This window comes from Lissotriton vulgaris, chromosome 2_1 (assembly GCF_964263255.1).
Source record: "Lissotriton vulgaris chromosome 2_1, aLisVul1.2, whole genome shotgun sequence".
Classification (NCBI taxonomy): domain Eukaryota; kingdom Metazoa; phylum Chordata; class Amphibia; order Caudata; family Salamandridae; genus Lissotriton; species Lissotriton vulgaris.
In genome coordinates, this window is record NC_141687.1 from 1,677,862,521 (window position 1) to 1,677,934,609 (window position 72,089).

Genomic DNA, 72,089 nt, shown 5'->3' on the forward strand with positions numbered 1-72,089 from the left:
CTCAGCAATATAAGACTATGTTTGAACTTTATTATACCCCTCAAAAAATAGCACAGTGGGGGGGAAATAACGGGGGCATCTGTCCGAGATGCCAATCCACACAAGCAGATACAATCCATATGTTTGCATCATGCCCCTCTCTGGATATATATAAAAAATCTTTGGAACAATTCTTCTCCGACTCTCTGGGGATACATTTAACTCTGACAGATGAAGTCATGATTTTGGGTGTAGTGAGGGCGGGTGTAGACGTTCTTCACCATGAATTTCTGTACCTAGCTATGACTCTCAGCAGACTATGTATAGCAACACTCTGGAAAGACCCGAACCCCCCAACATTACAACAATGGATCTCTCGTGTACTGGCCATATATATATTAGAAATGGCCCTATGTGAAAAAAAAGGTAGGGAAAAAAAAGAGGCTGGACGGAGGATATGGGCCCCAATAATTGAATGGAAAAGAAGGCTGGGAGAGACTTAAGATGAAATAGGTGGAAAGTCAGACGCAATTAAGAATATGTGATATCTCTTAATGATGGTCTTCCATTGTGTCTAAAGCTCTTTGTGTATTTGGAAAAAAATGCTTCATTAGTTTTAAAATTGGCGTTAATGCTTTCCGAATTGCAGGAATATATATATATATATATTTCTTTTTTTTGTTGTTTCTGTTTCTCTGGCAATGTATTATGAATATGTAATTCTGATGTTGATGGAAAAAAATAAAAAAAACTTTAAAAGGAAAACAGGTGTAAGGATTGGCACAGCATTGTAAGCATAGGGCCCCAAGAGCATTGCTGGAGGTGCGCTGCGCTTGCAACGCAAGTAACGCAATGCAAAACCCTGACAACACAAATACATCACATATATGTGCCTTTTTTGCCCCATAAAACACCACATTGTAAATACACTGCATCCTTGGTGGTGATGTCACAGTGCACAACAACTGGCATATCTCTGTGGATCTACCACTTATTGTACATCTGCTGATTAGTGTTTCAATGTAGTGAATGGATTACTACACACTGATCAATGAGTCACTACAAAACTATAACAGGAGTGACAGAGTGTTTGGTGGAAGTGTAATGATAGGGAATGGGGAATTGAACATATAAAAGGTAAATTTGCAGGTGCATAGAACAGTGCATGCATAGTCTATAGGAGTTTGAAGCAGTCCATGGCCTAAGGCCCACTTTGCACCATGAGTAATTGGGTGCTGGCTGAATGATTACAATTCTGCAAGGAGAGTGTGTGGCTGAATGTATAGCAGCTTTACTGTTACAACAGTGTATAGATAAGCACATACCGCTGTATGGGTCACTACAATACTGAAACAGTAGTGTGACAGTGTTTGGTGAAAGTTTAACGATACAGACTGGGCAATTGAAGGTATAAAAGGCAGGTTTGCTGGTGTTTAGAACAGTGAATGCATAGTCTATAGGTATTTGAAGCAGTCCATGCCCTAAGCCCTACTTTGGTGCATGACTACTTGGAAACCGACTGAATGAGATTGTCTAGCTGAATATGTAGCACCTTCACTTTTAGAACAGTGGATACATAAGAACATACTGATGTATAACTACAATACTAAAATAGCAGTAGCAAAATGTTTGGAGGAAGTGTCAGGATACAGACTGGGCAATTCAAAGTTCAAAAGCCAAGTTTGCAGATGTTTCGAAAAGTGCATTTATTATCTATATGTGTTTGAAGCAGTCCATGCCCTTAGGCCTACTTTGCTGCATGACTACTTGGGTAGTGGCAGAATCATTACACTTCTCCAAGGAGAGTGTAGAGCTGAATGTATAACTGCTACACTTTTTGTACAGTGTATAGAAAAGCATATATTGCTATATGGCTCACTACAATATTGAAACAGTAGTGTCAAAGTGTTTGGAGGGAGTATAAGGATAGAAACTGGGTAATTAAAAGTTTAAAATACAAGTTTTCAGGTGCATAGAAGAGTACATGCATAGTAAATAGGAGTTTGAAGCAGTCCATATACTACGGCCTACTTTACTACGTGAATATTTGGGTACTGACTGGATGATAAGAGTTCTTCAAGCAGTGTCAAGCTGAATGTGTAACTGCTTCACTTTTAGAACAGTGTATAGAAAAGCACGTACTGCTGTAAGGTTCACTACAATACTGAAACAGTAGTGTGAGAATGGTTGGTGAAAGTGTAACGATACAGACAGGGAAATTGAGGTAAAAAAGGCAAGTTTGCAGGTGCAAAGAAGAGTGCAAGCATAGTCTATAGGAGTTTAAAGCAGTCCATGGCCTAAGGCCTCCTTTGCTCCATGATTACTTGGGTACTGACTGCATGATTACAGTTCTGCAAAGAGACGGCATGACTGAATTTATAAGAGCTTCATTTTTAGCACAGTGCATAGATAAGGACATTCTGCTGAATACCTCAGTACAATACTGAGTCAGCAATCACAGAGCGTTGCTGTAAGTGTAAGGATGGAGACTTGGGAATTGAAGTTATAAAACACAAGTTTTCCGGTGCATAGAACAGTGCATGCTTAGTCTATAGGGGTTTTAAGCAGTCCATGCCCTAAGGCCCGCTTTACCCCATGAGTACTTGGGTACTGACTGAATAATTACAATTCTGCAAGGAGACTGTGTGGCTGAATGTATAGCAGCTTCACTTTTAGAACAGTGTATAGATAAACACATAGTGCTGTATGGCTCAATATAATAATGAAACAGTAGTGTGATAGTGTTTGCTGGAAGTGTAAGGACACAGACTGGGTAATTGAAGGTATAAAAGACAAGTTTACCGGTGCATAAAAGACTGCATGCAAAGTCTATAGGAGTTTGAAGCAGTCTATGACCTAAGGCCTATTTTACTGCATGAGAACTTAGGTACTGAGTGGATTATTACAGTTTTGCAATGAAAGTGCCTGACTGAATTTAGAACAGCTTCAGTTTTACCACAGTACATATATAAGGAAATACTGCTGAATGGCTCACTACAATATTGAAACAGTAGAGTGAGAGTGATTGGTGAAAGTCTAATGATACAGACTGGGGAATTTAAGGTATAAAAAAACAAGTTTGCAGGTACATAGAAGACTGCTTGCATAGTCTATACTGGTTTAAAGCAGTCCATGGCCTAACGCCTACTTTGCTCCATGATTACTTGGGTACTGACTGGATAATTACAGTTCTGCAAGGAGAGTGTCTGACTGAATTTAAAATAGCTTCACTTTTAGCACAGTACATAGATAAGGACATTCTGCTGAATAGCTCTGTACAATACTGAATCAACAATCACAGAGAGTTTGCTGGAAGTGTAAGGATATAGACTAGGAAATAGAAGCTATAAAAACAAGTTTGCTGGTGCATAGAAGAGTGCATGCATAGTCTATAGGGGTTTGAAGCAGTCCATGCCCTAAGGCCCACTTTGCACCATGAGTACTTGGGTACTAGCTGAATGATTACAATTCTTCAAGAAGAGTGTCTCAACCCATTATTATTATATAATAATAATTTTTTTCTTGTAACATCTCATAATTTAATAGAGCTTCTAAAATAATTTAATCAGGTATTTCATTTTCCTGGTTATTAATTTCAAAAGTCATATGATCAAACTTGATGTCATCTAATGTTTCCACAAAATCAGCATCCAAGGTTTTGTCTGAGAAATCCCAGCTGATATCTGCAGCACTCATTTTTATCTCTTCATTCTCGCTGCCCATGAAAGGTATGTTTAGCTCTTCTATGAGAGTGTTACTAATTTCGAAACCGTCTTCCATGTTGCTCTGTTGTTTTTCCATAGTGAATTTCTTATGTTGTAGGTCGTTGTACAAAAACATAAACACTTCATTTTATCATTTTTCCTATTACGTAACACAAAACTAGCTTTATCAACTATTTTGCCCTTTAAAAAATATTATACAAATACCATTCTCAACTATTTTATAAGATTATATAAATATAATTATTCATATGAATGTTCAGTTATAATATTTTCTTAAATTTTCAAACCAGTCTTTCCTTATCACTATAGGAAATAACTAAGGCTGTTATAATAAAATGCAGTACTAAAAAAGTACAATATGTCTATTCACCTTACCTGTTCCAAACTAGTAGATGTGCAAAGAATACAGGTACATTCAGTATATATATTTTAATTTTTTCAAATGTCTTTAAAAGATACAAACCATCTTTACACACCTATGTACTCCATCCATGTTTTGTTACTTCAGCTCTGTAGAAGCACATCCCATTGATTATTTTTAACAGTTACTTATACTTACCTTCAAAATAATATATAATACAAAAATTATATATTATTAAATTAGCATCTGTGGAAGACAAAACAAATACAGTTACAATATATCTTTTACAACGCAAAAAAATTTGTAACGCATTTCATTTGACTTTTATGCTGTTCTCAGAATATATTGAATTTCACTAGAAACAGTGAGTTCAATAGTACTCATCACATAACAGTGGGCAAAAAAAAGACAATCAATAAGATTATCCTAAAAAAAAACATTCAACATTCTCAATAACAATCTAACAAATAGAAATAAAACATATGTTAAATGTTTTTTTCTAACAGCAATTTCCTAAGTAACTATGAGATATGTCAAACAATCTTAAAATAACAAAACACTATCATTCATTTTCATGCAAATATATGCTGACAAAATTTACAACAAATAGTCCTTAATGGTTTTACATACTTTTCCTCATGGCCAATAGTATATCTATATTTCTTAGCTTGGAAGTTCTTCAATACTAATCCACAGCATCCTTCTTCCACCGTTCTGATCCAAAACCAGCGACAGCATTTGCAACGTCCCCTAGGGCTCATCCCTCAACTTGACGCAGTTCAACATCTACATGGCACCCTCACACAAGTGGCCCACCACCACAACCTGAACATTATCTGCTAAGACTACGACACCCAACTCATCTTCTCCCTCACCAAGGAGCCACATGCCACCGAAAGACGTCACCAACTGTATAAAGATCAACTCTCTTAATCTAAACTCGGACAAAGATCTACAACGACTACAACGAGTCCAAAACACTTCCGCCAGACTGATCATCAATGTCCCCTGCGCAGCCACATCACCATCCACCTGAGAGATCTACACTGGCTTAACATCAACGAGAGGATAACCTTCAAGCTCCTCACCCTCACTTACAAAGTACGCTACAACATCAGACCAACCTACCTTAACAGCAGTAATCCTGAAAGGCCAAATTTTGTTCCTAAAATTTTGGCTTTAAAAATATTAGGTAAGAATTTGGTAACTATTTATTCAAACGCTGTTTAAAAACCAATTGACTATCATTACAATGTATCCAACCTTTCAGACATTTTAAATAAACAGTGTAATGTCCAGATGTTGTAGAAGGTCCATCATGAAAGATAATTGCAAAAGCTACAAAAGTTCTTCCTGATATTGATAATTGAGTAGCTGCAAACATTTTTTATTAAAGTTTCCAATTTTCTTCCAACAGCTCTACAACGTTGCACCATTAAAATTACATACTGTCCATATCTTTGTATAAATAATGTTGATGACATTTCTGATTTACATTGGCTACACTCCATGTTTTAACTTGCTCCTCTAACTAGATTGTTAAAAGACACTGATTCAAAGTCAAGGTAAGTCAAATATATGAATCGTTCAGTGTCTATGTTAGTGCTACATGTAAACAGACAATTTTCACAGTCACGTTGCCATTTATAAGAAAGGCCAAAAAGGTTTTTAATAGCTATACCTTCATCTTCCAATACAACAAGCATAAACATTAAAAATTCCTGACACTCTTGCTGAATATTCTGCGTAAATTGAGTAGAACCAGAACATATGTCCAAAACATTTTGAATATCAGAAACACTTTGTATTTTACTTTTATCACTACTACATTTCTCATAAACAGAATACAACAACAAACAGAATATTTCTTCCCGATTTTCAACAATTTGCTGTTGCAAACTTTCAAGAAAAAAAACAACATTAACAACTACATTAGCATAGCAGTTGACACCAGAACTATTTTCAAACTGATAACCAACATTCTCTTCAACACTGTCCTTTTTACTTTTTTCTTGCAATCAGAACTTCATCTTGTTTTTTTTCTTTCTCTACGGTTTCACTACAGATATTCTCAAATCTTCTTTTTCTATCTACCACGCTTTTCAAATACTGGATATTGACCTAAATTGGGTGCATATTCTCTTCTTAACCTATTATACTCTTTCACACAATTTGCTTCTACACTAACCTTTGTCTCATCAAAATCACTCAAGTACAATCCAGATAAAGTTCTACTCGAGACAAAGCAACATATGCCATACCCTCTTTAAACACGGTACTTCCAATATTCACTAAAGCACTATCTACACTTAAACCTTGAAATTTATGAATGGTCACTGCATACGCCAGAGAAATAGGAAACTGTTTTCTGCGTACATACAAATCTTTTACAAACAAAAACTGAGCTGAACAACAACTGAATTGTTGTACTTCTGCAATTTCATCAAATTTGATTTTCAAAAATTCAATACCATCTCTATTACATAATTAACGAAATCAACAATTTTACCTATTGATCCATTTACTAAACCTTTTTCCACATTCAAATTACGTCGTAAAATTACCCTACAGTTTACACATGCATATAAATTATTTTCTGAAGCAGCAGTTTTACTTATCGATTTCTCTAAGGAATCCAATTTCCTCTTCAACTTTTCAGTCAAAATAATAGTGATTCCTTCATGTTCTATTTTATCAATTGCTTCCAATTTTCTTCATTTTCCAACTTTAAAATTTCTTCATTGAATATAGAACATTCACGCAGTGTTGGCATTAAGTAGATTACAGATTTGTTTTCTGCAATTCTCATATATATTTTCTCAGGAACAATATTTTCATTTGGAAACAAATTGGAAAGTAATCGTCTCTGTAAAGCTTCTTTGGCATGATTAGTCACTTTTCCAATTCTTATATCTTGAAGAATAGTTCCATAATCAGCATCATTTGCCTGCCGCATATTTGTAATAAGTTCCTTACATTCAAAATATGACCAAATGTTAACATTTCCAATGCTCCCCACAGACTTTCTGGTATCTTCATGCTCCAGTGTTTTAAACACTGGTTGTCCTTTTACAGGAGTAAGTTGTAGTAGATCTCCAAAAACGATAATGTATTTTTATCCAAATATTACGTCAGACTCTGTTTTAAGAATTTGCTGTATAAGTGCACAGAGGCAAGAATTAAGTTTGATACCATGCTTACCTCATCAATAATGAGAAGTTTCATTTTCTTCAAGACTCTTGAAACTTCACAACAAGGTTCTCCAGATAGCTTGTGGTATTCCAATTTGTTTTCATGCTCTACTGGTAGCATTAATAAACAATGTAAAGTAATTCCTTTAATATTGTGTGCTGCCAATCCAGTTGGAGCAGTGACAACACAAGACAAATGCGACTCAGTTGTTTTCTGTAGAGAAGTTGTGATTACTTTAATCAAAAAACTTTTGCCTGTTCCAGCTGATGAGCAAGATCCCTCTTTCTTCTCATGAAGTAATCCATGGTCAATTTGTTCTCTCACTTGCTCATATATTTGTTTCTGCTCAACATTCAGTTGTTCTTCCAAGTTTTTTAAGTTTGTTACATCTTCTTGAACTTGATACATTGCTGTTTCCACCTCTTCCATAGCAGTTGCTGCTTAATTTTGAACAATTAGTTCTCCTAGTGTATGCTGACTCAACGGAGCAGAAGTTTGACTGTCGTGAGAACTGTCTTTAGCAATCTCAGCTGCAATTGTAGCTTCTTGCTCAATTTCGTCGTTCAACATTTTCACATAATTAGCAAAAACAGGACATTCTACAGTATCTTTACTTGCGTTGAACGAATCTTCAGAGCTCGCAAAATCTCCAAGTAATTCCAATTCTGAACACCACGGCTTGAAAAGTTGCAAAAGAGCTAAATAGAAAAATTCCCTTTTATCAGGAGTTTCGCAACTCAGTTTACGGTGATTAATCAAATGTCCTTTTCTTTGTTTCACCAAACATCCTTTAGAACCAATCACGGCATATATACCATTATTCATGTTTTCGGTAATATTCTGTTTAAAAAATATAGTTTTGCAGCACTTCATAGAGACACATGTTCTCAAGATGATGACTTCTATTTGGATAATATGTATCCAACATATTTGTTTTCACAATATCTGTGCTTTCTGGCTCTTTTTCAGCAAAATATTCAATTTCTTGTACAGCTTTAAGTACTCGATTTCGTGTTGCAGCAAGACCTAGACTCACCCAAATGAATCTTCTTGATTTGGAGTATAAACTTGCAGATGATAAGCGATCGGAACATTCATACGCTCCAATTTCTCGATGAGACAACATCTTCAAACTGTAACTATATAATTCTTACTTAGACTCTTCTCGTGGGATATCTTGTCCCACATTTCCTTCAATTCTGTCTTTTCTGGTTTGGTTATGTAGGATGTTACATATCGAGCAACAGCAATGGAATTGCCCGCAACGTATAGCATTCCACAAGGACAAAATGACTGGGTTGTAGTCATTTATGTATTTTTACTCTTCATTTCTTCTTAAGTTGTAGGTATTTTTTGGAGACCTTCTTGTGATAGTATGTCACAGGGATGACATAAAACTGTTCACTCTTCCTTTTGATATTACAGGATATGGAAATCCAAAATGACATTTAGTGTAGAATTTGTCCTTAGATTTGTACTTTCGACAACAGTATTTCCCACAACGATGGCTTTGGAATCGTAAGACTTGCTGTCTTAAGTCCTTATCTACTGTACTTTTGGGTATATCACATGTAGCATATTCTTCAATAAAAGACAACACAGTATCATCTGAGTCTGTTCCAAATGTGGGAGCATCTTTGATCCATATTAGCATATGTATGTGAGGAGCACCTCTTGCTTGATACTCCTTTCTCCAAATGAAATCCAGAACCTCTCCAAGAGGAGGATTTTATTTATTGGTGATGAAAGACATCATAGCTTCAAATCAATGATTGAAATACCTGCATACATTAACTGGATCCAAAGAGCACAATTCTCCAGGTGTCTTGTATTCAATATTTAGTATATTTGGATTTGCCTCTCGAAGAAATTGAAGTAAATGATCCCAAGCATATTCAATACAGCTTAGAGTAAGGAACCATGTAGGAGTTCCTAAGTTCCTTAGCATACATTTAAGTTCTCCATGACTATGGTACCAGTACTCATTAGTTCCATGCTGACATGCCATGAGATTAATTAGCTGAGATTCCAAAACATTATCTTTCTGCAGTACTTTATCCATAAATTCCTTTGCCGAAATAGTTTACAGATGTACACCTGTTTTCAATATATGGTTTACTGCATAAGAAAGTCCAGACAAATCACTCTCAAACAAAAGATGAAACAAATACGGAATACATTGTTGAAATTTTGGATCTTCTGCATACAATCTTGATGTCCGATATTCAGATGCAGGAATCTGCACAGGTCGGTCATCATATCGTCCTCCTTTTCCTGTGGGAAACAACTGAGGGAAACAACGAGCTTCCAAGCTTTTTCCCATACACTAATGGTACTTCCCTTTACTTCTTTCATTTGGAAAAACTCTATAGTATTCCCTATCACTTCTTTAGAACGAAGTGGATGAACACTGTAATGTTCGTAGATTTCTTCAGTTCTGGACACATCCACTTTTTCAATTCGTCCAGATGGCGAGTCACTATCATCTTCTACAGTTATTTCTTCTTCTCTCACATTTTACATTTTTATAATATTGATTATTTGTTTACTTTCTACAACGTTGCCTTTTTCACTTTCCTAACATCCACTAATTCTTGCCAGATTTTCTTACTCTTAGTAGGAACGCCATTAAAAAGAATAACTAAAGGTTCATCTTTTGCATTTTCTACACCATTGTTTCAATATTTTTCTTTAAGTCTAGAGGCAAATATACAACTCTTATGTTTAATCCTCTCTGTAAATCTGAAGGAGGCAATTTTCCTGTCTTAGGCTCTATACGAACAATAGCCTGAAATGGATGCACACATTGAATAAGAATAGGCTCATAAGTATTTAAATCCATCAGTTCAGAAGGAATATTTACCAACTCAAGATTATTATGCACAGCTCTAGCAGGCATTTTGTTCTCATCTAATTTGTTATAACAATATTTACAAATACGCTGATCAGAACTCAAATCAAAACAATTCTCCACTAACAAATAAGTTGCAAAATCCATCTACTCATAATTATTTTCCTTTTCACTTTTTAAATACAGATCAACAGTCCTGGTCTGATTTTTATAATGAGTTTGTCGACAACAAATACAAGAATAATTTGGCCTTTCACCTGAAATCAGCATACACTTTGTAATTTCTTGCTCAAAATGTTCTGTACTACAATGTTGTACATTCTCTTCCATATTTCCTTCTATTAATGTATCAATTTCTGCACTGTCTTCCACAGGACCAAAGTAACCAACTTAAATTTCATCACAAACGTTCATTACATCTGATACATATCCACGCAAAAGAGCACTGTTCAACTTTTTTAACATTAGTGCTGGACTTTTTGCATAATACAATCTTCTGACTAATTTCCCCATTTCAGTATTATGTACTGCTAACATCCTGAAATGGTGAAAAACACTTCGATATACTTTTTTAGAAAGACAAGCCAGAGAATTACCTTGCAAACCAGTATTTTTGCTCACTCTGCAAGGGTCTAGTCCTTGCAACATCTTAATCTTTTGTTTAATACTTTTCTTAGTATAGTTACGTAAGAAATTGCTTAAAAAATAGATTCCTACCGTACACTACAAATACTACTGCATTTCCAAGTGTACACTGGAGCTATAGGACGTCTCCCTAAAACTTCATCAGCTAACACCTCTTCAGCATTTCTAGGAACAATTTTCTCTTTCTCAATAGGACAACCATTTCTAACCTCATAAGCACGACCACTGGTGTCAACTGAGTGCAACAAATAATTACTCTGAAGATAACTCTCTTCATTACAAAAGGCCCAGAACTTGAACTATGTTTCCATTCAACCAAAAAAAACTCAGAAAGATTACTTCTGTTAATTACTCTTCTCCACTTACTTTTGGCCTTCATTAAATGGATTAGCTTATCTAGTGATCGAATTCTATTGATTACTAAAACAAACAATTTTTTATTTCAATTCCAAAGCTTTCTCAACTACATTTTCTATATGTTCCTTCTTCTTATAAAATGCTGTTTTCTTTTACATTTCTTAACTTCCTTGATCACATTCAATAAAACTCTATTATAAAACATTCTTTTTCTAATTTCCTGAAACTGATTCTTTCTCCTTTTACTATACACTGATTTTTTTACAAGATGAATTCTCATGGTTGTTCTCTTTTCTCTTGCTTTTATTTTTAGTTGCAGATACACAATTTGTATTTTTAAGATTGTGCACACTACTCCTTGTATTTGATAAGTGCTTTAAGAAAATCTTCTCTCTCCTACCAGAACTTTTTTCTTTTTGTTCACACATTGTTGTTCAGGTAAATCTTGTGCATGACTTCTCTTTAAATAATAACCTTTATTACGTTGTTTCCTCTTTTTGCTTTTTGAAGGCATGATGAATTTCTTTAACTGTTGATCAATAGAATCTGTAATAAAATATATGTAGAAAATTATAAAAAAATTAAGCAGTTCATCTGCTAAGCCCTACTTCACTGCATCAATACTGATTGAATTCATAAGTGCTTCAGCGTATGATGACACATAAGCAGTATGAGGAAACAGGGAAGGATATGAAGAGAGAGGAGTGAGAATGAAGAAATAGATAGGAGTATAAAAACACGCAGATGTGTATAAGTAGACAGTGATGTGTATGAGGAAAGAGGGAGAAGTATCAGAAAATAGAGGAGAGTATAATGAGAGGACGGAGTATGAGGAAAGGGGGACACATGAGGAGAGAGGCTGGAGTAACAGGAAAAAGGGGGGTATGAGGAGAGAAAAAGGAGTATGAGGAGAGAGAGAGGGAGTGTGAAGAGAGAGAGGGGAGAATATGGAAAAAGAGGCGAGTATGAGCACCGACAGGGGGACTATGAAGACAATGGGGAATATGAATACAAAAGGGAGGAGTAACAGGACAGAAAGGGGAATATGAGGACAAGGGGGAGTATGAAGAAAATGAGCACTATGAGGTGAGAGAAGTAAGAATAAGGAAAGAGGGGGAATATCAGAAGAGAGGGGACAGTATGAGGAGAGAGAGGTAGACGGTGAGTAGAGAGGAGAGAAAATATGCAAAAAAGCGAGTATAATTCCTTAATGTACACAGAAGCTCAGTGTGATTCTATACAAAAAATATGACACGATACATTTTACCAAAACACATTACTACTACATTTCAGTGGACAACTGACTCATTTTGCAAATACATTTTTCCAATTTGCTGCATTATTTTTGCCAACATTACATCCAAAAAGTGACGCAATAGAACAACAAAGAGGCACAAGGGGCTTGTAAATCTGCACAGCAGTTTATGCAGCAGTGTATGTATACTAACTGGGAAATTCTTAACAGGAAGGTATGAGGAGAGAGGGGGGAGTAAAAGGAGACAGGAGAAAGTATAAAAAGAAGGGGGAGTATTACAAGACAGAGGACACAATAAGGAAAGAGGAGGAATATGAGGAGAAACACAGAAGTAAGAACACAGAGAGGAGGAGCATGAAGACAGAGGAAATATAAAGACAAAGGGGATTATGAGGAGGGAGGGGGAAGTAAGAAGAGAGAAGGGACAGTATGAAGACAGGGAGGAGCATAAGGGGAGAGAGGGAAGAATGAAGAGAGAGGAGAAATATAGGAAGAGAGGACGGAGTATGAGCACATAGAGGGACACTATGAGGACAGTGGAGAATGGAAAGGGAAGACCACTCGGTCCCCCCGAACGTATGGATGGGTGCCCCGATCCCCCCGGGAAGCCGTTGTGGGCGGGGGGCATGTTTCGGCTGGTATGCCCAAAGCGGCGTAGCCGTAGCACGCCCTTCCCGCCCAGAAGGGGTTGTCCTAGACACCTGCCCGGATGTCCGCACACGGATGGGCGTACCTGAGGCGGGCCCCCGCCCTCCCGCAGAAGGATAAATAGAGCGGGAATCCAACAAGGCTTCCTCTTGTTCCAGTGCTCTGAAGGCTGCACCACTCGTCGCTCGTGAGCCCTCGAAGGAACAAGCGGCAATTTTGAGAACTTGTAATCTTTGTTGTTTCTCTTTCAGTGCCAGGCGTATTGAAGCTCTAGTACCTTGCGGATCGAATTGGGAGAGGTAATCAAGATATGTCTGGCAAGAAAGCGGGAAAGAGCTCCGAGATGGAGAAGTTGCTATGCACCCTCGTGAACCGAGTAGCGGTGATAGACCGGAAAATGGGTAAAGTGGATGCGATCGGTCGGGGCTTAGCAGATGTTAAGAAGCAGATAGCAGCACAGAACAACCTCTCGGGCGGCCTAAGAAAGTTATAGGGCCGGCCTTGCCGGACGTCGCCCCAGAGGGTAAGGGGAAGAGGAATAAGAGGAGGGCGGGTTCCAGGGAGGGCCCACCCCCAGAGGTGCCCCCAGCGAGCCCGGGCGCAATCAACCCAGTCGCACCGGTGGATAACCCGGTACCAGGTCCGGACGTGGGTTTACCAATCCCCGTAGTGATAACACCAGTCGAGGATGATCAGATGCCCCCAGAACTGGCACTTCAGTTAGCGGCAGTGTTACCCTGGCTAAAGAAGAAAGCAAGGGGGGCAGTGGCTGCGGGGGATCCGACCGAGGAAGCCAGAATAATAATTGAGCAGTTACGGCAGTCAAGGGAAGCCGGGACGGCGAATGTTCCTTTTATTCCCCCACAGGTAGCAACGGGGGTTACAACGGATGGCCGAACGAAGACAGCGGACACAGCGGTTGAACCCGGTAAGAACCCATTGCCATTGGTTGGGGAGAGTTCAGTGCCTTCAAGGCGGGAAAGGTTGTCTCAGCACATCCCGGCGGCCACGAAGGAAATGATATGGGGGGACAAATATATTAACATGTTTTCACTGTTGACCGACCATCGTGAGATAGAATACGCAAAGACCCAGAAAGATTTATGGCACCCCAGCGTATGGCGGGCCAAGATGGCGGAATTTAGGGTCGATGAGACCATGGCGAACTGGGTCAAGGCCTTTTCTATGTTTACAGCAGTAATGGGGGAACGTAAACCCAAAGTGTTGCCAGAATTATCATGTTACCAGAACAGGATCATGAATTTTTATACAATAAACGGGAGGAATGAATGGAAGGGTTATGACGTTAACTTTCGAAAAGCTAAAGAGTTTGACGAGGCTTTAACGTGGGATTGTCTCGACACGGTGTCATGGCATAAGCAGCTCTTGCCTGGGTCGGCGGGTACGTCGTCACCAGGCTGGAGCGGGTCTGGGACAGTCCAACAGAGACCGGCACAGCCCTTTCGTGCGAGCGCCAGTGGGGAATCACAGCCCAAGGCCGGCAGGAATGGGGGCAAGTGTGGGGTTTGTTGGGGTTTCAACAAAGGTAACTGTAACAGGCCTCAGGGAACATGTAGGTTCCGGCATGCTTGTTCGGGCTGTGGGAACTCCTCACACCCAGAAACTAGCTGTAGATCCAAGTCCGGTAGTTCGGGAGGAAAGGGGGGATCCAAGCAGGATTGATGTGGTGCCTGGGAAGCAATCATCTTCACCCATCGACATCTTGGCTTTGACTCCCTGGCTGAACAAATACCCCGATCATGTATCCGCCGGGATTTTGAGGAATGGCTTTCTGTATGGCTTCAACATCCCGGCGGGGAATTTTCGGGGGAGCCCCTTCTGTAAGAATCAACTATCTGTTCAACATAACCCGGCGGTGGCCGCCAAGAAAATTACCAAAGAGGTCAGCTTGGGATGGGTAGCAGGCCCTACTGCCTGCCCGCCAGTGGCGGATTTTGTGTGTTCACCTTTAGGAGTGGTCCCGAAGAAGGACCCGGGGGAGTATAGACTCATTCACAATCTGTCAGCCCCGAAGGGGGCCTCGGTGAATGAAGCTATTGACCCTGAGGTATGTTCAGTGCGATACGCATCGTTCGACGATGCCGTCGAGTTACTGAATCGCCTGGGCCCCGGTGCTTTGATGGCGAAATCAGACATCGAATCAGCATTCAGGTTTTTCCCGGTACACCCTCGGGACCAGCGCTTGCTGGGATTCACGTTCCAAGGGAAGTATTACATGGATAAATGCATGCCCATGGGTTGCTCAATTACATGTGCCTGTTTTGAAATGTTCAGCTCCTTTTTGGAATGGGCGTTCACTGAGGCCACTGGGCGTAGACAGGTGATGCACTATTTAGACGACTTCCTTTTCTTGGGTCTGGCAGACACTACAGAATGTGCACAGACACTGCAGGACTTCTGCACTCTCATGCAGGACTTTGGGGTCCCATTGGCACCGGGTAAGACAGTGGGGCCGTCTACTTCACTAGAGTTTCTGGGAATTGAGCTCGATTCTGTGGAGGGATGCTTCTGTCTGCCAATGGAGAAGGTGGCCAAGTTCAGGGCTTCCTTAATACAATGCCTTGGTAAGGAGAAGGTGACCCTGCACCAGTTACAACAAACAGTGGGCCAGCTTAACTTTGCCTTAAAAGTGATACCGATGGCTCGCCCCTTCTCACGTTCCATTGCACAAGCTATGGTAGGCCTCAAGGAGGGACACCACCGCACGAGACTGCCGGCAGGGATTCGCCAGGACATGCGCATTTGGTTGGCATTCCTGGCGGACTTCAATGGTCGAGTGGCATGGAACAAACCCCCAGCGTCATCTGACGAACTGGGTTTGTGGACCGACTTAGCCGGGAGTGTGGGATTTGGCGCAATCTTTGGTAACCGATGGACGGCACAAGTATGGCCAACGTGGTGGCACTCCAGTGGCCTAACAGGTAACATTGGATTCTTGGAGCTATTTCCCATTTGGGTGGCTCTGTTGGCATGGCCGGAAGACTTTAGGGACCGCTCAGTAGTGTTTTGGTCAGACAACATGACGGTGGTTGAGTACATTAATCACCAGGCAGCACGCTGCAAGTGGATATTGAGACTGTTGAAAGAAATTGTATTGCGATGCATGAGATTGAATGTACAATTCAGGGCAAAACATGTGCCGGGTGTACTGAATAATGCAGCTGATGCACTCTCTCATTCACACATGCAGGCTTTCAGGGGTTATCTACCCACAGCGGATCTAGAGGCGGCACCGTTCCCCGAAGCACTATGGCAGATCGGTGCCCCGGATTACAGGACCTCGTGGCAGCCAGCTTAGCGCCCAGGACGAGGAAAGCCTGTGAGGGAGCATTTCGTTCATACTGCGCCTTTTTAGGGCCGGTAGGGAGACATAGCTGGGGGCAGGAGGAATCCTTCCTAAGGTTCTTAGTGGCGCTTCATAAGGAAGGCCGATCAGCCGCAACTGCCAACAGACATAGGGCGGCCATATCATTCATGGCACAGCTCCACGGCATACGGGACCCGACGGGTTCCTACCTAGTCAGAAAGGCGCTCCGCGGTTGGCAGCGCCTGGAAGGTCGCAGACAAGATACTAGGCACCCGATTGGTTTAGAGGGATTGTCTTTGCTACTAGCAAAACTTGATGAGACATGCTCCTCCCCTTCCGAGGTAGTTCTGTTCCGAGCGGCTTTCGCATTGGCATTCCATGGGGCCATGCGGGTAAGTGAACTCGTAGCAAGAAACAAGAAGGATGTGGAGGGAGGTCTATGCAGGGATCATGTCCAAATACGGGGTGATTCTATTTTAATCTCGATAGCCAGGTCCAAGACAGACCAGGAAGCTTTGGGGAGTAGTGTGGTTTTGCAGCGCGCCCGAGGGAGCCCCAGTTGTCCCATAAGGTATTTAGAGGACTACCTGGCACAGAGGCCGGTGACATGGGGGGGAGCCTGCTTAGACACAAGGACGGCACCCATTGACGAAATTTCAGTTTCAGAGGGTGCTGGCACTTACGATTGTGCGGCGGGCTTGAACCCGTGCGATTTTGGGACCCACTCATTCAGAATAGGGGCCGCTACTGAGGCCACAGCTCGGAGCCTGGGTGCGGAAGAAGTGAAACAGCTAGGCCGTTGGTACTCGAACTGTTTCAAGAGGTATGTGCGACTGCACATGTTGTAAAAGACTGATGAAATGCACTCACGCTTGTTGTCTTTTGTTTGGATTACAGTTTTGCAAGCCTGTGACGCGGGCGGAATTGGGGATCGACCCAACACCAGAGGACCAACGGTCAAGGATCACCGACTGGAGATCGAGTGGTATGGGTCGTGGGCCACTCATACGTAAAGGCGGCCGGAGACGTATTGATGGCAGGTGACGCGACTCACGCATCTGGGGAATATGGGTTCAGAGTAACCTTCCATGGGAAGGGAGGCCTCTGTTTTGACCAATTTCAAACGTTTGTGGAGGGACTCTTAGGACGGCAAGGGTCACCGCCATCTGTAATCATAGTACACCTGGGGGGCAATGACTTGGTAAGACTGGGAAGATGGGTGTTAGTTGAACACATATTGTCGGCAGTCAGCTGGTTGGCTAGAAGGCTCCCGGGGTGCACGATTGCCTGGTCCCACATGATCCCCAGGAGAGTCTGGCGGGGGGGTTTCTCTGTAACGGCATTGAACCACTCGGTAAAGAGGGTCAACAACAAAATTGGGAAATTGTTTCGCTCCGCGTATTTGCTAAGCATTCCCCATGGGTGTATTCAGGGCGATCACTGTTACTTGAATGATGGGGTTCACCTGTCCAGGGCTGGGAATGATTTACTAATAGGAGACTTCATAGCATGGCTAGTGGGGTTAAGGAGACATGACCTTTAGGAGGTGTGGGGGGCTGGATAGTCGGTCAATTATCCGGCCTGTGGCGGTAAGGTCATGATCGGTGAGAAGTGATTTCAAGGTCCCTAGGGGGGGCGCCACCCAGTACGGATGGGAGCGCCCAGGGGGAGGCGGCCATTGGCCACTCCCACGGGGAGGCGGCACCCACTACGAATGCGTCGCCTAGGGGGAGACGGCCATTGGCCCCTCCCACGGGGAGGCGGCACCCACTACGAATGGGTCGCCTAGGGGGAGACGGCCATAGGCCCCTCCCGGGGGGAGACGGCTATATGCCCCTCCTACGAATTTCCCGGGGGCCGGATATCCACTCCGGCGGAAGAGAGTGTGGGGAAGGGGGGGAGTTCACGCTGTCCTTCTTACGGATACCTCGCACGAGAACTGGGACGACCTTTAAGATGGCGTTGAGTAAAAGGGGGCCCCCACAACAAGGGAAGTTACAGTTGGCAACGAGGGTAAAGTCCTCTGCGCATGCGCCACTCACACTGTGAGGGCGGGAATTTGGTAGTAGGGATCTGACACCGGTTAAGACCTTGCCGTTGGCCCTTAATGCTAGGATGTACAATTTTATTTTAGATTGTTATGCATTTTCAGGATGTTAGACTCGGCTAGGAAACCTTTGTATTAGAGATCTGTTAAGGTTAGCCAAAGAGCTTGTCTTCATCAAAATGTAATGGAAATAAAATTGTACATAATTCATGAAACGTTTTATTTAAAGTTTTAATTTTTTTTTCATATTTTAATAAATACGGCCGGGGGGTAACTCCCCCCCGCCTTCCAAAAGCTCAAACTTGTGTCTGTCTCCTCCCATGGGGAATTGGTGTTGGGAGGGGGTGGCGGGCATCCCGGCCATATGGAAAGGGAAGACCACTCGGTCCCCCCGAACGTATGGATGGGTGCCCCGATCCCCCCGGGAAGCCGTTGTGGGCGGGGGGCGTGTTTCGGCTGGTATGCCCAAAGCGGCGTAGCCGTAGCACGCCCTTCCCGCCCAGAAGGGGTTGTCCTAGACACCTGCCTGGAAGTCCGCACACGGATGGGCGTAACTGAGGCGGGCCCCCGCACTCCCGCAGAAGGATAAATAGAGCGGGAATCCAACAAGGCTTCCTCTTGTTCCAGTGCTCTGAAGGGTGGACCACTCATCGCTCGTGAGCCCTCGAAGGAACAAGCGGCAATTTTGACCCACCCACCACCCCCTTTTTGCAATGTTTTGTTGAATAAAGTAATTGTTGGTGATATTGGATGTATTAAAAAGATACAGTCACTTTTTGCGTCAGGAATGTATGGCTTTTTTTTTTTAAATAAATGTTTGTAGGCCTTTTTTCCTTTGTAGAAAAGTAAAGGAATGTATTAAATATTATAAATTGTCTTGTTTTTAGGACTTTTTTCCCTTTGTAGTGATGTCTAAATTGGTTAAATAATCAAGCTGTTACAGATTAGGCGTCTTTTTCTTCCCTTAGTAGGTAAAACAACTGTCGTATTTATTTCGGTCGGGCGGTAAGGTCATGATCGGTGAGCAGTGATTTCAAGGTCCCTAGGGGGGGCGCCACCCAGTATGGATGGGAGCGCCCAGGGGGAGACGGCCATTGGCCCCTCCCACGGGGAGGCGGCACCCACTACGAATGGGTCGCCTAGGGGGAGACGGCCATTGGCCCCTCCCACGGGGAGGCGGCACCCACTACGAATGGGTCGCCTAGGGGGAGACGCCCATAGGCCCCTCCCGGGGGGGAGACAGCTATATGCCCCTCCTACGAATTTCCCAGGGGCCGGATATCCGCTCCGGCAGAAGAGAGTGTGGGGAAGGGGGGGAGTTGTAAATCTGCCCAAGAGTGTATGCAGCAATGTATGTATACTGACTAGGGAATTGTTAAGAGATAGGTATGATGAAAGAGGGAGCAGTAAAAGGACAGAGGAGGGAGTTTAAAAAGAAGAGAGAGTATTAGGAGACAGAGGAGACAATGAGGACAGAGGGGGAATATGAGGACAGGGGGGACTATGAGGACATGGAGCACTATGAGGAGAGAGAAGTGAGAATAAGGAAAAAGGAGGAATATCAGAAGAGAGGGGACAGTATAAGCAGAGAGAGGTAGACTGTGAGGAGAGAGGGGGGAGATTATGGAAAATGGGGCTAGTATAATTCCTTAATGTACACAGATGCTCAGTGTGATTCTTGACAAAAAATATGAGACCATACATTTTACCAAAACCAATTTACAACACTAAAACGTTTAAGTGCCTGCACACATTCCATGTATATAACTACTACATTTCAGTGGACAACCCTGACTCATTTTGCAAATACATTTCCAATTTGCTGCATTATTTTTGCCAACGTTACATCAAAAATGTGACACAATAGAACAATGGAGAGGGCAAGGGGCTTGTAAATCTGCCCAAGAGTGTATGCAGCAGTGTATGTATACTGACTAGGGAATTGTTAAGAGGGAGGTATGATGAGAGAGGGAGGAGTATGAGGACAGAGGAGGGAGTATAAAAGGAAGGGAGAGTATTAGGAGACAGAGGAGACAATGAGGAGAGAGGGGGAATATGAGGACAGGGGGGACCATGAGGACAAGGAGCACTATGAGGAGAGAGGAGTGAGAATAAGAAAAGAGGGGGAATATCAGAAGAGAGGAGAAGTATAAGCAGAGAGAGGTAGTCTGTGAGGAGAGGAGGGGAGATTATGGAAAATGTGGCAAGTATAATTCCTTAATGTACACAGACGCTCAGTGTGATTCTAGACAAAAAATATGACACCATTCATTTTACCAAAACCCATTTACTACACTAAAACGTTTAAGTGACCGCACACATTCCATGTATGTATCAACTACATTTCAGTGGACAACCCTGACTCATTTTGCAAATACATATCCAATTTGCTGCATTATTTTTGCCAACATTACATAAAAAATGTGACACAATAAAACAATGGAGAGCGCAAGGGGCTTGTAAATCTGCCCAAGAGTGTATGCAGCAGTGTATGTATACTGACTAGAGAATTGTTAAGAAGGAGGTATGATGAGAGAGGGAGGAGTATGAGGACAGAGGAGGGAGTATAAAAGGAAGGGAGAGTATTAGGAGACAGAGGAGACAATGAGGAGAGAGGGGGAATATGAGGACAGGGGGGACTATGAGGACAAGTAGCACTATGAGGAGAGAGGAGTGAGAATAAGGAAAGAGGGGGAATATCAGAAGAGAGGAGAAGTATAAGCAGAGAGAGGTAGAATGTGAGGAGAGAGGGGGAGATTATGGAAAATGGGGCAAGTATAATTCCTTAATGTACACAGACACTCAGTGTGAATCTAGACAAAAATACTACACCATACATTTTACCAAAACACATTTAGTACACTAAAACGGTAAAGTGACTGCACACGTCCATGTATATAACTACTACATTTCAGTGGACAACTCTGACTCATTTTGCAAATACATTTCCAATTTGTTGCATTATTTTTGCAAACATTACATCAAAAATGTGACTCAATAGAACAACAAAGAGGCACAAGGGGCTTGTACATCTGCCCAAGAGTGTATGCAGCAGTGTATGTATACTGACTGGAGAATTGTTAAGAGGGAGGTATGATGAGAGAGGGAGGAGTAAGAGGACAGGGGAGGGAGTATAAAAAGAAGGGAGAGTATTAGGAGACAGAGGAGACAATGAGGACAGAGAGGACTAGGAGGACAAGGAGCACTATGAGGAGAGAGAAGTAAGAATAAGGAAAGAGGGGGAATATCAGGAGACAGTATAAGCAGAGAGAGGTAGACTCTGAGGAGAGAGGGGGATTATTATGGAAAAAGGTGCTAGTATAATTCCTTAATGTACACAGACGATCAGTGTGATTCTAGACAAAAAATATGACACCATACATTTTACCAAAACACATTTAGTACACTAAAACGGTTAAGTGACTGCACACATTCAATGTATTTAACTACTACATTTCAGTGGACAACCCTGACTCATTTTGCAAATACATTTCCAATTTTCTGCATTATTTTTGCCAACATTACATCAAAAATGTGACACAATAGAACAACAAAGAGGCGCAAGGGGCTTGTGGAGTGGAGCAGGCCATTTTCTTGGAGAATTTCGCGAAGATTTGTTGACTGGCGCCAAAGTTATTCCAAATAGAATGCTGCAGATTTCCTATGGAAACTAGGTCCTAACTATAAGTACCTAGTGGCGACCGCCAGTAGGTAATATCTATCTATCTATCTATCTATCTATCTATCTATCTATCTATCTATCTATCTATCTATCTATCTATCTATCTATCTATCTATCTATCTATCTATCTATCTATCTATCTATCTATCTATCTATCTATCTATCTATCTATCTATCTATCTATCTATCTATCTATCTGTCTGTCTATCTATCTATCTATCTGTCTATCTATCTATCTATCTATCTATCTATCTATCTATCTCTCTCTCTCTCTCTCTCTCTCTCTCTCTCTCTCTATATATATATATATCTACCGTGAGCAAGCTGCCAGTTTGGTGGCGAAACACATTGGTATTTGGTGTTATGCTGGAAATTGCTGAAAATAAAAACTATGGAAAAGGAAGATCCTGGGAGTGCGTATTCATTCCTGAGAAGGAGGTGTATATATATATATATATATACATACCGCCAGTAGGTATATATAGTTAGGATTTTTTTCCTATGGGATTTTTGAAAATTCTATGTCTAATAACTTTGACGTTTGTTGTCGGAATTGGCTTAAATTTTCAGGAAAATGGCACATTCTGTTTCTGAGCAGCCCCTGAAAATTTGGGGGGGTTTCGTCAAAGGGGGGGCTGAGAAAAAAGGGGGTTCCCAAAACGCGTTTTTAACATTGAGTTTTTCATAGGGCGGTTGGCCTCACTTTTAGCTCGAACGGCTGAATGGATTTGCACGAAACTTAGCAAAATTGTAGGGACTGTTAGCCCGATGTGCCTTTGCTAGGTCTTAATATATGTGCTCCAGTGGATTTTGAGAAATTAACGTTTTAAAAAACAGATATATCTGTGACAGCGCTCCGGGTAGCGCTCCGGTTCGCGTACTTGACGCGTAACGGAACTTCGCGAAGCAAAGCTGATTGGCTCTCCAGTGTCTGTCAACATTCTAAACAGTCCGGAACAGTCGCCATCTTGTCTCTCTGGAGGATCGAGAGACAAGAGGAGGAGAAAAACGAAGGGGGAATTTAATGAAAGGGGGCAAGGTAGACCCCTCTTGACCCCCTAGGAATGATGTTGGGGTTATTAAAGGGTCCCGTGGGGCAAATAAAAAAAAATTGATTTTTCGCGGTAGAAGCGCTTCCCGGTACGCGAACCGGGTCGCAAACCTGTAGCGTAACGGGAATTTGCCATTTTGTGTTTCGTTTTAATTAAATCACAAGATAAAGGGAAAACAATGTGGGAAATGGGTATAAGGGGGCACGGGAGACGTATCCTGACCCCCTATGTTTTCTGAGGGTGGCTGAAGATGCTCATATATGTTGATACATGTCTTCCAGCGGCTGCGCGTGAGCGGATTTTTTTTTGCTGCGTGACGTCTGTTAACGTTCGATTCAAAGGAAATCAGGAAGTGTTGACTGCCATTTTGTCACTGCGAGTAAATATATATTGTTCATTTCAAAGCGTTGGAACATGGAAAAGGGAGAAGGTAGAGATTGTCTTGCTGCGTAGTTTTTCTCAGGGTGTGCAGTAAGGCCCCGGTTGTGCTTATACTCACGGTGGGGTCTTTGAACACTTTAGCAAATGATGATCCAAGCTGAGGCAAAGGAGGGTGTCAGTCGGGGGGGGGGAGCAATGGTGCAGTTTTCACTTTCATGTCTAAGTGTTAAAATCTGGTTTGCGATGTCAACATAATCGGCACCACCTTGTCCCCACTCAGGCACGTACGCTCTAGCAAGCAGCAGCCATTTTGAAAGCGCTATGGCCCCTCTGCCCCTTGCCGGTCCCCAGCGCGTCTCCCTGGCGCTACGAACACCCCCCCTCTCTGACCTCCCCCGTTCTCTCTGTAGAAAATTAATCTGTATTGATAAACATTGTCTGTGCCATCTTGCCTTTTTTCCAATGCCACACTTTTGTCGTGCACAGCAGCCATTTTAGATGCCTTGACCAGACCCACTCTCTGCATGCCGCCGATCCTCAGCACGGCTCCCTACCCTCGCAAGCATCTCCCCCATGCACTGGTCATCCCCCGCTCTCTCTCACATGCATGGGCCATAAACCTCCCCCCATCTGCACTGCTCTTCCCTGAGAATCACACCCCATGCCCGCCCGACACCTCCCTTTCACCCTATTCACTACCGCACCCTCTGACACTCCTCTTCCTCTGTGTCCGATTGTCCAGGCCGGTCCCAGGCTATCACGTAGCCCTGCGGAAGTAGTTTATGGCCCCAACTGTAAAGAATCACCCCTCTTCAAAGGTGTTACAGTAGATCAAGGCCCCCACCCCATGAGATCCGTCACACCACACGCGTTTCAACTATCTGATAACGATCCTGTATTGTGATTGGGGAGGGGATTCTCACTGTAAGGGTGTGTGGGACCGAGCCTGAAGCGGAAGATTCCAGGGATGCCCTTCTGTACATCAAAGTCTTCACAAGAATGTGTCACATTACAAATATATAGCACTCCAACAAAGTAGTAGGATTATAACACTTTAATAACTTATAAATATATACAACGCTCCAACAAAGTAAACACGTTAAAAAAAACATTTTAAACAACTATTTACATGGCAGCCTGCTGCAACATCCATCTCAAAGCATTCACCGTCCGCTTGACACTGTCCTTGCTCCTCCCTCCCCGGAGTAGCAACAATGGGCTGCTTTGGCCTGTCTTTTAGTCGGCTTTGAGTTATAAAAAGCCTACAAAATCCATCGGCCTGTGAGGCGGGGTCAGTAGCGGTCCGTTGTGCGAATAGGCCGAAGGAAGCACAACGCGCCGAGATCCGGATGGCACCGAGGTGGTGTCCAGCAAGTTGCCGCACTGGTCTGGCCATCCTACAATGCTGCGCCGAAAAACGGCGTGGGGTGCCCGGGGGGGTGGGGGGGGAGGGAGGCAGCACGAACGGGCCTCCCCAGGTGGAGGCTCCTCAGCTGCAGTGGGGCGCCCCTTGGCGTTTCAGTCGCCATCCAGTTGAGTTGCGCCCGCTCTTGCGGCACAGTGCCTCACCCGCCATCCAGCTGAGTTGCGCCCGCTCTTGCGGCTACAGCGTCTCGCCCACCATCCAGTTGAATTGTGCCCACTCTTGCGGTGCAGTGATAGGCGGCTGCCACAGGACTCTCACAATGGCGGCCGGCTTTTCGGATTTGGGCCTGGTCCACTAAAATGGCCCTGGGACACCTTGGAACTCGGACGTTTGCCTGCTAGGGCTTGGGCCCCATTCCCGAAAGCATCCCCTCTGCCTTGAAGATTCTACAAAAGTCACCGGGCCCCCGACTCCCGCAGGCTTCCTGTGGGGAGCGGCTGCCATGATTGCTTGCGGAATGGCCACGACGGAGCCACGAGATGGTGGTGCTCTCATGCTGACGCCAGCTTCAGTCTGAAACATCCAGAAACACTGTAGACTACCAATTCGATCAGTTCCGGTGGAGCCCGAACGTGACCCGGTAGGGAAGAACTTGCCCTCCCCTCTTTTGACTGATGGTTCTTGTTGCCGATCTCTTCTGTTGTCATTTAACGGAACCTTTTTTGACTGCCGAAAGGGGTTCTGGTCTGACCGCTGGTTGGTGGAGACATTTTGACTATATCCTGGACCTGCCCGGCCTCGCCCAAAATGGCGCCGGTATAAATGGGACTCGCAACTCCTTGTTGTGTACTGGTTGCCAAGCCTTGATATCACGAGATACGTATGCAGTTTTGAAGCACATGGCGGGTGGGGACGAGTACTGATTGAACATTTGGACATCCCTATTGATATTAAGTTCTGATGTGTTATTGATTACTGTACTATTGAAAGTTCGAATTAACGTCACCCATGGTACTTGCCCGCAAATGTATATCTAGATAATTTTATTGTAACTGGCCCTGTCGTACTTTAATTATAAAATTTACGTCCACCGATTCCGCAACTGTTAGACACCTTAGTTCTTCCAACCTAATGGCCCGCCCGTTACGTTCTTCTACAGTGTAAATGTCCCCTCATCATATACGATTCCAGTTTGCTCCGTGGCCGGCCCACGTGGTTATATGCCCGTATTTGTATACTGACATTTTCACAATAAAGGTTTTTAAAACAAAACATGGTAGTAGTACCTAGATTGGTAACGTTTTTAATTATAGCCACTGTTTTCGAATCAGTAAAAGGCAAGTGATATAAAGCAGCCCGATTACATGACGGTTAAAAGGTATAACACGCAGGAATGCTGTAAGGATAAATGGTCAAGGGCTGTTGTGTTTTCCACTCCTGCAACATAAAGTGATCGATAAGAATCCGATATTCAGGCCTATCAGTGACTAAGACAGCAGGCCGAGCCTCTTTTGCTCAACGGCTCCCTCATGGGACGAAGAAACGCCCTTTTTCTCGAAATAGGAATATTTTACTTGCAGCACAGTTGTAAATTTCCCGGGAAAATACATTAGCCTGGAACATTGTTAGTGATAAACTGTAAATGTATCTGAGTCCTTTGCATTACAAGTGTCAGAGTGAGAAAAAAAAAGTGGGGCTTTCATCATTTGGGAAAAAAAAAAATTCTAAACCAATGAAAAGTGTTATTTTAGGTCATATGACCAAGCCTTCCATCATTAGGAAACCAAAAGTAAAATGAACCAATGAAAAGTTTTATAAACAAGTCACATGACCTGTTATGCGGCTTTGGGCTATAAAAAGCCTACAAAATCCGTTGGCCTGTGAGGCGGCGTCAGTAGTGGACCGATGTGCGAATAGGCCAAAGGCAGCACAACGCGCCGAGATCCGGATGGCACCGAGGTGGTGTCCAGCAAGTTGCTGCACTGGTGTGGCCATCCTACAATGCTGCGCCGAAAGACGGCGTGGGGCGCTCCTGGGGGGGGGAGGCGGCGCGAACGGGCCTCTCCCGCCTCCCCAGGTGGAGGCTCCTCAGCTGCAGTGGGGCACCCCTTGGCGTTTCACTCGCTATCTAGCTGAGTTGCGCCCGCTCTTGCGGCACAGTGCTTCACCCGCCATCCAGCTGAGTTTCGCCCGCTCTTGCGGCATAGTGCTTCATCCGCCATCCAGCTGAGTTCCGCCCGCTCTTGCGGCACAGTGCCTCACCCGCCATCCAGCTGAGTTCCGCCCGCTCTTGCGGCACAGTGCCTCACCCACCATCCAGCTGAATTGCGCCCACTCTTGCGGCACAGTGCCTTAACCGCCATCCAGCTGAATTGCTCCCGCTCTTGCGGCACAGTGCCTCACCCTCTTCTTCCAGCTGAGTTGTGCCCGCTCTTGCGGCACTGCGTCTCGCCTTCCATCCAGCTGAATTGTGCCCACTCTTGCGGTGCAGCGATAGGCGGCTGCAACAGGACTCTCAAAAGGGCGGCCGGCTCTTTGGATTTGGGCCTGGTCCACTAAAATGGCCCTGGGACACCTTGGAACTCGGACGCTTGCCTGCTAGGGCATGGGCCCCATTCCCGAAAGCGTCCCCTCAGCCATGAAGATTCTACAAAAGTCACCGGGGCCCCCGACTCCCCCAGGCTTCCAATGGGGAGCGGCTGCCATGATTGCTTGCGGAATGGCCACGACGGAGCCACGAGATGGTGGTGTTTTCATGCTGACGCCAGCTTCAGTCTGAAACATCCAGAAACACTGTAGACTACCAATTCGATCAGTTCCGATGGAGCCCCAACATGACCAGGTAGGGAAGAACTTGCCCTCCCCTCTTTTGACTGATGGTTCTTGTTGCCTATCTCTTCTGTTGTCATTTAACGGAACCTTTTTTGACTGCCGAAAGGTGTTCTGGTCCCACCGCTGGTTGGTGGAGACATTTTGACTACATCCTGGACCTGCATTGTCGCGTAATGCGTCATATGACGCGCCACGTTAGCGCACCCGGAAGTGCTCCGGTGCGCGAGGCGCGAAGCGCAGCTTCCCGGAAGCGATCTGGGGCGCGGCACGGAGCGCGTAACGTAACTTTTGGTTTCCTAATGATGGAAGGCTTGGTCATATGACCTAAAAATAACACTTTTCATTGGTTTAGAACATTTTTTTTCCCAAATGATGAAAGCCCCACCTTTTTTTTGAAAATTCACTGAAAAAACCATGGGTTATAGACCATATATAGTTAGGAATTAGCATTTACAAAACCTTATTTTACTCACACAAAACCATTGAAATTTCATATATAGTTAGTTGCACTAACTATATATCGCGTACCCGCAATCCACTGCTGATGATGTCACATATTACATCATTCATGACATGGTCAGTGACATCACTGATGACATCACTGATGACATCACTGATGACATCTCAAATGACATCACTGATGACATCTCAAATGACATCACTGATGACATCTCAAATGACATCACTGATGACATCACTGATGACTTCACAAATGACATCACTGATGACATCTCATTTGATATCAATGGTCACATCACTGATGATATCATTCATGTGACAATACAATGCATCTCCTCACACTTTAATATAACCTCTGTTACATCCAGTGTAAAATACAGAATATAATTTTTTAAACCATTGACACACCAATACTAGTTACTACATACGCACTCATTCACTCATTCACCCATACAATCATTCATACATACAATCACTCATCTTTACAACACTATCATATGCACTCATACACCTATACAGACACTCACACTCTGCCACTCATCCATGGAGTTACTCACACACCTAGTCAGTCCTGTAAAGAATCAATCACACTTCCATTTTCTAATGAATACAGTTAAACATAGAGTACCTTACATTTTCAAACATATACTAACACATACTTATATGGCCGGGATGCCTGCCACCCCCTCCCAACACCAATTCCCCATGGGAGGAGACAGACACAAGTTTGAGCTTTTGGAAGGCGGGGGGGAGTTATCCCCCCGGCCGTATTTATTAAAATATGAAACAAAATTAAAACTTTAAATTAAACGTTTCATAAATTATGTGCAATTTTACTTTCATTACATTTTGATGAAGACATGTTCTTGGCTAACCTTAACAGATCTCTAATACAAAGGTTTCCTAGCCGAGTCTAGCATCCTGAAAATGAATAACATTCTAAAATAAAATTGTACATCCTAGCATTAAGGGCCAATGGCAAGGTCTTAACCGGTGTCAGATCCCTACTACCAAATTCCCGCCATCACGGTGTGAGTGGCGCATGCGCAGAGGACTTTACCCTCGTTGCCAACTGTAACTACCCTTGTCGTGGGGGCCCCCTTCACTCGACGCCATCTTAAAGGTCGTCCGAGTTCCCATGTGAGGTATCTGTAAGAAGGACAGCGTGGACTCCCCCCCTTCCCCACACTCTATTCCGCCGGAGCGGATATCCGGCCCCCAGGAAATTCGTAGGAGGGGTATATAGCCGTCTCCCCCCTGGGAGGGGCCTATGGCCGTCTCCCCCTAGGCGACCCATCCATAGTGGGTGCCGCCTCCCTGTGGGAGGGGCCAATGGCCGCCTCCCCCGGGTGCTCCCATCCATATTAGGTAGCGCCCCCCCTAGGGACCTTGAAATCACTGCTCACCGATCATGACCTTACCGCCACAGGCCGGATAGTTGACAACTATCCGGCCCCCCCACTCCTTCTAAAGGTCATGCCTCCTCAATCCCCTTAGCCATGCTATGAAGTCTCCTATGAGTAACTCATTCCCCGCCCTAGACAGGTGAACCCCATCATTCAAGTAATAGTGATCACCCTGAATACACCCATGAGGAATGCTTTGCAAATGTGCGGAACGAAACAATTTCCCAATTTTGTCGTTGACCCTCTTAACCGAGTGGTTCAACGCTGTTACAGAGAAACCCCCCCGCCAGAGTCTCCTGGGGATCATGTGGGACCAGGCAATTGTGCACCCCGGGAGCCTCTTAGCCAACCAGCTGACTGCCGACAATATGTGTTCCACTAACACTCGTCTTCCCAGTCTTACCAAGTCATTGCCCCCCAAGTGCACTATGATTACAGATGGCGGTGACCTCTGCTGCCCTAAGAGTCCCTCCACAAATGCTTGAAATTGGTCAAAGCAGAGTCCTCCCTTCCCATGGAAGGTCACTCTGAACCCGTATTCCCCAGATGCGTGAGTCGCGTCACCTGCCATGAATACTTCCCGGTGCGCCTCACGTATGAGTGGCCCACGACCCATACCACTTGATCTCCAGACGGTGATCCATGCCCGCTGGTCCTCTGGTGTTGGGTCGATCCCCAATTCCGCCCCGCGTCACAGGCTTGCGAAACTGTAATTCAAACAAAAGACAACCAGCGTGAGTGCAGTTCATCAGTCTTTTACAACAAGTGCAGTCACACACACCTCTTGAAACAGTTCGAGGACCAACGGCCTAACTGTTTTACTTCTTCCGCACCCAGACCCCGAGCCGTAGCCTCAGTAGCAGCCCCTATTCTGAATGAGTGGGTCCCAAAATCGCACGGGTTCATACCCGCCGCAGTGATTGCAAGTGCCAGCACCCTCTGAAACTGAGATTTCGTCAACGGGGTGCCATCCTTGTGTCTAAGCAGGCTCCCTCCCCATGTCGCCGGCCTCTCTGCCAGGTAGTCCTCTAAATACCTTATCGGACAACTGGGGCTCCCTCGAGCACGCTGCCTAACAACACTACTGCCCGAAGCTTCCTGGTCTGTCTTGGACCTGGCTATCGAGATTAGCATTGAATCACCCCGTATTTGAACGTGATCCCTGCATAGGCCACCCTCCATATCCTTCTTGTTCCTCGCCACGAGTTCACTCACCCGCATTGCCCCATGGAATGCTAATGCGAAAGCAGCTCGGAACAGAACTACCTTGGAAGGGGAGGAGCATGTCTCGTCAAGTTTTGCCAGTAGCAGAGACAATCTCTCCAAACCAATCGGGCGCCTCGTATCTTGTCTGCGACACTCTAGGCGCTGCCATCCCCGGAATGCCTTTCTGACTAAGAAGGAACCCGTCGGGTCCCGTATGCCGTGGAGCTGTGCCATGAATGATATGGACGCCCTATGTCTATTGGCAGTTGCAGCTGATCGGCCTTCTCTATGAAGCGCCACTAAGAACCCCAGGAAGGATTCCTCCTGCCCCCAGCTATGTCTCCCTGCCGGTCCTAAAAAGGCACAGTATGAACGAAACGCTCCCTCATAGGCTTTCCTTGTCCTGGGCGCTAAGCTGGCTGCCACGAGGTCCTGTAATCCGGGGCACCGATCAGCCATAGTGCTTCGGGGAACGGTGCCGCCACTAGATCCGCTGTAGGCAGATAGCCCCTGAAAGCCTGCATATGTGAACAAGAGAGTGCGTCAGCTGCATTATTCAGTACACCCGGCACATGTTTTGCCCTGAACTGTACATTCAATCTCATGCAACGTAACACAATCTCTTTCAACAGCCTCAAGATCAACTTGCAGCGTGCTGCCTGCTGATTAATGCACTCGACCACTGTCATGTTGTCAGACCAAAACACTAATGAGCGGTCCCTAAAATCTTCTGGCCATGCCAACAGAGCCACCCAAATGGGAAATAGTTCCAAGAACCCTATGTTACCTGTTAGGCCACTGGAGTGCCACCACGTCGGCCATACTTGCACCGACCATCGGTTACCAAAGATGGCGCCAAATCCCACGCTCCCAGCTGAGTCGGTCCACAAACCCAGTTCGTCAGACGATGCTGGGGGTTTGTTCCACACCACTCGACCGTTGAAGTCCGCCAGGAATGCCAACCAAATGCGCATATCCTGGCGAACCTCTGCCGACAGTCTGGTGCGGTGGTGTCCCTCCTTGAGGCCGGCCATAGCCTGTGCAATGGAACGTGAGAAGGGGCGAGCCATCGGTATTACTCTCAAGGAAAAGTTAAGCTGGCCCACTGTTTGTTGTAACTGGTGCAGCGTCACTTTTTCTTTGCCCAGGCATTGTATCAAGGAGACCCTGAACTTGGCCACCTTCTCCATTGGCAAACGGAAGCATCCTTCCACAGAATCGAGCTCAATACCCAGAAACTCCAGTGAAGTAGCTTGCCCCACTGTCCTATCTGGTGCCAATGGAACCCCAAACTCCTGCATGAGAATGCAGAAGTCCTGCAGTGCCTGTGCACATTTCGTAGTGCCTGCCGGCCCTAAGAACAGGAAGTCGTCTCAATAGTGCATCACCTGTCTATGCTCGGTGGCCCCGGTGAACGCCCATTCTAAAAAACAGCTGAACATTTCAAAATAAGCACAAGAAATTGAGCAGCCCATGGGCATGCATTTATCCATGTAATACTTCCCTTGGAACGTAAATCCTAGCAAGCGCTGTTCCCGTGGGTGTACTGGGAGCAACCTGAATGCTGATTCAATATTCGATTTCGCCATCAGAGCACCGGGGCCTAGGTGATTCAGCAAATCAACAGCATCGTCGAACGATGCGTATCGAACTGAACAGACTTCCGGGCCCATGGCTTCATTCACCGAGGCCCCCCTCGGGGCCGACAGATTGTGAAAGAGTCTATACTCCCCTGGGTCCTTCTTCGGAAAAACTCCTAGAGGTGAACACACGAAATCCGCCACTGGCGGGCATGGAAATGGTCCTGCTACCCGCCCCAAGCTGACCTCTTTGGCAATTTTCTTGGCTGCCACTGCCGGGTTGCGTTGAACAGATAGCTGATTCTTACAAAAGGGGCTCCCCCGAAAATCTCCCGCCGGGATGTTGAAGCCATATAGGAAACCATTCCTCAAAATCCCGGTGGATAAATGATCAGGGTATTTGTTGAGCCAGGGAGTCAAAGCCATGATGTCGATGGGCGAAGGTGTTTGCTTCCCAAGCATCACATCAATCCTGCTTGGATCCCCCCTTTCCTCCTGAACTACCGCTCTTGGACCTACAGCTACTCTCCGGGTGTGAGGAGTTCCCACAGCCCGCACAAGCATGCCGGAACCTACATGTTCCCTGGGGCCTATTACAGTTACCTCTGTTAAAACCCCAACAAACCCCGCGCTTGCCCCCATTTCCGCCGGTCTTGGGCTGTGATTCGCCACTGGCGCTTGCTCGAAAGGGCTGTGCCGGTTTTTGTTGAACTGTCCCAGGCCCGCTACCGCCCGGCAAGGACGTACCCGCTGATCCAGGCAAGAGCTGTTTGTGCCATGACACTGCGTCGAGGCAATCCCACGTTAAAGTTACATCAAACTCTTTTGACTTTTGAAAGTGCACATCATAACCATTCCATTCATTACCCCCGTACATGTTATAAAAATCCATTATCCTGTTCTGGTAACAAGATAGATCGGGCAACACTTCAGGTTTATGTTCCCCCATTACTGACGTAAATATAGAGAAGGCCTTCACCCAGTTCGCTAAGGTCTCGTCAACCCTAAATTCCGCCATCTTGGCCCACCATACGCTGGGGTGCCATAAATCTTTCTGGGTCTTTGCGTATTCCATCTCACGATGGTCGGTCAACAGTGAAAACATATTAACATATTTGTCCCCCCATATCATTTACTTCGTGGCCGCCGGGATGTGATGGGCAACCCTTTCGCGCCTCGAAGGCACTGAACTCTCCCCAACCATTGGCAACGGGTTCTTACCGGGTTCAACCGCCGGGTCTGCTGTCTTTTCTCGGCCAGCCGCCGTTACTCCCAGCGCCACCTGTGGGGAAATAGAAGGAACATTCGCCGTCCCGGCTTCTCTTGACTGCCGTAACTGCTCGATTATTAACCTGGCTTCCTCGGCCGGATCCCCCGCTACCCCTGCCCCCCCTGATTTCTTCTTAAGCCAGGGTAACACTGCCGCTAACTGAAGGGCCAGTTCTGGGGGCATCTGATCATCCTCAACCTGAGTTATTACAACGAGGATAGGCAAACCCACATCGGGGCTCGGTACCGGGCTGTCCACCGGTGTGACTGGGCCTGCTGGGGGTACCTCCAGGACTGGGCCCTCCCCGGAACCCGCCCTCTTCTTACTACGCTTCTCCCTACTCTCAGGGACGACTCCCGGCAAGGCCGGTCCTATCACCTTCTTAGGCCGCCCTGAGAGGTGGTTCTGGGCTGCAATCTGCTTTTTAACCTCTGCTAAGCCCCGACCGATCGAATCCACTTTACCCAGTTTTCGGTCCATGACCGCCATTCGATTTGACAAAGTGCATAGTATCTTCTCCAACTCGGAGCTCTTTCCCGCTTTCTTGCGGGACATGGCTTCGTTCACTCCGTTCGACTTGATCGACCAGGTCCTAGATCCTACACACGCCTGATACTGAAAGAGAAACAACAAAGATTACAAGTTCTCAAAATTTCTGCTTGTTCCGTAGAGGGCTCACGAGCAACGGGTGGTGCAGCCTTCCGAGCACTGGAACAAGAGGCCGCTTCATTGGATTCCCGCTCTATTTATCCGTCTGCGAGAGGGCGGGGGCCCTCCTCGGGTACGCCCACCTGGGCACGGTCTTCCGGGCGGGTGTCTAGGACAACCCCTTCTGGGCGGGAAGGGCGTGCTCCGGCTACGCCGCTTTGGGCATACCAGCCGAACCACGCCCCCCGCCCAAAATGGTTTCCCGGGGGGATCGGGGCACCCATCCATACGTTCGGGGGGACCGAGTGGTCTTCCCTTTCCATTCTCTTATACAATCATTGATACAAGAACACATAGATCTGCACAGAGTCACACATCTCCCAGCCAGCCACACACACACTCAGTCTCCCATACAAATACTTGGACAATCAATCAATAACCCATACAGTTACTCATATAGCTACTGATCAACACATGCAGCAGTTTACAGAGCAACAGACATAATGATGCACAAATTAAGACAGTTTAGTCACTAACCCATGCACTCAGTGAGACACATTTAATCACTCACTCACTCATACAGTCAGTCATGCACCTACTAAATCCTTCATCCAGACACTTATACATCTACTCATTCTTCAATATGTAAAACATATTTAAACTTTACAGAAACAGACAGTCACTGGATGATTTCATCAGTGATGTCATCAGTGATGTCATTTGAGATGTCATCAGTGATGTCATCAGTGATGTCACTGACCATGTCATGAATGATGTAATATGTGACATCATCAGCAGTGGATTGCGGGTGCGCAATATATAGTTAGTGCAACTAACTATATATGAAATTTCAATGGTTTTGTGTGAGTAAAATAAGGTTTTGTAAATGCTAATTCCTAACTATATATGGTCTATAACCCATGGTTTTTTCAGTGAATATATATATATTTATATATGGCACAGAAACTCTTCTCCCTTCAAGGATGAACAGAGGACAACACAGGGTTTTAATGGCTGTTTATTTGAAAATTGGACGGCACGACCGGTTTCGGCAGAACGCCTTTCTCAAATGCCTCAGTTCTAAGTCCAAGTTCCCTGGTAGGTTTCTAAAATAGGCCCCTTCTAGCCAGTGATGAAGGGCACACCTGCAAACACTTTGCCTGCAGCATGTCTCGACAGTCCAAATGCCAGAACTTACTGTCCCATGATGCAGCGTAATGGTAAGTACCGTGTTGCAGCAGATTAAACTCATGGAAAATGCAGGGCATAAACAGCCTCTCGTCCCCAACTTCCAGCCGACCCCATCTGCTGAAATCCAGGCATGGAGACATAAGGTCAGTACCAGCGGCTCCCCAAGTAGTTTTGGTCCGCGTTTTGGCAGCAGTGTCCCGGTTTCTTAGGATTGAAGGTGGCGGGTCTCGAACATATATCCTCCAAAAGTGCTCTGCATTCACCAGCTGTTGGAGTAGTTCCTGAATGCAGAGCACGTTTGGAGGTTGTAATTGCACGGCGGGCTCGGCCGTGAAGGAATGCAACACCCTTAAGAACTGAAAGGTCCCGGAGGAGCTAAACTGGTTTGGCATCTGAAATCAGCACTGTTAGTTGTGAAATGTGGAGGCAGAAATGCTATTCTGGGGCCCACTGGAGGCTTGAAAGTGGTCCTTGTAATTGTTTGATAATACACAGTGCACTGGAGGTTTAAACATGGTGCAGAGAAACCACAAGCTCCAGTGCACACTAGACTAACATTCACTGAGAAAGGCACACCGGAGGCCTATAAATTGAAGTATTGTGCAGGGAACTGTGAAAGCCTTAATAAATGTGTGTTTTCAAACTGCCTCTGACGAAGGAGAAAGAATCTCAGAAACGCGTAAGGCAGAAGGATTTTAATGATCGGAATGGAAGTTCTGTTTCTTTTAAATAAAAGGTTTGGAAAAATCACCAGCTGTTGGAGTGCTTCCTGAATGCAGAGCACTTTTAGAGGGGATGAATATATATATATATATATATATATATATATATATACAAATATATATATATATGGCGGGGAAGAATTGGGCACTACATTTACCAGAATGCGGTTCGTGAAATTACTCACCTGTGAGGCATTTCCAATGTGGAATCAAGCATGCGGAGAAATGATGAAAGCGTGATAGTGCATGCTGTGGACTGGCAGTGTTTTACCCTTTGTAAAAGGAGCAAGTTGCTCCGAAATGCATCAGGGATGAATTGATTGGGACAGCGTTGCCGATTTTTTTACATTAAAGTTCCTGTGGAATCCAACCCCTGTGGAGTGCGTTCTTAAGGTCAGGGCATTTTGGTAGAAATACTTCACGCGGCAGCCTGGCCGTGGAGAACTGCACCGCCGAGGAAATGAAGGTCTGAGGGTTCAGGAACTCTTCCCGAGCCTTTCATCAGCACGGAGGTTGCATTAAATTTAAAACCGGCACGTTTGTCCTGAGGCCCACTGGAGGGCTTTTGAAATATAAACAAAAAGGACTGTCACAAAGCAGCCCCCACTGGCGGGGAAGAGTTGGGCACTACATTTACCAGAATGCGGTTCGTGAAATTACTCACCTGTGAGGCATTTCCAGTGTGGAATCAATCAAGCACGCAGAGAAATGATGAAAGCGTGATAGTGCATGCTGTAGACTGGCAGTGTTTTACCCTTTGAAAAAGGACCAAGTTGCTCCGAAATGCATCAGGAATGAATTGATTGGGACAGCGTTGCCGATTTTTTTACATTAAAGTTCCTGTGGAATCCAACCCCTGTGGAGTGCGTTCTTAAGCTTAGGGCATTTTGGTAGAATATATATATATATATACATATATATATATATATATTCAGTTCCACAAGTGCCCAAGGCTATAGGAAGCACTCTCCATCAGAAAAGTAGGGCAGCAGCGCAGTCAGCAGGTTCACCGGTTAATTTCATTTTTCCTTACGCGTTTCAGAATGTAATATCGTCCTTGATCACAGGCAAAAGCAGCAGCAGAGTAACATGGTGAAAGACCACAGATTAATAGCCATTCCCTTTTATTACCCACAGGTGTGGGGTCACATGATGAAAAGATTTGCATTTTGGGATCAGTAGTCTTTTGAATATACCAAAGTTCGTAATAACACTTTACTGCCACTTATGAATCACATACTTCAATCCTGCCATAAGTGGGCTCCTCGTGAACTACATTACTCTGTTGCTGCTTTTGCCTGTGATCAAGGACGATATATGATTTATATATATTGATCAAAGGTTTTTTAAATGTTAATTCCTAACTATATCAGGCCTGAAACCTATGGATTTTTCAGTGAATTTCAAAGGTTTTTTAAATGCTAATTCCTAACTATATCAGGCCTGAAACCTTTTGGTTTTTTCAGTGAATTTCGAAGGTTTTGTAAATGACAATTTTAAAAAGTATTAATTCTATTTTTTTATACTGATTTACTACATTTTTCAAACTATTTATTTTTAGATATTTTATTTTTTAACTTACATTGTAATTACATTATACATTACATTACAAAATATACTTTCTCAGAATGAATTACTTTAGTTTAAATACTTTGCAAATAGGCAATATACTTTTAAGTACAGTAGTTACATTTGTTGCAATGGGCAACACAATTTAAAAAACAATGCAACATTGACCTCAATGTGTTTTTCTAGCTAAATGCAATTAGTTACTTTATGGATTACTTTTCTAACCACAGGATTGGATCCTAGATTCAGTCCTTGGACAATTCCTGTAAACGGTTGAGTAAAAGTGTTTTAGTTACAGTAGTGATTTTTAAGGAATATTATTGTATTTTAAAAGTTGACACTTAGAAATGCTTTCACATAGAATCACCAATGTTATCCTATGGGAGGAAATTCACTTAGCAGGTAAGTAGTGTTATCATTACTTTTTCTTACTCACTGGTGGATCCTGGTTCCAGCACTGGTGCAGCTCCTGTAAACAGTTGAAAGAATGTGTTTAAGTCATACAGGCGATTTTTTAGGAATATTTTTAGTTTGTGAAAATAGACACAGAAACTTTTCTGGTGCAAACCAGACAATGGATTCCTATGGAAGGAAATTCAAGTTACTGGTCAGTATGGTTAGAATTACTTTTCAGGATCAGTACTGGGCTCAAAGACGCAGCACTGAGGTCTCCTGATAACAGGTGAGTAAATCGGAATTCGTAGTTCGGCTGATTTTAGAAGAATTTTTTAAAGTTCCAAAACTCCACACTTCGAATAATTTCCAAATGAAACCAGTCAATGTTAGCCTATGGAATTTGTAGTTCGGCTGATTTTAAAGTAATATTTTGCTCAATAGTGAAGGAAGGGATTGGGGCCTAAGGTGACATGTGTGCAAACACGCCCTGTGGCGCGTTTTAGATTGGGAAATTAATTCCTCTTCAATCCTGAGGTCTCCTGTGAGCCACCTAGCCCACCAGGTACCTCCAGTATGAGCCAGGGAGCTGTGTTGCAGAGAGGTGTTCAGAGGGCACGCCCCCTTTTTACAACACTCCGCAACGCAGCTCCATGGCGCTTAATGGAGGTACCTGTTGGACTAGTTGGCCCCTATGGGACCTCTGGATTGAAGAGGAATTAATTCCCGAAATTAAAACGCACCACAGGGCATGTTTGCACACATATCACCTCAAGCCCCGCCCCCTACCTTCAACTCTGTGCAAACGCGCCCCGTAGCGCGTTCCAAGTTGGAGGATTAAGTACCCTTGCGTACTGGGGGTCCCTACAGGCCAACTAGCCCACCAGGAACCTCCAGTATGCGCCAGGGGGCTGCCTTGCAGAGAGGTGTAAAAAGGGGCGCGGCCTATTTACACATCTCTGCAAGGCAACCCCCTGGCGCATTTGCAGAGGGGAACTAATACCCCTTGAATACTGGAGGCCCCTGGGGGGCAAGTAGCCCACCAGGAACCTCCAGTATGTGCCAGGGGGCTGCGTTGCAGAGAGGTGTAAAAAGGGGCATGTCCAGTTTACATGTCTCTGCAAGGCAGCCCCCTGGCGCATTTGCAGAGGGGAACTAATACCCCTTGAATACTGGGGGCCCCAGGGTCCACCAGTATTCAAGGGGAATTAGTTCCCCCTTTGCAAATGCGCCAGGGGGCTGCCTTGCAGAGAGGTGTAAAAAGGGGCGGGCCTCATTACACCTCTCTGCAACGCAGCCCTCTGGGGCGTTTACAGAGGGGGAACTAATTCCCCTTGCATATTGGTGGTCCCTGGGGGCCAACTAGCCCACCAGGAACCTCCAGTATGCGCCAGGGGGCTGCATTGCTGAGAGGTGTAATGAGGCCTGCCCATTTTTACACCTCTCTGCAAGGCAGCCCCCTGGCGCATTTGCAAAGGAGGAACTACTTCCCCTTGCATACTGGTGGACCCTGGGGGTCAGCTAGCCCAGCAGGAACCTCCAGTATGTGCCAGGGAGCTACGTTGCAGAGAGGTGTTCTGAGCCACGCCCCTTTTTACACCTCTGTGCTGCGCAGCCCCCTGGCGCGTTTACAGAGGGTGAAATTATTCCCCTTGCATATTCGGGGTCCCTGGGGGCCAACTAGCCCATCAGGAACCTCCAGTATGCGCCAAGGAGCTGCATTGCAGACAGGTGTAAGGAGGCCATGCCCCTTTTCACAACACTCTGCAAAGGAACTCTGTGGCGCTTACTGGAGGTACCTGGTGAGCTAGTTGGCCCCCAGGGACCCCCAGTATTCAAGGGAAATTACTTTCCTCTCTGCAAACGCACCAGGGGGCGCGTCTGCAGAGTGGTGCAGGGAGGGGGCAGGGCTTCAGTTGACGGATTGCACCACTCTGCAAATGCGCCCCCCTGGCGCGTTTGCAGAGGGGAACTAATTCCCCTTGAATACTGGGGGTCCCTGGAGGCCAGCTAGCCCACCAGGAACCTCCAGTATGCGCCATGGGGCTGCGTTGCAGAGAGGTGTAAAAAGGGGCATGGCCTCTTTGCACGTATCTGCAAGGTAGCCCCCTGGCACATACTGGAGGTTCTTGGTGGGCTACTTGGCCCCCAGTATTCAAGGGGAATTATTTCCTCCTCTGCATATGCACCAGGGGGCGCGTTTGCAGAGTGGCTCCTTAATATTTTTTGGGGAGATCGGCAGGGTTCGCACACCCATGCGTGTATCCCGGGATTTTAAAAAAAAATAAACAAATTTGTATTTGCCTTGAGGGCCCTTAAGGGACCCCCTGAGCAGGCCTAGGGGGTCAGGAACCTCCAGTATGCACCAGGGGGCTGCCTTGCAGAGAGGTGTAAAAAGGGGTGTGGCCTCTTTTTACTTCTCTGCAAGGCAGCCCCCTGGCACATTTGCAGAGGGGGAAGTAATTCCCCTTGAATACTGGGGGTCCCTGGGTCCAACTAGCCCACCAGGAACCTCCAGTATGCACCAGGGGGCTGTGTTGCAGAGAGGTGTAAAAAGGGACGTGTCCAGATTTTCTTGAAAAAATTAAAATAAAAAAATGTTGGCCTTGGAGGTCCTTGTGGGACCCCCTGAGCAGACCTAGTGGGTCAGGGTGTTTCTAACCTGCCCCCTTTTCTTCATTTTCACCTTTGTTTCTCTGTTTTCATGTGACTCAGTTCTACCGAGGCACAAGATGGCTGCAAACACTTTCTGGTTTGGAATGTTGACAAACAGTTGACAGCCAATCAGCATGCAGCTCGTGCTCGTAATTGTATGCGTACGGTACTTTGTCTCTAGATATCACTATGATTTTCTCAGAAACTACTGAACGGATTTACACCATTCAACAAAAAGCACAATCTGTGAACCAAACGTTATCTTTTTGCCAAATTTGGTGTAATTCCGTTCAGCCGATCGGGCTGTAGCCCTGGCTAAAGGTCCCTATGGAAAATTGCATTGGGAAAACACGTTTTGGGATCCCCTTTTTTTCTCAGCCCCCACTTGATGAATCACCCCCAATCTTTCAGGGAAGGAGCGGAGTGGGGCATCCATTTTCCTGGAAAATTTAGCTGAGATTCGTCCACCGGCGCCAAAGTTATTCCAAATAGAATGTTGTGGATTTCCTATGGAAACTAGGTTCTAACTATATCTACCTACAGTAGGTAAAATGTATATATGTATATTATATACATATTATATACTTATTTCTTGTTAAACTGACAGTACTCTTCGCACAACGAATTGAAGTTGTATATGTATATTTTTAATCTTTTGATACATTATGCAAAATGTGACTTATTTATGTATTTATACAGTTATTTCACTTCTGTATTGGCACCATGAGAAAGTACAGGCAAATGTATTTATACATAGAGTATTTTTTATATGTCCATCATTTCTGACATGTGACTGCACGTTATCACTTTAAATGGGCAAAAAGCAATCTGTATCGCCATGTGACCAAGGCCGCAGGGACGGCCGAAACGCGTCATGACACACCACCTAATGGCTGAATAAAAGAATGCTGAGAAAAAGTTGGTCCTTGCCTCGAGTCTCTTTGTAAGGCGCGCTGCTGCGAGGTATTTGCAGATGTTTATCGGCATAGGATTGCTGTCGATTTGGACCCCCTCCGCGGAAAGCCGGCTTCACTGTGAGCAGTCCTTCGTCGCCTGGCAACCCTCTGAGCTCCTTCCTCGAGGAGGAGAGTTGGCGGGGACCCCGGGGGCACTTTGAATATCCCATTCAAGGGAAGGAGTGGAGCCATCCGTTTTTGCACCGTGCGTGAAGGAAACGCTGGAAAAAAGAGAAATGCTAAGAGATCCCACGCCGTGAGGCTGTGTCAGAGCGGGCGCAGTTGGGGGATCATCGTGCTTTGTGGCGCCGTGCGGCGCCGATCCATTAAACAGGCAGCTGGTCCAGACCTGCGTCCCTGCATCCTGGAAGGAACAGCCAGAGGCACGTAGAGGACAAAAGCACAAACGGTGACACTCGGAGTGTGGAGGTACGTGGCTTACCGCTAGAGTCAGCTGTTGCTGACATTGACTATTGAAGCGCAATTAACAGCGGTTTGCTTTACACGTTATTCAGCACTTACTAAGTAACTGCCATTAGGTAGAAGATGTCAGGCGATGTACGGAGGGCCCGTGAGCTTGCTGCACAAGCAATGTTTTCAGACGATATTGAGCAGGAGGTAACTGCTGAGAAGGAGGTCGGGGCAGGGGGGCTTGAGGGAGCTGCAACGAGTACCGCCAGAGACTTATTCAGGGAATTGGAAAAGCTAAAAAGAAACGAACAGTCCAAATGGTGGGAAGCCCGCTCCCTCAAGAGATATCTGGATGTTGGGAGAGTCCCTAGAGGACTTCGCATCATGCTGGCCCCCAGCTATGAAAACCCCAACCCCTTAATGATGGAGGAATGGGGTCAGTGCAACCTTGAATCCTCACGCAAATTAATGCAGATCTTAGTGAAGTTTGCTTGTGAGGAACTTCAGACCAAGATAGATATTCTTGAAGAGAAAATAAAAGCACTGCAAGGTGACAAGGAAAACCCCCAGACTACTAAAATGAGGAGTGAAATGTTAACCAGACTTTCAAAGGAGGAAGAAAAAATCAAAACAAGAAAAATATATAAATTCAAAAGAGATCGGGACGACTACGCGAATGGCCAAATATTCACATTTGCACGTCGATACGACAACCTAAGAAGAGCCACAGTAAATAAGAGAGGAGCAGCCAGTGCAGGGGCAGTGCCGGAGGAATCTGAGGAAATATCCACATACAGCTCGGCTGCAGAAAGCGGCTCAGACAATGAAGGGGCAAGAGGCAACGTTGTTCTAACGATGGGGGAAGAGTTGGCGGTCTTGAAAGATGGCAGAAAGGCAACCCTAAGATCGCACTTCCAGGGAAAATTGTCCCAACCAAGTCCCAACGCAGGAGGGGCAGAAGAAAAGCAGCCAAACAAAGGCGAGCCAACCAAGCGGGGACGAGGTCGGGGACGGGGAAGGAGCAAGAAACCCCAGGCCTAATCAAAGACAACATTATGTATTCTTTAATAACTGTGAGCTGTGATGGAGATCAATCCAGCAAGAAGAAACAAGCTAAATCTATAATCAACCTCAGCCCAATACAACTATCAGCTGCAAAAGAGCAACTACTAAGCTTAGGCCTAAGCTTTTGTCCTGAGTCCAATTTTTCGTATACTACCACGAGGGCAGATATATACAGATTCATAAGGAAATTAAAATTAAAAAAACAATTCCTAATAAGACAGCCAGCACAGAAAATGCCCCAACAAGATCTACAACTAGCACCTCTGAATTGGCAGTCAGTGACCTAAACCTGTATCGTGACATATGCCAGCTGGGGATTGATGAGGCTTTGGGGACACAGGAGATAGTGGCATCCAGTGGTCAAAGGAAACCAATTACCCCATTTAAGCCCAAGTCCAAATACATTCCCCTGGCGGCACGGGATGGTCTTGACTCATTTAGTGATGTTGTGGTGCAACAAGTGAAAAAGATGGCCTTAAAGACTGACAAGAATAAGTGTCAATTCACGAACCAGGAGAGAAAAATAAATCAATTATCCATCAAACTGAAAAATGCTGAAGTTATTGTTCGAAATTCAGATAAAGGTGGGAACATTGTTTTATGGCCAGTTACCTGGAAGAGGCCCACAGGCAATTAGATGACCCACAATGTTATTCCAAGAGCACCCCCCAGAAATACAGGGTGATGTTGGAGGCCTTATCTAAGAACCTGGTGGCATGGAAGGGCCTTGGTATGTTAGGTGGAGATGAGTTTAAGTATGTTAAAAAAGATCATCCACTCACTCCATATATTTATTTCATACCCAAGGTCCATAAGAGTATCTCCAAACCTCCCGGCAGACCCATAATCGCAGCGTGTGGTGGCCCATTGGAAAATCTTTCAAGGTACATTGACTACTTTCTGCAGCCACACATGAAGTCCTTAAAGTCATATGTACAAGACTCAAGTGACTTTTTGCGAAAGTTGGAGGATGTAACATGGAGCCCCGACTTGTTGTTGGTAACGTTGGACGTCAGTTCATTATACACATGTATAAAGCACAAGGATGGCCTACGGGCATGTGAGTATTATCTTAGCCGCAGGCCCATTGAACTGGCCCAACACACCAAAATGCTCTTGGAAATGTTAAAATTCTGCCTCAACAATAACTTCTTCATTTTTAACGGTCAAATGTACCAACAAGTCCAAGGTGTAGCAATGGGGGCCAGTTTCTCCCCTAGTTATGCGTGCATCTTTATGGGGTGGTGGGAGGAACTGGTCCTTTTGCGCAAATTTGAAGAATATTGGACCACTAACATCACTTGTTGGCTCAAATTTATTGATGACCTATTTATTGTATGGCGTGGTTCCGAGGAAAGTGTTTTAAATTTCATACATGACATCAATGACAATGATCTTAATCTGCATTTTACCTCTGATGTAAGCAGGGAATCGGTGACATTTTTAGATGTACAGGTTTTTATATGTAATAATGTTATTACCAGTACTCTTTTTAGAAAACCGACGGCAGGTAACACTCTTTTACATGCCACGAGTGCTCATCCCCAACGTCTAATCAAATCAATACCTTATGGCGAGATGCTACGCATCCGCCGTATTTGTAGCAATTATGAAGACATGATTGTCAAACAACAGGAAAGTTTTCAAAGATTTGTAGATAGGGGATACACTGCTAAGATAGTGAACACTGCTATAAAGAAATCGAGGGTCAAAGAAAGAGGTGATTTGCTGACTAAGAGAGTGAAACAAAGTGACAATATCAATGAAGTTAGACTCATTCTGACCTACTCCAAACAGGAGAAAGAACTTAGGAGTATCGTCAGGAGAAACTGGCACTTTGTAAAAGATGATCCCATGATTGGTGATGTGATGCCCCCTAATCCATCTATTACTTTTCGTAAAAACCTTAGTATGGGCTCCATCCTCTCTAAAAATAGTCAAGACTGCATAGGCAAGGAGCCTTGGAGACCGACCAGCAGGGGCTTCTACAAATGCCTGGCATGTTAAGCCTGCCAACATGGTGTCAACACCAAAAAATATACAACAGTAATCCCTAGAACTACAAGGGAAATAAAACAACACCTAACCTGTAGAACGGAATACTGTGTGTATATTTTAGAGTGCGACTGCAAACTCAAATATATTGGTAGCAGCAAACTGCAAATTCATAAGCGTATTCTTCAACATCTGCGCGCCATTGTAAATAAGGACCAGAGCTATCCAGTGGCTAGACACTTTGAGGCGTGTCACAATAGTAAGCCTCAGTGTCTCAAATACTTTGCAATTGAGTCCGTACCGCTTACCAGAAGAGGAGGCGATAGGGAGGCGTGTATGCGCAGGCTCGAAACCAAATATATTTTGGAGTTTAACTCAAAGTGGCCGGGAGGTCTTAACACCACAGAGGACCTCCACACATACCTATGACCACCTTTATGATAATGTTAGCCTTTAGCCATATAGTTAACACCATGATACAACCATAATCTAAACTATAAGAGGAGTTGGTCCGCACCGTGCACTTTGTTTACATATTTATGTTTATACTGTAATATACTATGTATAATTTATATATTGAGTGTACAAAATTTTGGTGTGTGTAAATATATGAAATGATTGATTTTAGCCGTCGTTTTAAATATTAGGGTAATGTTTTTTATCCTGATTTTTGATGTGATAGCTGATTTTAGTCATGTTACCGATTCCCTCTTTTTTAGATTGTTTTTATGGTGTGATTTTTTCTATATGTGCAACATTGATGATGTATGTAAATATCTTGTCTTGAATATGGAAGTAAAGCTCTGTTTCAATAGGGTTTAGACTTCCCTTCCCCTTTATCTCAGTACTGTATAACCTCCAGCACCAGCCACTTTAGCTGTATTTGCACTTTGACTGCACGATGTCACTTTAGAGGAAGAAATTATATTTATTTTTTCCAATTGACACGACGTCACTTTAAATTTAGGTGCAATAACATGGCAAAGGACAAGAATGATACAATGGTGCCGGAAAATAGTTAAGGCACCATATTCTCTTCTTCCGAGCCTTATTTGGCTGGTACAATTTCCGTCATGAATTCATTCTTTCTTGTTTCTTTTTAAAAAAAAGATCCACATAGACAAAATTAATTTTTTCTTTTTTTTGGGTCTTTTTTTCACTACTATGATTAAATAGCAGTGATCAACAATATAATTCTGTATTATAATTTAATACACACGGGTGAGCACTATTTTTCGCACTATACTTGCTAATAGATTTGATGGACTACATGGTATATTTTTTCTCATCACCATCTTGAAGAGTTATATGCATTTATGCAGTTATACTTATTTCTTGTTAAACTGACAGTACTCTTCGCACAACGAATTGAAGTTGTATATGTATATTTTTAATCTTTTGATACATTATGCAAAATGTGACTTATTTATGTATTTATACAGTTATTTCACTTCTGTATTGGCACCATGAGAAAGTACAGGCAAATGTATTTATACATAGAGTATTTTTTCTCTGTCCATCATTTCTGACATGTGACTGCACGTTATCACTTTAAATGGGCAAAAAGCAATCTGTATCGCCATGTGACCAAGGCCGCAGGGACGGCCGAAACGCGTCATGACACACCACCTAATGGCTGAATAAAAGAATGCTGAGAAAAAGTTGGTCCTTGCCTCGAGTCTCTTTGTAAGGAGCGCTGCTGCGAGGTATTTGCAGATATATATATATATATATATATATATATATATATATTACCTACTGGCGATAGCCAGTAGGTATATATAGTTAGGATTTTTTCTCTATGGAACTTTTGAAAATTCTATGTCTAATAACTTTGGCGTTTGTGGACGGAATCGGCTGAAATGTTCAGGAAAATGGCACATTTTGTTTCTGAGCAGCCCCTGAGAATTTGGGGGGTTCCGTCAAGGGGGGGCCGAGAAAAAAGGGTGGTCCCAAAACGCGTTTTTCCCATTCATTTTTCCATAGGGCCTTTGGCCTCACTTTTAGTTCGAACGGCTGAATGGATTTACACGAAACTTGGCATAATTATAGGGACTGTTGGCCCGATGTGCCTTTGCTGGGTCTCAATATATGTGCTCCAGTGGATTTTGAGAAATTAACGTTTAAAAAAACAGATATATCTGTGACAGCGTCCCAGATAGCGCACCAGATCGCGTACTTTTCGCGTAACGGAGCTTTGCTTAGCGAAGCTGATTGGCTCTCCGGTGTCTGTCAACATTCTAAACAGTCCGGTGCGGCCGCCATCTTGTCTCTCGGTAGGATCGAGAGACAAGAGGAGGAGAAAAACAAAGGGGGAATTTAATGAAAGGGGGCAAGGTAGACCCCTCTTGACACCCTAGGAATGATGTTGGGGTTATTAAAGGGTCCCGTGGGGCAAATAATAAAAATTTGATTTTTCGCGGTAGAAGCGCTTCTCGGTTCGCGAACCGGGTTGCAAACTGGTAGCGAAATGTGAATTTGCCATTTTGTGTTTCGATTTAATTAAATTACTAGGTATAAGGGGGTACGGGAGACGTATCCTGACCCCTTATGTTTTCTGAGAGTGGCAGAGGAGGCTCATATATGTTGATACATGTCTTCCAGCGGCTGTGCGTGAGCGTTTTTTTTTTTTTGCTGCGTGACGTCTGTTAACATTCGATTCGATGGAAATCAGGAACTGTTGACCGCCATTTTGTCACTGCGAGTAAATATTTTGTTAAAAATAATTGTTATAAATTAATCCTTATTGATGAACATTGTCTGCGCCATCTTGCCTTTTTTGCAATGCCACACTTTTGTTGAGCACGGCAGCCATTTTAGATGCCTTGACCAGACCCACTCTCTGCACGCCGCCGATCCTCAGCATGGCTCCCCACCCTCGCAAGCATCTCCCCCACGCACTGGTCACCCCCGCTCTCTCTCTCATGCATGGGCCAGAAACCTCCTCCCATCTGCGCTGTTCTTCTCTGAGAATCACACCCTGTGCCCGCCCGACACCTCCCTTTCACCCTATTCACTACTGCACCCTCTGACACTCCTCTTCCTCTGTGTCCGATTGTCCAGGCCGGTCCCAGGCTATCACCTAGCCCTGCAGATGTAGTTTATGGCCCCAGCTGTAGAGAATCACCCCTCTTCAAAGGAGTTACAGTAGATCAAGGCCCCTACCCGATGAGATCCGTCACACCACACGCGTTCCTACTATCTGATAACCATCCTGTATTGTGCTTGGGGAGGGGATTCTCACTGTGAGGGTGTGTGGGTCCGAGCCTGAAGCGGAAGATTCCAGGGATGCCTCTTTGTACATCAAAGTTTTTACAATTATGTGTCACATTAAAAATATATCACTCCAACAAAGTAGTAGGATTATAACACTTTAATAACTTATAAATATATACAACGCAACAAAAACAGTAAATACATTTAAACATTTTTTAAAAAAAAGAAGCAACAATGGTCAGTAGCTGTGTTTTGTGCGAATAGTCCCAAGGCAGCACAACGTGCTGAGTTCTGGACGGCACCCAGGTGATGTTACCTGGGTGCCGCACTGGTTTTTGGTATCCTACAATGCAGCTCCGAAAAACGGCGTGGGGCGTCCCGCGGGGGTGAGGGGGGAGGCCTCATCAGTAGCGGTCTGTTGTGCGAATAGTCCCAAGGCAGCAGAACGCGCTGAGATGTGGATGGCACCCAGGTGATGTCCAGTTAGTTGCCGCACTGGTTTTGGCATCCTACAATGCTGCTCCGAAAAATGGCGTGGGGCGCCCTGGGGCGGGGGGAGGCGCCGTGAACAGGCCTCCCCAGGTGGAGGCTCGTCTGCTGTACTGGGGCGCCCCTTTACCGTTTCAGTTGCCATTCCGCCAGCTTTTGCTACACTGTGCCTCATCCTCCATTCAGCTGTTTATCGCCCGCTCTTGCGGCTACAGCGTCTCGCTCACCATGTAGTTGAGTTGCGCCCACTCTTGCGGTGCAGCGATAGGCGGCTGCCACAGGACTCTTAAAATGGCAGACGGCTCTTCGGATTTGGGCCTGGTCCACTAAAATTGCCCTGGGACACCTTGGAACTCGGACGTCCCCTGAGCCTTGAAGATTTTACAAAAGTCTTGGGGGCCCCCGACTCCTGCAGGCTTCCGGTGGGGAGCGGCTGCCATGATTGCTCATGGAATGACCACGACGGAGCCACGAGATGGTGGTGCTCTCATGCTGACGCCAGCTTCAGTCTGAAACATCCAGAAACAAGGTGGGGCTTTCATCGTTTGGGAAAAAAAAATGTTTTAATCCAATGAAAAGTGTTATTTTTAGGTCATATGATCAAGCCTTCCATCATTAGGAAACAAAAGTAAAATGAACCAATGAAAAGTTTTATAAACAAGTCATATGACCTGTTATGCTTACGTTACACTCTGCTACAAGGCACCAAGGACCGGCACAAGGCGCCAAGATCCGGATGGCACGGAGGTGGTGTCATAGTTGAGAGTTCTGAGCAGCGCTTGTAACACTGTCTGAAGATTATTTGCACCTGCTGCAGCTTCACTATTGCCCTGGTGTGGCCAAAGATCGCCCATGACATAGGCGGCCGGCTCCCGGGGTCCGGTGGAACTTTTTTCCTTTTCCTTTCTGCATCTTGTCCCACAATCCGTTTGACCTGAAGACACGACCAGGTCCCTGAATGTGTGCAGGGGGACGCTATTGATTGAATCAAAATGGTGGCTTCACACAAAGCTGACTCAAGCGTTGCTGCTGATGCTATACAGACAAAAACTGGTTTTCAGTTTGTACATTCTTCAGGATTTTTCCATCCAAGGCTGGTTGAGAGTTTGTAGAACAATGGCTTCAGATCTTGCCCTCCCCTCTTTTGACTGATGGTTCTTGTTGCCTATCTCTTCTGTTGTCATTTAACTGAACCTTTTTTGACTGCCGAAAGGGGTTCTGGTCCGACCGCTGGTTGGTGGAGACATTTTGACTATATCCTGGACCTGCCCGGCCTCGCCCAATATGGCGCCAATATAAATGGGACTCGTAACTCCTTGTTGTGTACTGGTTGCTCAACCTTGATATCACGAGATACGTATGCAGTTTTGAAGCACATGGCGGGCGGGGACGAGAATTGATTGAATATTTCGACATCCTTATTGATATTAAGTTCTGATGTGTTATTGATTACTGTACTATTGAAAGTTCGAATTAACATCACCCATGGTACTTGCCCGCAAATGTATATCTAGAAAACGCGAAACTTGGGAAAATCTCCTTTCCGCGGCTGTACTAAAGGACAGTAGGAGATTTTGGGAGATCATGAGGCAGCCCCTATTTGTGGAAGATAACAACGCACCCTTGGACTGTGTGATCACTGATGATACATGGCTGTCCTTTTTCAAAAACGTATATGGGGGAGTGGATGACGAAGGCACAAATAGGGGTCAGCTGCCCAGTAAATACGTACACCCCATCATCTTCAACTCGCAAGAAGTGGAAAAAGCACTCCTGGCAACCACCAAACACAAAGCACCTGGTCCGGATGGAGTCCCGGCTGACTTCTTCATGTTTTCTCCTAAACTATGGGCCGAGGTCATGGCAAATCTGTTTAATGCAGTGAACGGCAACCCAGCGCCTGCCTCATGGGCCATATCCACGATCGTCCCCATTTTTAAAAACAAAGGGCGGAGGGACGACCCCGCACTCTACAGGCCCATATCCCTTTTGGACTCGACCATAAAAATACTGGGCAGAGTCCTGTTAGCCAGATTGAGGGAGAACATAGAGGATTGTGGCGGCCTATCTGACTTGCAATATGGTTTTAGAGAGAGAAAAGGTACCATTGAACAATGTATCAACTTGCATTTACTCATTTCCAAGTATACTGTAGCCAAGGAGGGGTCTGTGTTTCTTGCTTTTATGGACCTTTCATCGGCGTTTGACCTTATTAATAGATCAAAACTGTGGGCGATCCTGCTGGAATTGGGCATCGAAGAAGCCTTGGTCTCGTTTATGGCCACTATGCATCAGGAGCTGTTCGCAGCCGTTCGAGTGTCAAACAACGGTAGATGTACCTCACTGTTTAGATCCTTAAAGGGGGTACGGCAAGGCTGCATCTTAGCCGCCACGCTTTTTACCATCTATATCAACGGCCTGGGGGCACATCTGCACGGCCAGAACGCGGACGTCCCACGTGCAGGGGACGTACAAATCCCGGCACTCCTGTACGCTGACGACGCCGTGTTGATTGCTCGAACTGGGGTTGGCCTTCAGACTCTTTTGAACACATTTGGTACTTTTATGAATAACTTGGATTTGAAGGTGAATGTCTCAAAATCTCATACAATGGTAATGGGGCGTGAGTGCACCAAAAAAAGGCATAAATCTTTTTTTTGTAGAGGGGTCCCCGTTTCAATGGTAACGACATTCCCCTACCTGGGTGTATTATTTGACCAAAAAGGAACATGGGGGCCACAGATAAGAGCTAAAAAGCTGGCAGTAACTAGATCCTCCTCAGCGATCCTGGGTTTCGCAGGCAAGTTGGGAGCTCGGCCCATGGAAGCCCTTTTAAAGATCTATAAGAGCAAGCCAGTGGCTATTGCACTTTACGGTTCACCTTTGTGGGGCTATGTTAATCTTGACCCTATCCAGAGAGCGGAAAACAGATTTATTAGATCCCTTCTCTCCGTACCTCAGTCTACCCCAACCTATTCAATCCATCGAGAGGTGGGCTTACCGTATCTGTCAGATCTACTGAGCTTAGCACCCCTGATCCTATGGTTGAAATTGTGGTTAAACGAAGACCTCCCACTAAACCATAAAATACTGAAGGATGTTTTATCTCTAGATAAACACAGTAGTATTCCATGGATGGCCTATCTTATTAAATCTTTTACTGACCTGGACCGCCCTGAGCTCTTTTTATGCCCAGACAAAATCAGGGCCCAAGATATAGGTCACATAAAAAAGGCATTCATGAAAAGTAATGAAGCACATCGCGAGGATGCGGAACTATTGAAGCCATCAGTTAGGTCACATAACCTTTTGGTCAGTGCCTCTTCCATCGCACCTTATCTTATTTTTGTAACCTTTCCCTACCATAGGTTCCTGTTAACCAAGTTCAGGTTCAACCTGATACACTACCACCTTGGTTCATTTAAGGGCTGGCAGAAGCCAGATGAAGCTCCACCTTGTAGATGTGATGACTTCTCGGTGCAGGACACAATGCACTTTGTTATGTTTTGCAGCTTCTTTCATGAGCAGAGGAAAAAATATCTGCTCCCTATCTTGAAAGAAGCGGGTTTCACTCAGGTTCGCCCAGCATTGCTGTATTTACAGCTTTTGTCAAATCCCCGCACTACCTTTTGCATTGCGAATTTCTTAGTAGCTGCAGCTAGGGTGAAAGCTGCTGGTCAAAACTCGCCTTAGCAATTTTTAAGGGTTATTATTATTATTCTTGCTTCCTATGATATAATTTGTATTGTCTTAATATTGTATAGTATTTAATATGTATTTGTAGTTTTAAATGTTCTTATGGAAACGCTGGGTTATGTATGGACATATGTATCCTATGTTATGTTTTATCGTTTTTGTTTCTTTGTATGACTTGTAATAAGTCGAATAAAGATATCCTGACTGATTGGTACATCTAGAAAATTTTATTGTAAGTGGCCCTGTCGTATTTTAATTACAAAATGTACGTCCACCGATTCCGCAACTGTTAGACACCTCAGTTCTTGCAACCTAATGGCCCGCTCGTTACGTTCCTCTACAGTGTAAATGTCTCCTCATCATATACGATTCCAGTTTGCTCCGTGGCCGGCCCACGTGGTTATAGGCCCGTATTTGTATACTGACATTTTCACAATAAAGATTTTTAAAACAAAACATGGTAGTAGTATTTACATTGGTAAAGTTTTTAATTTTAGTCACTGTTTTCGAATCAGTAAAAGGCAAGTGAAATAAAGCAGTCCAATTACATGACGGATAAAAGGTATAATACGCAGGAACACAGTAAAGATAAATGGTCAAGGGCTGTTGTGTTTTCTACTCCTGCAACATAAAGTGCTCGATAAGAATCTGATATTCAGGCGTATCGGCGACTAAGATAGCAGGCCGAGCATCTTTTGCTCAACGGCTCCGTCATGGGACGAAGAAACGCCCTTTTTCTAGAAAAAGGAATATATTATACTTGCAGGACAGTTGTAAATTTTCCGGGAAAGTACATTAGCCTGGAACATTATAACATATATGTTTAAGAAAAAATAATGTTCGAAAGCAATAAAAAGCGTAATTTTTAGGTCATATGACCAAGCCTTTCTTCATTAGAATAACAAAAGTAAAATGAACCAATGAAAAGTTTTATTAACAAGTCACATGAACTGTTATGCTTACGTTACGCGCTGCGCGCCGCGCACCGGATCGCTTCCGGGAAGCTGCGCTTCGCGCACCGGAGCACTTCCGGGTGCGCTAACGCGGCGTGTCATATAACGCATTACGCAACAACGTAGGTCCAGAATATAGTCAAAATGTCTCCACCAACCAGCGGTCGGAACACAACCCCTTTCAGCAGCCTAAAAAGTTCTGTTAAATGACAACAGAAGGGACAGGCAACAAGAACCATCATTTAAAGAGGGGAGGGCAAGTTCTTCCCTACCGGGTCACGTTGGGGCGCTACCGGAACTGATCGAATTGGTAGTCTATAGTGTTTCTGGATGTTTCAGACTGAAGCTGGCGTCAGCATATTGTAACTGTTATAATTGCTATTATGCACAGCATGAGAGCACCACCATCTCGTAGCTCAGTCGTGGCCATTCCACGAGCAATCATGGCAGCCGCTCCCCACCAGAAGCCTGCGGGAGTCGGGGGCCCCCAAGACTTTTGTAGAATCTTCAAGGCTCAGTGGACGATTTTGAGAATGGGGCCCAAGCCCTAGCAGACAAGCGTCCGAGTTCCAAGGTGTCCCAGGGCCATTTTAGTGGACCACGCCCAAATCTGAAGAGCCGGCCGCCATTTTGAGAGTCCTGTGGCAGCCGCCTATCGCTGCATCGCAAGAGCGGGAGCAACTCAACTACATGGTGAGCGAGACGCTGTAGTTGCAAAAGCGGGTGGTAAACGGCTGAATGGCGGAAGAGGCACAGTGTAGCAAAAGCGGGTGGAATGGCAACTGAAACGGTAAAGGGGCGCCCCACTACAGCGTGTCTTCAGGTCAAACGGATTGTGGGACAAGGTCCAGAATGGAAGAGTCATCAAAAGGCAAAAAGTTCCGCCGGACCCCGGGAGTCGGCCACCTATGTCGGGGCGATCTTAGGCCACACCAGGGCAACACGACTTGGGGAGGGGGCAGGAGCCAAGCGCCCCCTCCCAGTCCGCGCCACCACACCGTATGTTGAAAATCTGAAGCCATCGTTCTACAAACTCTCAACCAGCCTTGGATGGAAAAATCTTGAAGAATGTACAAACTGAAAACCAGTTTTTGTCTGCATAGCATCAGCAGCAACGCTTGCTATCAGAGTGCATGAGTTTCATGCTCGATCGATTGAGCTAGCCGGATCAGGCAACAAAAAGTATAAAATAGTTATGTAAATAGTTATTTAATAAAATGTTTTACCCTGTTACTTTGCTGGTGTGTTGTATATATTTATAACATTTGCATAGAGTTCATCGTTATTTTGGGCGGGGTGGGTGGCGGAGCCGAGCTGTTTTGCAGCCATCATGGTGTGGAGCTCAGTTCATCTCACTAGTTTTGTATTTCTCATGAAGGGTTGTTCCTAATGTTTCTATTTTAGCGAGGTCAAAAAGAGATCCCATTAGTGGCCTACTGATTTTGCTCGATTACTTTTGTTTTTATACACGATTTTTCACTATCTGCAAAGACTAAACAGAGTATTGCGACTTTGTGCTTGTTTGTAAATAGAGAATGAACCAAAGAGAATCAATTCTAAAACAGTAAATGCTTGGATAACAATCAATCAAATGGAGAGACAAGCAGGCACAACGGATTACAACGGGGGCTAAGGCCTGCGTTAACTACCCTTCACTATCTGCAAAGAGAGAGTACTACTAGGAGAAAAGAGGGGGGGGGGCAGCGTTCAAAGCACATCAGCATGCATAAACACGAAAATGTTTTTACCTATCACGTACTTGACATTTGACAGCTTTTGATATTTGCTAATAAAAAACCATTGAAATTCACTGAAAAAACCATAGGTTTTAGCCCATATATAGTTAGGGATTAGCATTTACAAAACCTTAATTTACTCGCACAAAACCATAGAAATTCACATATATAGTTAGATGCAATAACTATATATCGCGCACCCGCAACCCACTGCTGATGATGTCACATATTACATCATTCATGACATGGTCAGTGACATCACTGATGACATCACTGATGACATCTCAAATGACATCACTGATGACATCTCAAATGACATCACTGATGACATCTCAAATGACAACATCCAGTGACTGTATGTTTCTGTAAAGTTAAAATATGTCATACATATTGAAGAATGAGTGGATGTATAAGTGTTTGGATGAAGGATTTAGTAGGTGCATGACTGACTGTATGAGAGAATGATTAAATGTGTCTCACTGAGTGCATGGGTTAGTGACTAAACTGTTTTAATTTGTGCATCATTATTACTGTAGTTCTGTAAACTGCTGCATGTGTTGATCAGTAGCTATATGAGTAACTATATGGGTTATTGATTGGTTGCCCAAATATTTGTATGGGAGAGTGAGTGTGTGTGTGGGGGTGGCTGGGAGGTGTGTGACTCTGTGCATAGATGTGTGAGCAATTGATTCAGTAGATGTATGGGTTCAAAAGTGCATGTGGAAACAGCTGTATGGGCGGTTGACTATCTGCATGAGTGCATTGGTGAGTAATTGGATTTCTCAGTGCTACATGTCAAAGTAAGTACATATGTAAAACACAGTACATGTAAGAGTTGACATATATAAATAACTGTGCATAAGAGCCAGTGAATGTGTGAGTGGCTGTATGGATCATTGTGAACTTGTATCAGGGATTGTATAAGAGAGTAAATATGTGTTAGTATATGTTTGATTTAATAAGGTGTGTATAACTGTATAGTTGAGGAAATGGAGGTGTGATTGATTCTTTGCATGACTGACTAGGTGTGTGAGTAACTCCATGGATGAGTGACAGTCTGTGAGAGTCTGTTTACACTGATTGTATCTAAGGTTATATTAGAGTCTGAAGAGGTTGATCGTATTATCACATGAATGATATCATCAGTGATGTGATCAGTAATGACAAATGAGATGTTATCAGTGATTTTATCAATGATGTCATCAGTGATGTCATTTGAGATGTCATCAGTGATGTCATTTGAGATGTCATCAGTGATGTCATCAGTGATGTCACTGACCATGTCATGAATGATGTAATATGTGACATCATCAGCAGTGGGTTGCGGGTGCACGATATATAGTTATTGCATCTAACTATATATGCAAATTTCTATTGTTTTGTGCGAGTAAATTAAGGTTTTGTAAATGCTAATCCCTAACTATATATGGGCTAAAACCTATGGGTTTTTCAGTGAATATATATATATATCTATATCTATATATATATCTATATATATATATATATATATATATGTATATGATACACATTATACTTACATTTACTACGTACCAAAATACTTACATTTAAATGCCATTTTTTTATATGTATTTTTCATACATGTCATATACAATAAAACAGTGCCATCTACTGGCCTTATGAGGTAATTTTAATAATTATAAGTCGTTGTTAAAACTAATAGGGCCAGATGTACGACCATTTTTGCATGGGCATATGTGTTTGTGAACCCATTTGAGCATGCAAAAATTGTATGAGGTATGTACAAACCCTACATTTTGTGATTCACAATTTTTTGCGACTCGCAAAACGCATTTTACTAATAGGAAGGGGGCGTTCCCTTCCTAATAGCGTGCGCAACCCTATGTACAGATGTTTTGTGTCTGCAATTGCAAATTAACACCCTCTCCAAGAGCGTGGTAATGGGGTTGCAAAAAGAAATGGGAAAATATTTTTTAAGGGCAGGCAATGGTCCCAGAGACCACTGCCTGCCCTTAAAAAATGAAACAAAAACCTTTCATTTTCTTTATTTTAAATGCATCCCGTATAACGGATTGCATTTGAAAAAAAAACTGCTTTATTTAAAAGCAGTCCCAGACATGGTGGTCTGCTGAGCCCGGAAGGCCACCATACCTGGGAGGGACTGCCAATACCGAAGGGGTCGCAAATTGCGAGAGGCTCATTATTATTCATGAGCCTCTCTATTTGCGACCCTATTAGGAATTGCTAACCGTTTGTTACTCACTGTTGTACATCCTAAATAGCACCTCGCAAATTCAGAGTCGCAAAAGACTCGAAATTTGCAAGCTGCTATTTTGGCGGTCGTACATCTGGTACTTAGTGGTTAAAAGACTTGTAATTCAGGTTCAGGTTGTTATTGAGGAATCATTTTAACTGCACGGCACTGATACCGCGAAGAGGATCACCATCTCATTAGTGAAGTATACAGAGAGGATGCAATTTGAAACTATTTTGAGCGTTTTCAGCAGCGCAGCAAGCCAAGGTGAAATAAGTGCTCCCAAAATCCTGGACCTTACTTAAAGGATTGTAAACATGTTTTATACATAAGAATCGCAAGACATTCACTTAGGGATAATTAATGCTTTTTCAATGGACTACAAGTTCCATGATGCTTGGGGGCAAATGAGGAACCATTAAAATGCAGGAAGTGCAATTGAGAAAGCACGTCTTGCCTCTTATTCAAGCAAAGCCCATGAGTAAGAGGCTCTATGCCTTGAAACACGTCAGGATCTCAATTGATTCCAGGACTAAATATGGGCTGAAAATCCGTTCCGTTCGCGGAATTTGCTAATTTTTGACAATTTCACAATCCTACGAATCGAGCAAAATTGTCAAAGAATGTGCAGTTCTTGATTTGACGGTTTTTTTTTGCTTGATCTGCTTCAATGATACAATCTCGCTCGCGCAGCGTTGACTTACCGTGATTCTGAGTTCGCCAAGTTGTTTTCCTCCCGGTTTGCATGCGCTGCGCCATTTTCGATCTTGCTGCTTGATCTCGCGAGACTTTTCGACCACGACTATGTCATAGCATCCCGCCATCTTGCACTGCGAGACTTGTTGAATGTGAATACGTCATAAGGGCCCGTGATCACGCACAGCGAGAGAAAATAATTGCGAAGACGTAGTTGCGACGCGCAGCTGACATCCGGCGGGAGATTTGAACAGCTCGCCTTCCCGAAATTGCAAAAATTGCAATTCTGCACAAGAAATCTATCGCTGGCTGCATAAACCTCCTGAAAATTATGATTTGGATCAGAATAACTCCTCAGATTGACTTTTGGCTGCATTTCTTTGTGCAAGGAGTCCATTTTTGGGGGGGGGGGGTGGGAGAGAGGAAGTGCCCCACAGTCTCCAACTTCCTGTTCCTGTCCAGCACGCTCCTTCCAGTGCTTTGGCCATGTCCTGGTCACTTTTCATTTGGATCTGGAGCTGGTAGGAATACTCTTTGTGGCTGCTGCTGAATATTTGTATTTGAGAACTTTTTGGGGGGACCACTTTTGGATTTGAGATTTTACAAGTAAGTTGGTGTTGTTTGTTTGGGGCATTGCAGTTGCTGCAACTCCAATTTATAAACGTTTTCACAACTTGTGTGGGTACCCACAGTATCCAGTAGGCCCAGGGTTAGTCATGGGTGCATGATAAACTGTTTCTGTGAGTTTTGTTGAACTTAAATATCATTTATGGCATGTTATTGAGTAGCTCACTGTTATATGTGAAAGTTTTTTTCAATGTTGGGGTGCGTGTTGAAGCCACACTAGCCAGTAGGCCCCAGGGGTAGTCAGTGGTGCATGGACCAAGTCTTTCTGTGGGGTCTCTTGAATTTGAACATCATTTAGGGCATGGATGGCATTGGATTTAGGTGATTTTGTGTGTATTTCGATTTTTGGGGGTGTTATTGGGGCCTGATCCAGGGCCTGGCCATGTGGGTGGGGGCCATTTTGAGGCCTGGTCTAGGGCCCGGCCATGTGGGTGGGGGTCTAGGGGCCATTTTGAAGCCAGGCAGTGTGCTTTGTAGCATATGCTTGCACCCAGTCTGCCTTGCTTTTATCCATCATGCCCAAGGGTACTCAGTGGTTCATGGACCAAGTCTTTCTGAGGGGACTCTTGAATTTAAACATCATTAAGGGCATGGATGCCATTGGATTGAGGAGATTTTTGTGTGTATTTCGATTTTTGGGGGTGTTGATGGGGCCTGATCTAGGGCCTGTCCATGTGGGTGGGGCCATTTTGAGGCCTGGTCCAGAGCCTGGCCATGTGGGTGGGGGTCTAGGGGCCATTTTGAAGCCACGCAGTGTGCTTTGTGCCATAGGCCTGCACCCAGTCTGCCTTGCTTTCATACATTATGCCCAGGGGTACTCGGTGATGCATGGACCAAGACTTTCTGTGGGGTCTCTTGAATTTGAACATCATTTAGGGCATGGATGGCATTGGATTGAGGTGATTTTTGTGTGTATTTCGATTTTTGGGGGTGTTGTTGGGGCCTGGTCCAGGGCCTGGCCATGTGGGTGAGGGCCATTTTGAGGCCTGGTGCAGGGCCTGGCCATGTCGGTGGGGGTCTAGGGGCCATTTTGAAGCCAGGCAGTGTGCTTTGTGCCATAGGCCTGTACACAGTCTGCCTTGCGTTCATCCATTATGCCCAGGGGTACTCAGTGGTGCATGGACCAAGTCTTTCTGTGGGGTCCCTTGCATTTAAAGATAATTTAGGGCATGGATGGCATTGTATTGGGGTGATTTTTGTGTGTATTTTGATTTTTGGGGGTGTTGTTGGGGCCTGGTCCAGGACCTGGCCATGTGGGTGGGGGCCATTTTGAGACCAGGTCCAGGGCCTGGCCATGTGGATGGGGGTCTAGGGGCCATTTTGAAGCCAGGCAGTGTGCTTTGTGCCATAGGCCTGCACCCAGTCTGCCTTGCTTTCATCCATTATGCCCAGGGGTACTCAGTTGTGCATGGACCAAAGTCTTTCTGTGGGGTCTCTTGAATTTGAACATCATTTAGGGCATGGATGCCATTGGATTGAGGTGATTTATGTGTGTATTTCGATTTGTGGTGGTGTTGTTGGGGCCTGGTCCAGGGCTTGGCCATGAGGGTGGGGGAGGGGGGAGGGGAATATTCAAGCAAGCAGTTTTGCCCTAGGCCGGCAAGCATGCGGGCCACTAGGCCTAGCATTATGATGAATGGGTGCATGAAACAACTCTATCTGTGTGGTCTCTTTTATTAATTAAAACATCCATTTTTGATTAGAATTGGAATTTTCATTTTGGGTCTCTGTGTTTTTGGGTGCGTTGTGCTAATAATAATAATAAATGCCTAGTTGCAATAGTATTAATTAAAGCATGACACATACCACATTTATTTAACTGATGTTCTTCTTGATTCCTTTGCTTTTAGGTGCACAAAGACTGAGAAGAACCAGGAATCATCCACATCATCATCACTTGTTGTAGTGCCAGGAAGAAGTCCTGCTGCGGTGTGTGCACAACGTCACGTGACGTCACATGTGGCCACAGACAACTCCGCAACTTGTGCAACAGCGTCCTGCTGTTCTGACATCTGAAGAAGATGGGCCCACAGAAAGGTGGCCGTAGCTCCTCTACCAAGAAAGTTGCCAGTGCCTCTGCCAGTAGGAAGGAGCAGAAGAAGCAAGTGTCGCCACTTACCACGGAGACTGGTGTGCCGACAGACACTTTTTTTTGGAGAAAAAAAAACTACGCCCGCAGCAGCGGTGTCCGCCGGGGAAAAAAGCTGGGAGCAGCACCTCTGCTTCATTGGTCTCAGTGACACCACGCCAAGTTAGGCCCAAGCTCATGAGTGCCGCAGAGGCAGCCACTTTAATCGCTCTTTCACCATCGACCAGTGATGTTGGCGATGACTCATCGCAAAGTAGCATCCAATCAACGCAGGGTGTAACTCATCTGACAAGTGTTCAACCAGAGCCGTAACGACAACCACAGGTGCAACAAGGAGAGGCGCAAATAGAGGCGCAAGTAGAGGTGCAAGGAGAGGCGCAAGCAGAGGTGCAAGGAGAGGCACAAGTAGAGGTGCATGGAGAGGCGCAAGGAGCGGCCCAAGGAGAGCCACAACTGCCAACAATACTTGTTCCTCCAGAAGTAGCGGCACATCAGGAAATCGAGATTCATACGGAGGTATCAGCCAAGCAAGTTACTCCTGATGATCCACTGTCTTCCAGATCCCCAGCAAGGAAAAGGAGGGCTAGTACATCTTCTACTTCAAGCCCCCTTCCTTCTGATGATCTAGATCTGGATTGGCACCCACCAACAATTCAGTCTGAGAGGGAGGCACGCCATGAGCCGACAAATCTAGGTAAAAGGAAGGTTCCCACAAGGCTTTCAGTTATGGGTGATGAAGAAGTAGAAGTGGTGTCTTCTGCTGCTGATGAAGAGTCTGACTATGACAACCCAGTCATCAAAGTCGTCACTCCACCCCCAGCGGGCATGCAGCAGGCAAACACTTTTACCCTATCCCGAAATGATGAGCGGGATGTGGGCGGCGTGGCACTGGTACCTGCACCACCACCAACACAGGTAACTACTACAACAACACTACCTACAGCTTCCATATTTTCTGTTCAGAAGGGCCGGCATGGACCTCTATCCAGCTCAACCTCCTTTACCTCAGGTAATGGGCTGTAAGTGTGCAACAGAGTAAAATTCCGCCACGCCCATCCTCTACTTCATCTGGCACTGAAAGTAGCACCTCCACCACCACCACCACCAGAAATCTCAACTCCCCAGTTTGGGAATTCTTTAGTATTAGCACAAAGGCGGAAAACCTAGTTATTTGTTCAATTTGTAAAGCAGTGGTTAGTCGGGGTAAGCTTGGTACCAACTATGGTACCGGAGGCCAAAGAGGTCATCTCCCAAAACACCACATAATCTAGGGGAAGGTGCACCTAAGTAACCTCCGGAAAGCCAAATGTTCAAATACAAATGTATCCATTGATATTGCATCTGATGATGATAAGCAGATCATGCAGGGGGGAGGTGAAGATTCAGAAGCAAGCAACATTTTTCCTGGTACACAAAGTAACTAGCCAGCAGCACTGCAGTGGTAGCGCCCACACCCTCTACCCAGGCAACATCTAGGTGGTATAGTAAGAGTGTGGGAGAGACACCAATGCGAAAAAGTACATCAATGAACCGGACTGGGTCGACGAAGTCTGGATCATCATCATCACATATGAAAAAACGGTCCAGACCACCATTAAAAGCATGTTTTGGTTGGAGGCGCCATTTGAACGCAACCACCCAACGGCACGTCTATATAATGCAATGCTGGCTAAAATGTTAGCGCTGGACCTTCTCCCTTTTTCTTTCGTGGAAGGGGTGGGTTTTCGAGAATTCGTGGCTACTCTATGCCCTAAATGGAAGGTTCCTGGCCGGTCCTATTTTGCAAGAGTTGCGGTTCCAGCACTACCTCAAGATGTGCTGGAAGTGATTGGGGCAGCTTTGCAGAAGAGTGCTATTGACACTATCCACCTGACAACAGACATGTGAACTAGTTGCCAAGCCGTTGATTACATGTGTATAACTGCACACTGGGTCTCTTTTGCGGGGCTTAGAGACAAGATAGCTGCAGGTGTTGACATCATCACAATTTTTCAAGCTACTCTTAAACATGCAACAGTAGCCATGTTTGGCATGGAGAAATCTCACACTGCAGAAAACATTTGGGAGGAGTTTAACAGTAAGGTCTTTCAATGGCTGCATCCATGAAGGCGCATGATTGATTATGTATCCACGGATAATGGCAGTAATATAGTTAAGGCCATGCATGATGGTGGCTCTTTCAGAGCGCTGCGTTTGGCGCACAGCATTAACATTGTTGTTCAAGGTTTCTTGAAAAAAGAAAACACAGTCAGCAAGTTACTGACCACCTGCAGAAGAATCTGCACACATTTCAGCCATTTTTTTAAGGCCCGGAAGCAGCTGAGGATCATTCAACGTGCCCGTAAAGTGCCAGTCAGAGGACTCATCCAGGAGGTAGCAACACGTTGGAACTCAACCTTCTACATGCTTGAGCGTCTGTTTGAGCAGTACTTGGTAATCAATTAGTATGTCTTTCCAGCACGGGGTGCTGCTTTAAAAGACATGAGGCTTCAGGTGGAGGAATAGGACCTAGTTAAAAGCCTGACAGACATGCTTCGTCCTTTTGAGGTCTTCACGCATGAAGTCAGCAGGAAGGCCTGTAGTTTGGGTAAAGCTATCCCATTGTTGCGCATGCTAGAACACCAACTGACTGCGGTGTCTTCAAAGTTCCGAGGTGATGCTGAAAAACAAGATGCATATCAGTTGGCGGACAGATTATTAAGCCGCCTAGTTGAGAATGCAAGGATTAAAGCAAAAAAAAACCCTGCAAACGCGCAAAAATAAAAGAAATCGCAAATTTGCACAAATTTGCAGATTTTGCGGACCGCAAATTCGCTTTTGCACGAATTTGCGTATCTCAAATTCGCAAATTTCACCCATACTTATACAGGACCAAAGGAGCAAGCCACACAAAGACAAAGCCAGATGGCAGGCAAGCTGCGTGTGCCCTCAAAAACAGCTCTCGGGCATTGTACGACATATATATATATCGAAGTGCAATCCCTGACCGCCAATTCTTAGGCAGAACCATGAAGGTGCGGACCTCTTCCCCCAAAGTTTCACGTACAATGACGGGCCACCAACACACTAAATTGTGAGAGCAGCATTAATTTATTTGCATTTTCTTGGGACGAATGTCCCCCATGAAGCGTTTCGCCCGTAAAAGGAGCTTGATCACATGGCGCGCCCCAGCAGGCTGTGCAAATTTAAAGTGCTTGTAAAAAGAACAAACAACCACAAAGAATCGGCTGAAGGGCAACAAAGTGCAAAGTATATGACATAACGACAAAGAGTGGCAAAAAGGATTATGCATTTACAAGAGGTTCACAGAATATAGTTAACGATTAATGCACAGTTTATAAATGATATTACTCCTCAATGATGATAATGTTGGCAAGTGCCCCTAGAATCACAACCATCATTTACATCAAAAATGACCATAAGGAATAGCTACAAATGAACAACTATTTTTGGTCTGTCAAGAACTTAAGTGCATGTGCAAAAAATCTTCTAGCCCCATAAATGGAGTATTATTGTGTGACAGCCACTTTATCGAATAAAGTGCAATGCACAATACTAAAGTGCATATACTCATAACCTGAACCTCTAAAAATGATAATGCCAGAATAATACTGGATTACAATGCCAAAACAAGCAAAATCAGGCTACATAAGTTGAATAAAGTGCAAAATAGTGATATGCAGATAAAGCATCAAATATGTTAAAAAACACTAGCAGCAAAACAGAGGCTCAATGTTAGGAACCTAAAATGAATAGATGAAATTTAGTTACATTACAGCGATGCCTATATAAATGCTCATAGAAATGAAAATGAACCAACACAATTAATATATAACTGGATCAATCTGCCCCTGTACCAACAAATTATTAGCCTAGAGATTTACAGATCTTCATTGGTGTTTAACCCATTCGGAACCCTGGTATCTAATAGTAAGATTAAATGGATTTCCTTCTGTCTAAGCAATTTTTCACGGTTCCCACCCCGTCTGAGATTGGGAATTGAGCCTAGAACAGTGAACTCAAAATCTTTTAGTTTATTATCATGGATGGACTTAAAATGCCTAGCCACCGGATAATTAATATCCGAATTAACGATGGCCCTTACGTGTTGCAGGATGCGCTTATGAACTGGGAGCTTCGTACTTCCTATGTACTCCAAGTTGCAAGTGCATTTAAGTTTGTATATTACATATTCCGACCTACAGGTCAGATACTCCTGAATGGCAATCTGTTTTTCACTAAAAGCAGATTGATAGTACGTGCCATTTTTAGCAAACGTGCAAGCACGACAGGAAGTGCATTTAAAAAAGCCCATTTTAGATAGCCAGGTACGTTTGGGTGCATTTTCCGGCATGGATCTGTCAAGTGCATCCCTCATAAAGGGCGCCCTTCTAAAAGTAATAGCAGGCTGACTTGCCATGATGGGGACTAAAATATTGTCAGTCAAGACAATCGGCCATTCGGAGTATATGATACGCCTGATGGTCTTCTCTTGGGTACAGAAAGTAGTAATGAGGGGAATGGAGCTTACTGCATTGGGATCAATAATTTTGACAGCCTTAGGTTTGAGCAACTCATCCCTCGATTTTAATGTTGCTTTGGATAGTGCCTGATCTAGTAATTTACTTTTATACACCCGTTGGAGGAACCTTTAAACAGATTCATGCTAAACACTTATTGGATGTTACCGTGTCATTACAAATACGCCGAATGCGGATCAATTCTCTGTATGGTATGCTGTTAATAGTATGGGCAGGGTGTGCACTCCGGGCGTGAAGGATCAAATTGCCCGCAGTGGACTTCCTATGGAGCTTACTATGGAGTCTACCCTCCTCAATATACAAGACAACATCCAAAAATTCAGCTGAATCATTGGTGACCGAAGCTGTAAATCTCAAATTATGATCATTGTTGTTAATTTCACAAACAAAAGCCTGTGATTGCTCCTTGGTACCACTCCAAATATATAAATGTACATATATATATATATATATATATATATATATATATATATATATATATGTATATGTCAGTGAGCAAGGGCACGGACGTGCCCGAAACGCGTCTGATGGCAGCTTTTTATCCACATGTTATAAAATAAATACCAGCATTTAAATCATCGATTTCGCCTCGGAGTGCTGATTCTGCAGTCTGCGTACCCTTCGGTGCACGAAGCACTTTGGTGACGGGTTGGATTGACATATGTATATGTATGTATATATATATTCACTGAAAAAACCATAGGTTATAGACCATATATAGTTAGGAATTAGCATTTACAAAACCTTGAAAATTCACTGAAAAAACCATAGGTTATAGACCATATATAGTTAGGAATTAGCATTTACAAAACCTTATTTTACTCACACAAAACCATTGAAATTCGCATATATAGTTAGATGCACTAACTATATATCGCGCACCCGCAATCCACTGCTGATCATGTCACATATTACATCATTCATGACATGGTCAGTGGCATCACTGATGACATCATTGATGACATCTCAAATGACATCACTGATGACATCACTGATGACATCTCAAATAACATCAATGATGACATCTCATTTGACATTACTCATCACATCACTGATGATATCATTCATGTGATAATACCTATGGTTTTTTCAGTGAATTTCAATGGTTTTTTAATAACAAATATCAAAAGCTGTAAAATGTGCTTTAATTTGTTCCGCGACCCGGTCCGCGAACCGGTAAATGTTCCGTTAGCGCAATTACTGCGTTAGAAAGCAACATCGTGATGCGTCGCGTAAGCGCGACGTATCACGTTACCGCGTAATGCGTCTTATGACGCGCCGCGTTAGCGCACCCGGAAGCGCTCCGGAACGCAAACCGTGGTGTGAAGCGCAGCACCCCGGAAGTGATCCGGGGCGCTGCGCGGGACGCGTAACGTGAGCATAACAGGTCATGTGACTTGTTTATAAAACTTTTCATTGGTTCATTTTACTTTTTGTTTCCTAATGATGTAAGACTTGGTCATATGACCTTAAAATAACACTTTTCATTGGTTTAGAACATTTTTTGTTCCCAAATGATGAAAGCCCCACCTTTTTTCCTCACTCTGACTTACATTTTTATGAGAGAAAGACCTACATTGACTACCTTACAAATGGCTTCAATGATTGCTGCAGCTGGTGGACCCCCACCACCACCACCACCTCCTAGGAAGAGAGGACCACATTCTCAGGTCATCCTCCAACAAGAGGAGGAAGAAGAGGAAGAAGAGGAAGAGGAGCAAGGGACAAGGAGGTTTTTACCAGAACAGCCAAGGAGGTCCCATATAAAAGAAAATTATATTTGGCAATTTTTTTCATTTCCACACAATAAAAGGTGAACGCCCGGTATGTTACCTGCCTGATTTGTAAAAATGAACTGTCCATAGCAACAGAAAAAAAATACAGTCATGGTAATTATACCATGCATCGCCATATGGAGAGGTGGCACCCGATAAATTACAGTGGTGCACAAATACGTGATCTTGTGGATAACCCCCGACCTGTGGCCAGTACATCCACCAATGAAGAGGCAGTGACGGGATCAGAGGCAAGGGAGACAGTCCCAAATATACAGATGAACTTTGGCCAAATGACATTTACCTGTATAAGTTGCGGAAAATTAATTTCCTATGGAGAGAGGAGTGTAACTCTAATCAATAGAGCTTTTGAACATCATCAATGTACAAAACGCCCCAGAAAATACATTTTCTTTTTTTTTGTTGCTCCTGTTGAGCCCTTTCTAATGAATCATTTTTGTTTCCCCCCCAAAAAAACCAAAACAAATATAAAACCGTTCAAAAAATACAAAAAAACTATAAAAATGTTCAGAAGAATAATAAAAAAAATATAAAACGACAAAAATAATAAAAAAAAAGTTCTTTTCAGAATTACCTCCCCTTTATAAGAAATTGCTAGAATGTTTAGCACTCTGGCAACCTCTATTTCTTTTGATTCGCTTCCCGGTTCGCGCGCCGGTACGTGAACCGGAGGCGAACTAAAATTTTTTTTTTTTTTTAAAAAAAGAAGAGTAAGTAAACAGAGAGTAATGTTAAAAGAAAGACAAATAGAGGGAGTAACACACAGATACTGTTGAAAGAGGGACTGAGAAAAAGAGTGGAAAGAGTAGTATAAATAAGTAATAGAAAAAGAAATGAGGGAAGTAGCAAAGGCAGGAAACTTAGGGTTAAAGAAATGAAGCAGTGGAACTAATAAAAGTTAAATTTGATAGAGATGTAACGTAAAGAGTACTAAACATTTACCTTATAATTGTCGTTAACTTAGTCACTTGTTATTTTTAGACTTTTAATATGTGTAAGAAAGAACAAACATTTTTAAATTAATAGAAGGTAGTAAAAGATGAGTGAGCATGAGACAAGATAAATGCATATTAAAAATCACAATTCAAAGTACAAAATTAATTATACATATTTAATGGTTTTTTTTTGCTGTTCTCAGAATATATCAAATTTCACTGAAAACAGTGAGTTGAAGGTATTCATCATATAACAGCGGGGAAAAAAAACCACAATCAAAATGATTGTGTTTAAAAAACCCATAAAATATAATCAATCACAAATCAGAACTCCTCAAAAGTAACTTACTTTCTATGACGTCAAAGGATGTCCTATAAACAGCTTATACTCTGTTGTGCTGTTACTATTTTCTGCCCGCCACTTTCTGAAAGATAAACTCCATCGTTTTAAGAAAAACGAGACATACAAAGCAATTTAAAACAGCACACTAAATTACAGCAACACCTAGAATCATTATAATCCAGTTACCTACCCTAAATTCTCTCTTCTGAAAACAAGTCAAAAGGCAACATTGCTTCATACTAAAATGGTAATCATTGCCGAAAGACTAGCCTTTTTTATATTTCAAATAAGCTGTGTAATATCCTGATGTTGTCAAAGGACCATCATAATATAAAATAGCTGCAGTTACAAATGTTCTTCCAGAAATCCATGACTGTGTAGCCAAAACATTTTTAATTAGACTTGACAACTTATTTTCATCCAGTTTATGGTGTTGTAATTGTAAAATGACATTTCACCCATAAGTTTCCATAAATATTGTGGACAGCATTGCAGACTTACATTTCCTCTACTCCTTGTTTTGATCTGCTGCTTGAATTAGCTTATAAACACAAACAGTTTTCGCTCTGTACTACAATTATCCACAAGGCCATATAGAGTAGGAGCCATTATAACCTCTTGAAATTCCTCAGAACAAATCCCAAGATTCCTTCCCTAAAATTTTGGTTGTAAGAACACCAGGTAAGAATTTTGAAGGTGGAAAGGCAATTTTTTTTGAAAATTAAAACAGAATCATTGCAGAATGACCAGCCGTTTCTAGACTTTAAATAAGCTGTGTAATGTCCTGATGTTGTTGAAGGACCGTCATGATATATAATTGCTGCAGTTACAAAAGTCCTTCCTGATATTGACAACTGCGAAGCCACAACATTTTTAATTAAAGTTGTCAATTTTGTTCCATCAGGCCTACATTGTTGGAACATTAAAATGACATACTGGCCATATGTTTGTATACATAATGTGGACAGCATTGCTGACTTACATTGGCTACACTCCATGTTGTGATCGGCTGATTTTACTAGCTTATTAAAGGACACTGATTTACTGTCTGGCTAAGTTAAATATATAAATCTTTCTGAGTCTACACTACTAGTACTTGATAGCCTACAGTTCTCGCAGTCATGCTGCCATTGATAAGAAAGGCCAAACAGGTGATCTACATCTACACCTTCATCTTGTAACACATCAAGCATATACATTAAAAACTCTTGACAATCTTGCTGAATATTTTGAGAGAATTGCGTTTGACCTGAACATATATCTAACAAATTTCGAATTTCAGACACACTTTCGATTTTTGTTCTATCAGTGCTACATTTCTCTAACACAGAATTCAGCAAGCAGCAAAAACTTTGATCCGAATTGATCACAATCTGTTCTTTTAAAGTTTCTAGAGAAAAGACAACATCAACCACTACATTAGCATAGCAGTTGACACCAGAACTGTTTTCAAATTGAAAACCAACAACATCTTCAACAGAATCCTTTTTCTTTCTGCTTATAATTTCACGTTCATCGACTTTTTGTCTTTTTGCTACAACCTCCCGACTATTGGTCACATTTCTTCCTTTCCGGCCTACCACACGTTTCTCAAACAAAGGATATTGAGGCAAATGTGGTGCATAGTCTTTTCTTAACCTTTTGTATTCCTTAACCTCATAGCTGCTATTACACATTCCTCCCCAGTGCTGCGCTGTCCATTAGAACTAGTGCTGAATGGACGTTCAATGGTCGTGCGCAGCACTGGGGAGGTAGCGCTGCTGACGACCATTGGCCGTCAGCAGCACTTAAGGGGTTAACACAATCTAGATCCGCACAAATGTTTGTGACATCACACTCAATCAAGTACAATCCCGATAAAGTTCTAACTCGTGACAATGCCACATATGCCATACCCTCCTTGAACACAGAACTGTCAATATTCACCAATGCCCTCTCTACACTTAAACCTTGCGATTTATGGATTGTCACCGCATATACCAAGCAAACAGGAAATTGCTTACGGCGAACATATAAGTCTTTTACAAGCAAAAACCTAGCAGAGCAACGACCAATTAGCTGTACTTCCTCAATACCATCAAATTTAATTTTTAAAAATTCAATTCCATCTCTATTTCTGTATTTCTCAAAATCAACAACATTACCCATTGATCCATTTACCAGACCTCTTTCAACATGTAAATTCCTTCTTAAAATTATACGACAATTTAAGCACACATTCAGAGTCTTTTCAAAACCTGCAGTTTTAGATATAGTCTTCTCTAATGAATCCAATTTACATTTCAAATTCTCAGACAAAATAATTGTTGCTCCCATATGCTCTACTCTGTCAATAGCTTCCAGTTTCACAATCTCTTGGTAAATGCAACATTTTGTTGTTGAAGATGGCACATTCTGCAAGAGTTGGCATCAAACATATTCCAGATTTCTTCTCAGTAATTTTCCGAAAAATATTCTCAGGTACAACGTCTTCTTCTGGATACAAATTTGACAGTAATCGTGCATGTAAAGCTTCTTTCCCAGCTCGGTCACTTTTCCAATTCTAACATCTTGTAGAATATTCTTATAATCTTCATCCTTTGCTTGACGCATATTTTCACGCAGTTCAGCATAATTGAAGTTTAACCATATATTGACGTTGCCAATACTCCCTAGACACTTCCTGGTATCTTCATGTGTGAGCATTTTGAACACAGGTTGTCCTTTCACTGGTGTCAGCTGCAGAAGATCACCGAAAACAATGATGTGTTTGCCACCAAATAACACATCATACTCTGTTTTAAGAACTTCTTGCATTCTCAAATGCACAAAGGCAAGCATGACATTGGAAACCATGCTTACTTTGTCAATGATAAGAAGTTTCATTTTCCTCAAGACTCTTGAAACTTCACAACAAGCATCTCCAGATAACTTGTGGTATTGTAATTTGTTATCATGCTCCACTGGCAGCATCAGTAGACGATGCAAAGTATTACCTTTAATGTTATGTGCTGCCAGTCCAGTTGGAGCGGTGATAACACAAGACTGCGGTGACTCAGTCCTTTTCTGCAAATAACATGAAATTGCTTTAATGAGGAAACTTTTTACAGTTCCCGCTTCTCCACTCACGTACAGTCGGACAGTCTTCAACGACGTACATGAGCACTCTTTCTTCTCATGACTTAATCAATGATCAATTTGGTTGGTAACTTCGTCATATATTTTCCTCTGCTCAACGTTGAGTTGTCTTTCCAAGTCTTCTAAGTTAACCGCATCTTCCTGAGCATGTGTCATGGCTCTTTCCACTTCAATCATAGCAGTGGCAGCTTGATTTTCGATAACTGGTCCTCCTAGTGGATCCTGACTCAATGAAACAGAACTCTGACTGTCCTGAGAACTGTCTCTAGTAATCTCGGCTGCAATCGTTGCTTCCTGCTCGATTTTCGCATACAACATTTCTAGATATTTGGGAAAAACAGGACATTCTATGGTCTCTTTGGCTGCATTGAAAGAGTCTTCGTAACAGAGGAAAT